General features: G+C 42.0%; 1 protein-coding gene and 1 pseudogene across 2 annotated transcripts; one reads left to right on the top strand and one right to left on the bottom strand.

The window, feature by feature from the left end:
• Positions 1 to 3,426: 3,426 nt before the first annotated feature.
• Positions 3,427 to 4,805, bottom strand: LOC119804424 (annotated as a pseudogene).
• Positions 4,806 to 22,108: 17,303 nt separating this feature from the next.
• Positions 22,109 to 39,082, top strand: Atp1b4 (ATPase Na+/K+ transporting family member beta 4). Of its 2 annotated transcripts, none has more exons than XM_038317387.1 (8): positions 22,109 to 22,171; positions 26,202 to 26,448; positions 30,088 to 30,216; positions 30,494 to 30,598; positions 34,500 to 34,696; positions 35,844 to 35,900; positions 38,121 to 38,216; positions 38,921 to 39,082. In XM_038317387.1, the coding sequence occupies exons 1-8, from the start codon at positions 22,109 to 22,111 to the stop codon at positions 39,080 to 39,082; spliced, it is 1,056 nt and encodes a 351-aa protein (XP_038173315.1). The 2 variants fall into 2 exon arrangements, with proteins under 2 accessions (XP_038173315.1, XP_038173314.1); XM_038317386.1 differs by having other exon boundaries at positions 26,202 to 26,460.
• Positions 39,083 to 56,333: the final 17,251 nt, after the last annotated feature.

The following is a 56,333-nucleotide window of genomic DNA, read 5'->3' as shown; positions in this document are numbered from 1 at the left end:
GCACCCAGTGTGATTAAGAACTGCCCATAACTCCATTTCCATGTGGGGAATCCAACACCCACTTCTCTCAATCATGGGTACCACTCGTGCACGTGGTACACAGACATGCATGAAGGCAAAACACCCTCACACGTAGGATGAAAATAAACAGACCTCCAAAGATTTACAGACACTTGTGAGCCACCATGTGGCTTCTGGGAATGGAATCTGAGTCCTCTGGAAGAGTAGCCAGTACTCTTTTAAAGAAAAGAGAGGTTATTTTTCATAGTTTTGTGATTTGATCTCAACTGGAATTCTGTACTAACAGTCATGCATAGAGGTCAAATTGCTTTGGGGGAAAAAAGAAAGAAAAGAAATATCCTCTCTCACTTCATTTCAAACGCATTTTATTTTAGTTTTTTTCATATAATGCATTTTGACCATATTCTTTCCCATTCTCCAATTCCTCTCACAACCCTCTGTATCTCCAGTCCCAGGGGATTTTCTGCCCATTTCTGTCCTCTGTGGGCACTGCATGCACGTGGTGCACAGACATGCACGAGTGCACAGACCTACATGCAGGCAAAACACCGATATGCATAGGTAAATAAAATAAGTAAATAAAAACCTTCCAAGAATTTTTTTTTTAAAAAAAACACTATTTAGCTCTTTCCTTTATAAATCTAGTTAGCAAGTGATTTTAGTAATTTGAGGCTTTTTTTATTTTTGAGGTTTTTAGTTTTTGCTTTTATTTTTTGGTCAACATAGTAGATGTTTACTGGGATTATTGATCCTCTCAAAGAACAAGGTTATGCTTTTGCTCATAGCCTCTACTTGTATTGCATAGTTTATTCACTTCATTCTTCTCATTTGAATTCTTTCCTTCTTGCTTGGTTAATGCTTAGTCTGCTCTTTTTTTCTAGATTCCTCACCACAAAGCTCAATTTATTCGTTTGCAGTCTTTATTCCTCCTGGACTCCTGTGCAAAAGAGTCTGAGCACTTTGCCCAGGCTAGTAGCAAACTCCTGGATGCAAGGAAATCGCGCCTGTGCCTTCCAAGCGCTGGTACTACAGGCTTGTGCCCACAACATATGTTCTTCCTCCTCCCCCTCATTTTCCTCCTCCTCCCTCTCCTCTTCCCCTGCTTTTCTTCTTATTTTGCATGCTGGGCCTTATGCTTGGTAGGCACAGGTCTTTTACTCACATATCATATAGGTGCTTGCAATTAGAAATTTCTCTACTTTTTTTAGCAGCTGTATCTTGTAAGTTTTGATATACAGGCCTCCATTTTCATTCATCTCAAGTTATGCTCTAGTTTCTCTTATAATTTACTCATAGATCTCTAAGTCAGTTTATTAATTTTCATTTATTTGTGAATTTCTGAAAATTTTCATCCACCTCTAACTCTATTACATTGTTTTTTCAGAATGACTTAATTTTTTCATATTATTTCTAACACCCTGAGGGTATTGCTACTTAATTTTTAGACTAGCATATGATTTACTTACCTCAAGAGAACATTCTATGTTTACTTGAGAAGAATATGTGTTTGGTTGCTGTAGGAGAAAATGTTCTACACGTAGCTGGTAAAGCAGTTCAGTTTCTGGTACTGGTCAAGTCCTCTATTTCCTTGTGGATCTTCTCTGTAGTTATTCTAATTGTTCCCAAGAATAGGATATTGGTTGATTTGTCTATTTTTCCATTTAATTGCCTGATTTTATTTTATGTGTTTAGTTATTTTTTGTTAAGTGAAAATATATTTGATAGTATGTTTTTGAGTGGATTAAACCTTTTTTACATTTTAAAGGATATTTAATTGAAAAAACTCATAAGACTTATTCAGAACAAAGATTCCTAAGTATGTCACAGGAAAATACAAATTTCTACTTGTCAGAAAAATTTCAGATCAGTATCAAAAGATATATTTGAAAGAAAGTATCACTTTCAGTATTTTTAAGTATGCTTTTCTTTGTTACTATTATTTATTTTATGAGTATGGTTGTTTTGCCTGCATTTATGTCTTTGCACTACATGGTGCCTTGGAAACCAGAAGAGGTTATTGATCCACAGAAACTTAAATTACAGACACTTGTGAGTTACCATGTGGGTGCTGGGAATTGAACCCATGTTCTCTGGGAAAGTAGTAACTTTCTCTATCACTGAGCCATCTCTCCAGCCCATTCCCCTGGCCTCCTAAAGCGAACAGTTAAGCATACATAGAGCAAAACAAAAAGCAAGGCTAACAACCAACAAAACTGGCTATAATAGAAACAGGAAATGTCATTGTCTTAGTTAGAATTTCTATTGCTGTGAAGAGACACCATGACTGTGACAACTCTTATCAAGAAAAAAAAATTAATTGGGTACTTAGAGCTTCAGAGATTTAGTCCATCACCATCATGGTGGGCCATGGTGGCATGCAGGCAGACATGGTGCTGGAGAAGGAGCTGAGGGTAGAAAAGGAGCTACATCTTGATCCTGCAGACAACAAGATGTGAACTGTCACTGGGCGTGGCTTGAACATATATGAGACCTCAAAATCCATCTCCACAGAGACACACTTCCCAATAATGCCATTCCCTCTGGGGGCCATTTTCTTTCAAAGCCCTGCAGTCATCATAATGCAAATTCTGATGTCTATTAGCTCCATGAGAAAAGTTTAATACTTACAATTAATAAAAGTAAAATATTTGCTATCAAAGAATATTTGCTATCAGGCTGGCTAGAACACCAGCTATCCAAACTTCCATCTACTGCTAACTGGAAATAAATAAACCAGAATGTAATATTCAAGAAAAAAACAATGTAGCATATTACCAGTTGCGTGTGTGCTTGCACGTATGTGTAAAGAATATATCCATTTGGTAGCAAATGTGTAGCTTATGTAGTTGCCTTTTGGAAGGGGGCCTGACTGGGAAAGGAAGAAGACTTTGCATCCTCTTTATAACTTTTGAAGCTTTCCTTTCTGCAGATGCCATGTGTTTATAAAAAGAAAAAAAAGGAGTAATGAAATAAGCTATATCTGGGGTTTATGTTCCACTAAGTAGTTCTAATATATCAGATACAACCAAAGAGTCCCATCAAATACAAGTCATGAAGCATCATGATTCATAAATAATAACCAACAGTTATTAAAATATTTCACATTATATATTATCCAGAGAAACTTCCACTATTAAGCTGTCAGAGATTTGTAACAATAAAGTCTTAGTAGCAATCATTTTTGGAAATATATAGTTCTGTAATCACTGGTTTTAAGATATAATGAATATTATACTACCTCGACCTGCAGTCCCCCTTCTCTACCAACTGAGCTCGTGGATGAAATTTATACTATATATATTTAAAGTAAGTAAAATTAGCAATTACAAATGCTGCTTCTGTTTAAGATGCACCAGCATATTTATACATACCTCGAGAACCCTGTTTTATTATCGCTCACTGCTACTAGGGAAGAGTGGGTTTTAAGCCACTGTTAGATTGTGTTTTCACGCTTGGTTCTTTTGGCCACTCTTGATGCCACCTAAGGTGCCATAACATTTGAATAATTTAGTCCTACACCTTGTTTCCACATCATAAGTGCTCTCTATTGTGTCGGTGGACAGAAGAAGACACTTCTGGGTAGTTTAAAATAGACTGAAGCTTCTGGTCCTTAGAATAAGTGATTCCTGGAAATTCTGTAGCAGGTATTGTTAGTTCATCCAGATCTGAGGAAAGATCAAGAAGCTGAGGCCGCACCGGAGCACCGTCAGAGTAGGCTATGTACTTCCACCGCCAACTCACAACAATGTTTGTACCTAGAAACATTTGCACAGAATCCATGGAATTCGTACAGAATCCAAGGCAGACAGAAGTTTTGGTATGTATGTTCACTTGTAGATGGTTCTGATGACAGTGGCAACAGAAAGTATTCACTCCTGGCCTGAGGCAGAGGACTTCCAGTAATAATAGCAAATATCAAACTGAGTAGGATAAATAGTCCCAAAAGAAACCAAATTTGGTACTTGTAGGTTGCTCTTAATTCCTGGACCCATCATTAAAAGTGGAACGTGGGCACAATCTTCGCATGTACTCACGTTTTAGAGCTGCCGCTGCTCCTCAGCCATCTCTGTGTATATAACAACAGTTTTCCCGAAGAAGAAAACTCGAAGAGCCAAAATAATCTCAGCTAACCATGGCATCTTTCTCAGCATGCCTAGCTTAACAAAAAAAACCCCTCTAATGTTCTTAATTCCTTTTTCGGTAAACATCCCGGTGAAGCTTTTTGGGATAGAAGAATCATAATCCACAGAGAGCATCTCTGACAAAGGCAACCACTTTGAGACTTTAATGACACCACAAGCTACTTTTTCAAGCCAATAAAGAGGTTGTGTGAAATGTTGAAGAGCCAAAGTTTTCTCCTGGAGATGGCGAAGGGTAAGGGTGTGGTCAATTCAACCCCACACAAAGGACAAATGGTTTAGTGTAGTTAATTGCATCCTGTCCTAGCCAATCGACCGTTTTGTAAGTATCCTACCAGTCCCCTCCCGTCACTCCTTTCTATTTATATTGGAGATAATATTAATCATAGGCCTGCCCCCTGGTCTGAGTCAGACTGCAACATCTCTTGTCCAAGTTTCCACACAATCACTGATGGAGTGATGACCTGGAATATAGTCTACTTTCCCAAATGTGTGTGTCTGACAGCCTTGCTTCTCCATGACATCCATCCATGTTGTATAATTTGGATCGAGACTCCAAAGAGCCCACTGGACGCTGCTACGCGTGGTCGACACTAGAATGGAGTTTGTGGAGGCATTCCGAAAGGAGGTGCTGTGTACTTTCATGAAGCTGTACTTTTATGAAGTAGAAGTTTTACCGAGTGGCTCCCTGGGTATAGTGTTAACATTTCCATCAAAGAAGTCACTGGCAACCAACACCACATCTGGTGTCTTGGCCACTCCCATCCTCAGCTCCTATGCGCTGGAGTCATTGCCTCAAGTGCAACACTCACAGCAGCAGCATGGAAGACAGAGACGTCCAGAGGCAGCTGTTGAGCGGTGAGGAGGGCTAGGACTCTGGATTTTTCATTTGCTTTCTATATACTACAATGAGATTGAACTTTTCTCATTACAAAGTGTGTCTTTTATGTTCCAGTATTTTTATCTTAAATTTACCTTATTCTGCTTTATTTAAAAAATATTTTATTTTATTTATTCCTTAATGATATTATACATGTATATAATGTATTCTGTTCATAAACATCCCTTTTCCTCTCTTGTGGCCCAACTCACCATTCCCTGTTCTCTTTCTTCTTCCCAGGAGCATGTCCCTATCCTGTTTCTATTTTGCCCAGATTTCTTGTGGTTGCTATTTTGGCTTATCTTTCCCCTTTCTTTTACTTTCATTATATTTTATATTTTTGAATCTAAAATGTGTTTTTAAAGTAGCATGTATTGGATATGTCTTTTACTCCATTCTCAAAACCTCTGCCTGTTAGATCGCTTATTTGATAGCGCCTATGTCATTATTTTGGAGATAAGCCTGAAGTCTAAGCTGTTCTGTGTTAGCCTCCCAAGTGCTGGGATTCCAGGCAATGTGCTGCCTCGCCCAGCTTCGATATCATTACTGGTATAGTTTGATTTCTGTCCACCTGTTTCTTGTTGTCCTATATGTAATTAACGTTCTGTTTCTTTTGCTTCTGTATTATTCCTTTACTGATATTTTTATATTAAGTAAATGCAACATTTTAATTTTGAAAATGTTTTATACTTTTATTTTCTTAGTGCTCTTATAAGCCTAGCATATTTATATTATGAACTTTCAGGTCTCTATTTATTGGTTACAGTGAAATAGAGGTGATAGTCTATGTTGAAACAATATTGCTTTATGACAATGGATTGAAAAATGTCTGTACTAACAAATATATATCTTTGGACAATATGAAATGGTTACATACTGTATGGTTCTAATTATATAACATTGTAGAAAAGGTAAAACTAGATACTATAAAAATGTCAATGGCGCCAAGGTTAGTAAAAAAAAAAAAAAGAATGAAATGAGCCATAGAATAGAGGATTTGAGAACTACGAAACTATTGTGAACGACATTGTGATGATGGGCCACATAGTCATTATACACTGTGCCACACAGGAGTAAATCCAAATGTGAACTATGGGCATTGGGTGATAGCTATGTGGGCTCATCAGTTCTCCTAAGTGCACTGCTCTGATGGATGGAGAATATTGGTAGTGGGCGAAGAACTGGAAGTAAGCAGGGAGTGTTAGCTTCACTTTATGCTCCATTTTGCTGTGGCCCCAGAAACTGTTCTAAAAGAAGCCAATTAAAATGTATTGTTATGAGGGCCATGAGGTGCAGCTCAGTAGCAGAACTTTGACATAGTGTAGTGGATGAGGCGAGCAGGTCTGCTTTTCGTACCGCCCCCGCTAGCTTACAAACACCCGAAATAACAACACACCAAATTGTTTCATTTAAACACTGCCTGGCCTATTTGTTCTAGCCTCTTATTGGCTAACCTTTCACATACTGATTAACCCCTTTATAATATCTGTGTAGCACCACGAGGTGGTGGCTTACCGGAAAAGATCCTAACCTACATCCATCTCGGGACGGAGAATCATGGCATCTGCCTGACTCTGCTTTCTTTCTCCCAGAATTCTGTTCTGTCTACTCCACCCAACCCTAAGGGCTGGCCTATCAAAATGCCAAGGCAGTTTCTTTATTTGACCAATGAAAGTACCTATAGACAGAAGACCCTCCTACACCAACATAGTATGTGTTGACCCCAAGGTTCCATCCCAAGCACTGTAAAGAAAATTGCTATGTGCAGTTGTTCCATATGTTTAAATAGATGAAAGCCTGAAAACTTATTGTAACCATAGCACTTTAAGGTTCTTTCACTTTTATTTTTTTGAGACATGGTCCTCTCTTTGTAGCCCTGGCTGCCTGAAGCTTGCTATTTAGAGACCAGGTTGGGCCTTGAAATCTTAGAGATCTACCTGTCTTCACCTCCAAGTGCTGAGAGATTAAAGAAAAGACCTCTGTCATCATGCCTGGCCAGGTTCTTGTTATTTTGGGTAGATGATGGTAGTTAAATATTTGGACCTTGGCTATGTATACTGATATGTCTTCATCCAAATTTAGTGTATTTTCCAAGCCTGTTTTTTTCCATGATACTGTCCTTGTCTATAATCAAGTTAGAAAGCATTGACTTCCAAAATGCTTAGTTCTATTCCCAAGAAATGAAACAGTAAGACTCAGTAAGCAGGCTAATTTTCAAAGTTGCCATAGCTTTCTTCTTCCTTTTCGCTACCTGTAAAGGTCCCTGTGCCACCATATTTGAAGGCTCCTTCTGTCCCTAATCACCTTAAGAAGCCAGTTTTTTTTCCTTGGACCCCCAAAATGACAATAGCTGGAAGGTAACCGCCCCTTCCTCTCGGACCTTGCTAGAAGTCAAACAGCACCTGCTTCCTACTCATCTCCCAGGAATGAAGTGTGGAAGAAGTTTTGACATCACACTTGGAAAATTTCCTGACTCGGGATCAAAGGGAATTAGAGCAAGAAAGAAGACAAGCTAATGATTAAAGCGAGAGTTGGGGGATACTTGTTTCTTCTTTGCGGCTATTCCTAGCAGTCTGTTACTGTACTAGCATGTGATTGGCCCAATTTAACAATGACTTTTCTATCTGTGAAAACAGGGAAACTAATCTGTCTGGGCTCACAAATGAACTCAGGGGAAAGGTGTGTCTGTTGCTACCATAAGGAGGTCTGACCAAAGAAGTCGGGGAATTTTTATAAATAAATAATGAAAAAAAAGATTCTGCTTGTAACACCGTGCCTTCCATGGCATCATTTCTTTTCTTAGCCAGGTTTTTTTTTTTTTTAAGGGAACATATTTTTTTTTATCATTGAATAAATACGAACTTGGGCTGGAATGAAGGACCACAGGTTATAAGGGATTTAGAAGTGCACATCTGCCTTCAAAGTTCTTATACTCTTCTTGAGAAGGAAAACTTTCACTGGAGAGGAAGGTGGTAATAGACTAGTGGATATTCTAGCAGTTCATAGTACATGGTCCTTGAGTGAGGCTGAGTTTTTATGAGAGGAAGTATTGTGTGGCTAATAAACTGTGAAAATGAGGACTCTGGCCAGACATGGTAGCATATGCCTGTAAAGCACATGAGAGGCTGAAGAATAACAATTGTGAGTTCAAGGCTAGCCTGGGCTACATAAAATCTATCTTGAAAAACATGGGGGTAGCTGTATATGTTTCTTAAGAATGAAAGACTAGTTGGGCGGGTGGTGGTGCAACACCTTTAATCCTAACACTCAGGAGCAGAGACAGGTGGATCTCTGAGTTGAGGCCAGCCTGGTCTACAGAGTGAGTTCCAAGACAGGGCTCCAAGCTACAGAGAACCCTGTCTGAAAAATACAACAAAAAAGAGAACAAATTATTTGAAAATTTGCTTTATCTTAAAGAATGACTCTGCTAAGCCAGGTATGGGAGCACAAGTCTGAAATCTCAGCACTTGGAAGATTAAGGCAAGACAGGAGAATTACATATTTGAGGCCAACCCAAGCTACATAGTGAGATCCTATGAAAGGAAGTAATGAAGGAAAGGAGAAAGAGAAGGAAAGAAAGAACAGGGAAAAATAAAGCTCTCCTAAAGCCTGCCTGGATCTGTTCTTCTTTTTTGTTTGCATGTAAGACTTTTTTATTTTACTCTTTATTTTTGATTAATACTAGAGCATAGAAACATTGTGCTCCCAGAAGGACACCCACAAAGTATTTAGCAAGCTAAGGAATGCTACTAGAGTTTGGAAATTTTAAGGTTCTATTCACTAAAGAATGCACATTGACATTTTGTTTTTATTGTATGATCATTTTTTAATCAGTATGTTTCAGAAGTTTTTAGTTGGTCGTTGGCACACAAATCTTTTGTATAAAACTCTTTATTCTTTACTTTGTTGATATTTCTGGATCTGTTCTTTAAAGATGTTAGCAGATTCCAGAAGCCTTATTTCCTTGACCTTCGTTCCCATCACCAGTGTTGCTGCCTGTCTTAAGAAGAAATAGGACTCCACTCCTTGAATAGTGCTACATCTCAGCTGCCCTACAAGTTTAGACTGACCTTCATCTAGTTAAGGCCCAGGAGAGACGGTTGACTCCATCAAGGAAAAGTGGTGAGAGACGTGACCCTATATGGGCAGTACTTTATGCTTGGTGAGGCAGTGCATACCAAATTAGTAAAGTAGGGGCACTCTTCTCAATGTTCTGCTTTCCTATGGACAGTAATTTTATGTGATTTGTTTATTTGTCCCCCCAAACTAAAGAACAAAGAGCGCTGGAGAGTGGTGATCGCTTTCTGTTTTGCTCTCTGCATACAGTACCACTATCTGAGGCAATGTGTTGTATAATCATTTAGTTTAACGGATGGATAGATTCTTACTTAACAATTCATTAAAGTAGACTTCCAGCCTGACAAGGTGTAGAGGAAAAGGAGCAATAAGTGAGGACAGACAGTGAAAAATAAACTGAGTTCTTGTTGGGAGAACAAGGAATGACTACAAGAACAGAATGGGCAATATGAGCTAATAACCTTGTATAATTGTAGTAAGAAAGTAAGAGTGGAGATAAAAACCAACGATCATTGAGCATCCTCTGACTGTCTAGTACTTTAATGTGTATGAATTCATTTCATCTCCACAATCCCAGAGATGAGTACTATTATGATACATGCTTGAGAGATGAAGAAGAATTGGGACCTGAGAGATTAACTAACTTGCTCATGATGTCCTCTTGAGACTCATCTTCCACTGGCTTGTGTGTTTCTGAGCTTCCTCTGAGAGGGCATTCTGGTTGACATTGTTCCAGTTCACTTTGCGAGGTCTGTGTGAATAGCTTTAGAAGATAAGCTTCCCCGTGGTAACAAGCAAAAAGTCAGGGCGTAGTTACTAGCCCCTCATGAAAGATTTCAATACCCAGTAATCAGGAGGCAGAGGTAGGTGTGTGGCTCTGAGTTTGAGGCCAGCCTGGTCTATAGAGTGAGTTCCAGGACAGCCAGGGCTGATACAGAGAAACCCTGTCTTCGAAAAAACAAAACAAATAAGTACAAAAAAATCCAGTGTGTTCAAGTATTTCCTCTTTGAGTAACTGGGACAGAGACTTGGGGAGATAAGGGATATTAACCTAAGAAAATGTTTTATATTCTGGCCAGTGCTATCGCTGTGAGAAAGATTCCCTTATCTCTCAGGAAATTAAGTCAGGAGTTTTCATGATCTTCTGCCAGCAATCTAGGAAGATGTGACAAATTACCTTGTTACCATGCGAGTCACATTGAAATCCTCAGTATCTTCCCAGCTCATCTCTGTCCCAGATGAAGTGTAGAAGAACCAGCACCCGGAAATTTCTAGCTCTGCAGTTCAACACACATCTCCTAGGGTGGTGTTGCTTGCCCAAGGTGATGGGATTGCATTTGATGGCAATTCTACCGTGAGCTGTCACTGCATTAGACCTTGCTCGCACTAGACCTGAGCTGCACTTTCCCAAGTATGTGTGACAACGAGAGCAGGTTTGGCATATCCGATTGGGTTCTCCCTCTATATTCTAGGAGAGTGCAAATACTTTTCTTATTTTCTTAGTCATGCTCTTTTCCAGGACTGTGGTTCTTGTGGGGATTCGGGTTTTTACCATGTAAAGATATAAGAATGGACAGAATCCCCAGGGAATACAACTGGAAGATGCCCTAGACAGTTCATAAGCAACAGCTAAGTCTTAGTGGTTTCAGGAAAACTGGCTAAACCCTACATTGAAAACAGCAGCCTTGTTCATCTGTCCTGGGCCATCTAAGTGGTGGGATCCAGAGATTCCCATTTCCCCACTAATTCTAACCCTTGGCTTAGTCAGGAAAGAGTGTTTCAGTAGCTATTTTCTTGTCTCAGGTGTCCCAAGCATCCCTATTGTTCACTAGGTCTGTTCCGCGCATTGTTTACCAACTCTTTTATGTATCATTGACGTCGAGGTGGCAGACAATCCATTTTCTTTGTTCACGAGAGCCAGAGAAACAGCTGCCATCCTGGGCCTGGAGAGAGAGGAAACAGGAGGCCGTGGAGAAATTAGGCCATTTTCGTCTATCATGTTCCCAGAGGACTGTTCCACCAGAAGACCTGATGACTTGTCTAGGATTTCCATCAAAATGATTGCATGCCACCCTCACAACAGCCCTCTGAGGACACCAAGGCCTGAAGAGATGAAGAGACCAGGCCACTCTTACATGCCGTTACAGCAGCCCTATGCTAGGGTTTCTTTCCCCACCCTGGGTGTTGGCAAGTCCAGAGGAGGGTTCCACTCATAAGTGGATTCTAGCCATAAACAAAAGACATTGAGCCTATAGTTCATGATCCTAGAGAAGGTATATAAGAAGGTGAACCCAAAGAAATACATATAGTTATTCTCCTGGATATTGGAAGTAGACAAGATTGCCAGGCAAAAGTTGGGAGTATGGGGTAGGGGTGGGTTGTAGGGAAGGAGAGATGGGGAGAGAGAAGGGAGAAGGGCAGGATTGGGGAGAGCTGGGGGAATGGGATAATTGAGATGGAGGAAGTGTGGGTATGGGAGCAGTGACGTAGATATCTTAATTAAGGGAGCCATTTTAGGGTTGGCTAGAGTGTTGGCTCTAGAGGGGTTCCCAGGTGTCCAAGGGGATTTCCCCAACCAGGTCTGTGGGCAGCAGAGGAGAGGGTGCCTGAACTGGCCTTCTCCCATAGACACACTGATGAATATCTTGAATATCACCATAGAACCTTCATCTGGCGAGGGATGGAGATAGAGACAGAGACCCACATTGGAGCACTGGACTGAGCTCCCAAAGCCCAGATGAAGAGCAAAAGGATGGAGAACATGGGCAAGGAAGTCAGGACCACGAGGGGTGCATCCACCCACGGAGATGTGGGACTGATTTAATGGGAGCTCACCAAGGCCAGCTGGACTGGGACTGAACGAGCTTGTGATCAAACAGGACTCTCTGAATGTGGCTGACAATGAGGGCGGACTGAGAAGCCAATGATAATGACACTGGATTTTAATTCTACTGCATGTAGTGGCTTTTTGGGAGCCTAGTCTGTTTGGATGCACACCTTCCTAGGATGGTGGGGGGGGGCTTGGATTTCCCACAAGGCAGGGCACCCTGATTTCTCTTAGGACTGGAGAGCTAGGCGGAGGGGGAGTGGGGAGAATGGGAGGGAAATGGGAGGAGGGAAGGAAGTGGAAATTTTAAATAAATAAATAAATAAATAAATAAATAAATAAATAAATAAGAAAAACCGTTTCCTTCGTGGTCTGAGACTTAGGAATTCTGTAAGGGCAGGGCAATATAGCCCCATAGTAGAAGACTTACCTAGCAAGCACAAGTCCTGCATTTGGTTCCCAACACACACACACACACACACACACACACACACACACACACACAGCGGGGAGGATGGGGAGTGGAGAACACACACAGAGCACAAAAGTACAAAAACAAAAGGGAACTAGGAATTCTTTAAGAACTGGTATCTTCACCAAGGAAGCAATAATTTAATACATTCACCATGGAAAACAGAAGTTCTCGTAGGACACTGCAAAACAAAAGGCTATGCAGAGCCTATGCACATCCTAGAAAGCCACCAGAGATCTCAAGTATCTCGGGGCAGCATTATGCCGTTTTCTACATATGTGGGTACCAGGCAAGCGCTGTACTAACTGAGATACATTCCCAGCCCCTCTTTTTTCTCACGTGTAATGTGTTCCTGCTTCCCTCTCAGTTTTCTCTTCTCACCATTGACTGGAAGAACTCACAGCAGATAGAAATAATTCCACAGGGTGTTACTCTGGTTCTCTCAGCTTGCTACTATCCAACTTGGAAGGGTCTCCTGTGTATCTTTATCTGTTAGCAAATTGTGTGCCTCATTCCTGACATAGTCAAATTCTATAGCCAAATATACATGTATATATGTCCTATGTATGTTTAGAACAGAAAGCATATATGCAAATGTTGCCAAATGTTAACAGTTTATAGATAAAGGGCATGCTGGTGTTTATCACCATTTACTTTTGGTTTTCTTTGATGGTGTTGTTTTGTTATTATTTTGTTGTTGTTTTTTCCCAAGACAGGGTTTCTCTGTATAACAGCCCTGGCTGTCCTGGAACTCACCTCTGATTTGAAGCTATTGCCTATTTCTAGAAAGTTTTCCCCCATTTTGGTGCTCAGTGGGAAAAAGCTCGTTCCATTCCTAAGGGCTAAGGTCAGATATAACCTGCCTTCCCAAAGCATTTCTTGAGTTCATGTCCCTTTAACTAACTCCAATAGTCTTTGGTTAAGAGAGGTGAAAGAATACTAGGGGCATAGAAAGTGAGATATAGGTAGCGATTTAGGATATGAGAAGGTCATACTAAATGAAGGGAGAGTTAATAGTTTGTCTCAAATTTTCACTATTAGAAAAATATTACAAATTGAAATAACCTTGATAAAATATCAACATACTCTTCGTGTGTAAATTGATGACATCTTATATTTACATGTATGTATTCTTTTATAAACATATATAGGTAGTACTCACAGGCACGTATTTGCCTGCAGCATTAGAAATGAAATTTCAATCATACCACTTCACAATTAAATACTCCTTATTCAATCTAAGAATAAGAGGACCCTCTCGTTCTCTTGCATAGTCCATATAGCATTGTCCATATTCAAATATTATAACTATTTTAATAGAATAGAATAACATCAAAATCAATGTTCTAAAATTGCCTCCAAAATAATTCTAGTGGTTTGTGTTGACAGGATTCAATCAGAACTACGGGTTTCATTTGTTGTCCTTTTTAACTCTTTTAAATATAGATTCTGAAAGACTACTTCTGTTTTTCCCCTTTTATTAATACTAATATTTTTGGAGAGTCCAGAAAAAGTGTCTCATAAACCATCTGAATTAATGTTATTTGTTTTCCTGCTTCTGCTGGTTAGTTTTATGTCAACTTGACACAGGCTAGAGTCACCTGAAAGGAGGGAGCCTCAATTAAATAAATGTTTCCATAAGATTGGCTATAGGGCATCTTTCTGTGATTGATGGGAGAGGGCCCAGCCAGTTGAGGGTGGTGCCATGCTTGGGCTGGTGGTCCTGAGGCCTATGAGAAAGCAGACTGAGCAAGTCATGGGGAGCAAAGCAGTAACCAGCACCCTTCCCTCCATGGCCTCTGCATCAGCTCCTGCGTCCAGGTTCCTGTCCTGTTTAATTTCCTGTCCTGACTTCCTTTGATGATGAACTGTGATGTGGAAGTGGAAGCCAAGTACATCCTTTCCTCCCCAACTTGCTTTCGGTCATGGTGCCCATGACAGCAATAGTCCCCCTAGCTGGGACACAACAGCATCAGCTAGAGGCTCATATAGCACTAACAATTACCCTGTTGTTAACTGTAATAAATTTGATGACATCACTAAGATGTCAATTTTCTGAAATTCTTCATTGCAAATGTACATTTTTCTTTGAAAATAATTAGTCATCTTTGGAATAATACTTAGAAACTGAAATGACCTGAAAAGATGTTACTAGTAGTTTTAGAATCTATAGATTCAATTGCTGTATTGATAAAAATAGAAAAGGACCTTAAGAAGTCACATGTTCTTTGAGATCCTTACCAATAGCAGTCACACCAGATATGATACTATGGCATCTGCTTTTAGTTCCAGCACTTGAGAGGCAGAGGCAGGCAGATCTCTATGAGTTGTTAGTCAGCCTGTCTATCGAGTTCCAGGCCAGCCAGAACAACATAAGATGTGTCTCAAACAAAAGCTATAACAATGAACCAAGATAACCACTTTATTTAAGTTAAATCATTTATCTTTAGCTCGGAGGAATGGGATGCTTGGGATATAGGAAGGGTGGATATGGGAGCAGGGAAGCATATATCTTAATTTAAGGAGCTACCTGAGGGTTGTCAAGAGACTTGACCCTAGAGGGGTTCCAGGTTTCCAGGAGACGCCCCCAGTTAGTTCCTTGGGGCAGCTGAGGAGAGGGAGCCTGAAAAGGCAGTTCCTATAGCCATACTGATGAATTTCTTGCATATCACCATAGAACCTCCACCTGACGATAGATGAAGAAAATGACAGAGCCCCACATTGGAGCACCGGAACTGAGCTCCCAAGGTCCTGATGAGGAGCAGAAAGGAGGGAGGAACATGAGAAAGAAAGTCAGGACCGTGAGGGAACCTCCACCTGGCGACAGATGGGGAAGGTGACTGAGCCCCACATTGGAGCACTGGACTGAGCTCCCAAGGTCCTGATGAGGAGCAGAAGGAGCGAGAACATGAGGGAGAAAGTCAGGAACGTGAGGGTGCGTTCACTCATGGAGACGGTGGGACAGAACTAAAGGGAGATCACCAACCTCCAGTTGGAATGGGACTGATGGATCATGCGACCAAACCCGTCTCTCTGAATGTGGCCAACAGCGGGGGCTGACTGAGAAGCAAAGGACATTGGCGCTGGGCTCTGATTCTTCTGCATGGACGGGCTCTGTGGGAGCCTTCTCAGCTTGGTCGATCACCTTCCTGGACCTGGGGGGAGTTGGGAGGACCTTGGACTTAGCATAGAGTGGGGAACCCTGATGGCTCCTTGGCCTTGAGAGGGAGGGAGGGGAGGTATGGGTGGAGGGAAGGGGAGGGAAGGGGGAGAAGGAGGGGCGGGAAGGGGGAGGAGGAGGGAAGGAGATGGAAATTTTTAAATATAAAAAAATAAACCATGAGAAAGAAAAAAATCATTTATCTTTATAGCAATATAATGGCTGCATACCTAAGAAAACCGAAGTTCAGAGAGGTGAAGTTCACAGAGTTATTGTGAGCAGAAATGGGACGGGGAGATGGCTCAGTGAGTAAGAAGGTCTGCTCTGCAAGCATGAGAACCTAAGTTCAAGTCCCCAGAACCCCCTTGAAAACCTGGGCATGACTGTACATGCCTGTAATCCCAGCACTGAGGAGCAAAACAGGTGGATCCCAAGAGCTCACTGGTCAGGCAGCCAAAACGGCAAACCTCCAATTCAGTGAGAAACTCTGCCTCAAGGCAATAGGTACACAGTAGTAGAGCAGGCCTCTTTATGAATGTGCACACTCACATTCTTAGGTAAATGTAATTTCTCTCTCTCTCTCTCTCTCTCTCTCTCTCTCTCTCTCTCTCTCTCTCTCTCTCACACACACACACACACACACACACACACAAAGAGAGAGAGGGAGAGAGGGAGAGAGAGGGAGAGAGAGAGGAGAAGAGCGAGTGCAGTGGGGGGAATGGAGTAAGGAGAGGGAGGGAGCTGTTCAGGTGTAGTGGCAGTTGCCAGTAATCTTAGTATTCAAGAGATAAAGGCAGAAGGATCGTGAGTTGCAGGATAACCTCAACTACCTAGCAAGCCCCTCTCCAAAAGGATTGAACATGTAGCTTATATTATGCCCTGGATTTGATGTTCAGCACCACAAAATTAAAAGTGGCTACTAGATTAAATTCTAAAATCCATGTTTACGCAGTATAATGTATTCCTTAATAAATAATTTCACCTGACTTTAAAAAAACTCTTCACAGTGTTTTTTCAAGAGTTCCAGATTCGTGACACTCCTGAGAATGAGGGAGCAGGGACAATGAACTTTCAAGGGGGGCTTGGCAGATGATGCCATTGAGAAATCAATTGGCATTCCTGTGGTCTTACAGCAAATGAATCACTGAACTCTGATGCTGATGGAGAGACCTTTAGATCTGGCTTACGAGTTTGACTTTGATTTAAGAGGCAGCTGAGAGCCTCTGTGATTTCTGACTACTGCTTACTGAATCCAGAGTGAGTTCATATTGGATGGATGTCATTCACTGCCCTCGGTGTGATGAAATGCAGCTGCCTGATCATAAACAGGTTTGCAGGATTTCATGGGAAAGCCTCGTGTTATCTAACCACCCCTTGTATGTTTGGCATGTGTGATTGGCTCTCCCTAGGCTCACTGCTCTCTCTCCTGCCTGGTGCAGGGAAAATTCTCCTCTTAAGATATAACTACTTCAAGGAGACCTCTCACACTCCCCCTCCACCCTACATCCTCTGCAGACAGGAAGGAAGTCTTGCAATGTATGATGAATGAGTGTAGTCCATGGCTTCCCTCCTAGTGTACAAATGTTTGCTTGAGAATGCAAAGAAAATGTGGCAGTGAAACACATACAACACATATATTTACATACACACATGCATACATGTGTACACACAAAGGCACTAACATGCATATACACCAACATACATAAACACAAATATATACCAGCTCACACACATATACACACAAGTAAGCACCAACACGTGTACATAAACACACAAATGCACAAAACCACACATATATACTAACACATGCACCCACACAAATGTATGCAAACACAAACACACAAATACACATTCACACATAAATATACAGCAACACACATACATACAGAAGCACACAGAAACACACACCTACACAAATGCACCAACACAGATACACACACACACACACACACACACACACACACCAACAATCCAAAAACTTTGTTCTGCTCAAAAGGGCCATTTGTGATGTGGTGTTTCATTGAACATTTAATTTGAGGCCACCCATTTCTTAGTGATAGAGGTGTCAGGAAAGCATGTCTGCACCTGTTGCAAAGTCTCACTTACTGCTGGGCACAGACACAGACACACACATATAGAATATCATCCCAATTTTAGCATATGTGCTCTTGAATAAAGTGCGTGTGCGTATAAAGTATCATCCAAGTTTAGCATATGTCCCAATAAAGCAGTCAGCATCAGATATAGACACAGCACATTTCAAGCATAGGCAAGTACTAAGAAGAGGTCATGCATGCATACAAAGCCCCCTTCCTACTCCTCAGCCCTACAGTGGACGCTTAGGGCACCTCTGTCCTATGACACCAAAGTTTAAGCAGCTCCAGAGACAAGTTGCTTCCCAACCTGCGGGGGACTGAACTGTCTGACTAGATTTGTTTAACAATAATCTTTCCAAAAGAAAATCTGTTACCCCTGTAGCTTTTTGCCTTTAGAGGCTTCTGCCCCTCCCCCCTCCTTTGAGTCACTTGGAACAAGGGATGCGCTTTCCCACATAGAAACTTAAACTTCTGCCACCGGTTCCCAGCAGGGACTCTGAGATGATTTCTTCCCTGTGTGTCTCTAAAGTTCATTTTCACAGTCAGTGCTGCCCCCACCTAGATTGCACCACTCCACCTTGCTCAGCAAGCAAGCAAGCAAGCAAGCAAGCAAGCAAGCAAGCAAGCAAGCAAGCAAGAGTTGCTGGGAGGCTGGGCCACTGTGGGTCCACTGCTGTGCCCTCTTTCTGCTGGCCAAAGGCCACTTAAGGGAGCAGGTAAGTACACAGTTCCAGAGGCACATTGGGTTTCTGAGAGGTACCAGCCTAGTTTAGGCAGAAATAGGCTCTAGTTTAATAATCTGCTCATCACACACAGTAAGAGACACCCTGACTTATTCAGAGACACCGTGGGTGGTGCAGAGGATGAATAAGCATGATTCACTGCCACTCTGGCACCCGGGGCACGAAGAATAATAAAACCCAAAGAATTGTAGCCGCCTGAGTAGTAAATTAAGAGATCCAGGGCTCAGCTAGACTCTAGACATCAATGTTACCATGGCAATAAAGGGCCCCAGCGTTCAGCAGCTATTACAGAGCAGGCATCTAATAGGCTAGTCTATGTCACAGCCAAAGCCCAAGGGGCTAGCAAAGAAGACCAATTAGCATATCCATTTATTATGGGCCTCTGCACACTTCTTCTCTTAATTCCAATTAGTTGTTTGTTTGAACCAACATCTCTTGCCTGTATTATACCCATTAGTGCCTTCTAGCCAGCAGAAATAGGATTGAATTTCCACAAGGTCTTCACAATTTCCCAAGCCTTCATTTTTCCCTGCAGGGGTCTAGTCTTATGTAGTCACAAACCCATGGCTTTCAGTCCCTCGAAGTGAAAGCCTCCCTCACTTTCCAACTGTACTCGACAGATGGAAACCGCTTTGGAATGTGATGGGCTAAGGGATTTTCCTGGAACCTAGTGAAATAGGGATCTGGGGCCGTAATCTGGACCATTTAGGTCAAGGAAACCCTCTGATCTTAGCCAGTGAGCCTGCTGGCTTGGCCTACTGGCCATTACTCAGAGGCTAGCTGTTCGGGAGGCGGGGGTGGGAAGGAACACTGGACACCAGGAACCAGGCTGACACCATCAAAGTCAAGCTGTAACTATTCCAGTCCGAAGTACTGCCCTTCAAGGTCTGGCCTGAGGCCTGCCTATTCTGGAAATGCTCCCTTGGTCATCATAGCCCCAAGTGAATTCTCCGTCTTCCTTCACTTCAAGAAGGAGACCCTTTGTTAAGAAGTGTTTAAGGGTAGCCTCGGGCCCTAATTTGGCCTATCACTTCCTTCCTCAAATGACTTGTCCACTGAGTGCACAGGTGACTAAGGCCACGAGGGACAGGATTCTAGAGCATACTCAACAGTGCCTGAATGACTCCAATATCAAGAAACTCTTAAGCCCCATTGCCCCGCCTACACCCTACTCCTCACTCCTAGTCTGAGGAGCCAGCTACTCCCTGCAGAGAGAAGCTGATCTCCTGTGACAGTGACACACACTACCCACTCACATACAGACACATACCTCCATGGAAATGGTCCACAGGAACAGATGTGAGGAATTAGCCTATGTCACATGATACCACCAAAAATCCTCTAAACTGCTCTATCATCTCTTCCTTCTACTCGGGACAGAAAAGTAGAAGAGTCCAGAAGACTGTTTCTGTTCTTAATTGCCAGTCAATGGCCATAGAATTTTACCCGAGCAGAAAACCAGGAAATCCTATGGGGGGGAGGGGAGCAGCTGTTAATGCTTTGTCCAAGGGAAGAGCATGAGGCTTTGAAGACTTGAATAATGTGTCTTTGAATCTGTAGTCATATTCAAGACTTTTTCAATTCCCCCTTCCATGGCTTTGCAGCCACTGATCTCCTGACCGGTTCTGGCTCCATTCTGCTGCACTGCTAAGCATATTGTCTTTTTTTTAATTGACAGAAAATGGCTTCTTATTTATTTCTTTTTAGGGTATTTTGCCTACATGTATATCTGTATACCACATGCAAGCTGTGCTTGTGGAAACCAGAGAGGGTGCTTCATCCCCTGGGACTAGAATTACAGATGCTTTTGAGCTATCATGTGGGTGCTGGGAATTGAACCCAGGTCCTCAGGAAGAGCAGCCGGTGCTCTTAACTGCCGAGCCTTGTGTCCAACTCAGACAACTCTTTCAACTAGAGTTGAATGTGAACACATTCAGACATTTTGGGCTTTGACATTCTACGGAACCTGGGTTCCCTACTGAAGGCAGTCTGGGCTGTAGTCGAAGCACACTGAAAATATCCTGAGTATTGATTAAACTAATTGGGATAAGAGATTCTGGAGAATGCAATATTTTATTACTTGAGGTCTTCTCACTCCAAATTTATTTTGTCTCCATACTCTTGATTTTTGAACTGTCATTAAAAGATCATATTCTCTTTTGGTAAGAATTGTTTTATTCTCTGTGTGTGTGTTGGTGCGCAAGTTGAGTGTGGGTATCCGTGGAGATCAGAAGAGGGCATCAGTTTATCTAGAACTGGAGTAATAGGTAGCTGTGAGCCACCTGACATGGATGCTGGGAACTGAACTCGGGTCCTCTGCAAGAGCAGAAAGTGCTTTTACCGCTGGGCTGTCACACCAACCTCTAGGAAGATAAGGCCAGTTAATGGATCCTGTATTTAGTTTTGAGGCTTCCATAGGCCTCGGATTTATCCTTTTCAACCCCTGGGATAACACAAAGTGCTAGAGTGGAGAACGTATAAGAAATAAAGCTAGACATGTGTTCATCATTGATCATGCCCTGAAATAAATCTTTATTTTATTGAAATTCAAAGAGGGGAGTGACTTATTTTACTGTTTGCCTTGGTTATGCCCAGAAAGTTAGTTTCTGCACGATTCTGTAACCTGGGTGAAATTGAGGCGGGGGGGGGGGGGGGTTTTGAAAGGAAGGATCACAAACTCCACCCAGACCTCACAGTGGTGGACCAAAGCGAGCCAAAGTGCTCTCCAATGTTCTTAGCAGTTTCTAGTCATTTTCTTTTGCTGGATCCCATCTTGGCTTCAGGAGTTATATATGTCTGGGAAACTGACACTGCAAAGTCCTGCCTTGTTCCCTGCCCTGAAGCTAAGGGATAAATATAGATCTCAACCACTACAGAAATTTGGCCAGGATTCCAAGGGTGTGTATGAGGAGTAGTGACTGATGGGGCCACTGTGACATGTGGCCTGGAAAAAATGCTTCTTTCTATCCAAGACCCTCTTCGGGATAGGGAAGGTTAAAGAAGGAGCCTTTGCATCTAAGATTCAATGGCATAATACACATTTTGAGGAGTTCATGAAGCGATCGGGCAAGGAATATTTTATAGGTGGCCTGGAGAGTGTGGCGAGAAGAGGGTAGGGAGAGCGAAGGGAATCTTCCCTGACACCCTAGATCCTTTTGCATGAGATCAGCCTTACGAAAAAAGCAAGTTATTCTTGGACATCTCCCCTCACCCTAACTCCCACCCCTGCCCCACCCCCTTGCACGCACGCACAACACAACACACACACACACACACACACACGCACGCACGCACGCACACACACATACTGATCTTCAACTCTCAATTGAGAACAATATGACTTAAGATTTCCATTGAGTCCATCATATTTCGGGTGCTGGCAAAGGGCAAGAGGTGGAAAGGCACATGAAGGGGGTGGTGAGTTGCTCATCCTCGTGACCCAGAATATCTCCCCCTCCCTGTAATGATGAGCTTGCTTTTCCAAAAGGGCTTTCCTTTGATTCCAGGAAGGGGCCAACCAATGAGAGAGGAGCATGTTAGATTATTTTGGGGAAGGGCTCATGCCAGCAAGGTTCACTTTTAGTAGGCGCCAAGTGTCCCCAGCAACCAGTGTCTCCTGTACCAGCAGAAGCTCCAGGACTCCGACCTACTTGCCTGCCTCTGCTCTGCAGCATCTTGGCCCGCTGAACAGCCATGAGAAGGCAGCTCCGCTCCAGAAGGGCTCCGGCCTTCCCTTACGGTTATCGCTACAGACTTGTGAGTCTCGGGGAGCCGAATATTTTGCTGCCCTTTTTTAATTGGTTGGGTTGAGTGCTGTGTAGACCTTGGATTATGGCTGTCTTGCCTTGGGATAAACAGGAATAAATAAAGTTTAGGAAAGCCCAGACTTCGCAGGAAAGTGACTCCCAGCATCCCGGGGCACCCTAAACTGCTGAGTGGAAGGAGGGCTCACCTCTTTGTGGGAGAACAGAGATAAAGGAGTGGGAAGATACCAGGGAATAAGCTTTCTTAGGAATCTAGAATATGAACAGACCTTTGCAGATGGGAGCAGAGGTTTCACTGCAAGAAATTTAGCCAGGAGAAAAGGGAAAAAGAGGAAATGCAAGGCGCCTCCTGGCCAGCTGTCCCAGCCCCTTTGGGTGGTGGCATTTAGGAACCAGCTGCTCTTTTTCTAAGACAGAAATTCAAACTATAGCTAAAAACACAGGATCCTTGATATGAACCAGAAGGAAGCCTATCCATCCTTTCCCCGGCACCGCTTGCTATGCTGAAGGAGGCTGCTGGTGATAGGCACCTTCGGGAAGTAGCAGGGTGCCAGATTGATTTGCAAGTTGTTGGGGACCCCAACATGAGAATGTGTATATTGTTTGTAACTTGTGTTCTTTCCACTGTGTTTCTTGTATACAATCTCTGGAAGCTCCGGCCCACCATCACCCATTTCATCACCCTGTCTGCCACCTCGCCTCATCACACACATCCGTACACACTGGTGCGTGCACATGTGCCTGCACATACCTCCCACATCACTGCTTATTCTCAGGGTCTTTACAAATGCATTTGGTCCAAACGTGCCTTTACATTTACTGTGCTCTAAGCCATAAGTACGTGTGTGGATGTACAACACTCTCAGGAGGGGTATTCTGACATGCAAGGAGATTATTAAATGAACCCCAAAGAAAGCAAGGCATAAACCATTTTTCTTTGCGCATGGCCGCTTATGTACCTAAGAAATTAAGGGATAATTGTCAAGAGCGAGAAAAAAAATACACCAACAACACAATTCTTCTAACCTCATGTCAAGCACTAAGGGAATTTCTTATCACTCTGATGTAGAATGTTTATTTTAGTACCTGAAGTGTTTCTTCCCTCTTAAGACCAGTCAGTCTATGGAGTATATATAGCTGTACATTATTTGGTTTCTTTTCTATGCTGAATCGCTAAAATTGTTGTACTTAATTTGAACTATTCGCCCAGAAGTTTGAATTTTAAGTGCCACAGGGGATCTTGCTCATTATAATATCTGATCAAGTTAAAATAAATAATTTGATGCAGTTGTATGTGTATTTTTTTTTTTTTACTTTTAAATCGATCATCCATTCAGACGTTTGCATGATGTTACTCAGTGCAAGGTCCAAATTTATCCTTTGGGTCATATTGCTTGTTTGTATATTTGTTCAGATGTTTATATATTTAGATTGCTCAAAATGGAGCTACCTCCTGTCCTTCAGGTTTCCCTTTTAGGGAAACATGAGAGCCCCAGCACACGCCCACTACCATATCTGAGCATGCTCACACTCCCTATCACATGAGGGTGGTGCCACTTTAGGAAACTGACAGAAACAGAACCTTGGAGATAAACGTCCTCATCGCCAAAACATTTCCTACTGGAGCGTGTTAAATAATTGCATGAAAGTGTATTTTACGAAGGCTTTCGTTAACAAGGAGCCTTTGGGAAAAGCCTGTCTTGCACGCTGTGACATTTCCCTAACCCTGGAAGCAGACAAGAGGAAAAAATATTTTGGTTCCTGAAACAAAACTCAGGTGGTAGGAATCCATGAGGGGAAAATAAGCTCCAAGAAGATTAATTCTTCCTTGGAGAATAAGACTTTAATGACAACCATTTTAATAAGATTATGCGAAGCACATATCTACAAATAAAATAAGGCTGTGCTTATGGCCAGCTGCTTCCTTTGCAGAGCAGAGGTGGTAGGGCAGGCATAGGCAACAAAAGGAAGTTGTTCCAGAAATATGAAAAGATTTGAAACCCTTCCTGATGAAATGTCACATTTTAAATTCTGTGAGAATTTGGTGCATGGGCTTTCTAGGGACCGTGAGGACTAGCTAGTCTAGTAAGTATAACTTCTGAGGTTAAGGATGACAAACTGTGAGAACCTTCCTCCAGAGTCCAGGCGGGAGCACTGAGAGTATCCACTGAGTACCTTGCTGTGGGTGTCACACTGTGAATAGACCACAAAACGGTAGAAAATATGGACCTTCCGCCTGTGTGTCCAAAGCCTGATTTGGGAGATAAGCGTGAACATAAGTTCACACACGAGTGAACCATTTAAGAACGTGCATCAGTTCATTTAGCAGTGAATGGTAGGCAAGGTTGATTTTCCTAAGCCTTATTCTATGAATCCATGTCAAAAAAAATCCTTGATTATAAGCACCTACATGTCGGGAACACAGACTCTAAGACATTATCATGTTCATAAATCTGCTAAGCCACTTCTAGCCACTTGTGTTCAGTGTGATGGAGGAGAAACTGTGCAGAGTATCAAGAGACACAAGTTCCGAGACTGTCAACTCTGTCATGGATTTGCTGTGTGGCTTTGGCCAGATCCTCTCCCCTCTCTGGAGCTCATTTGGACAATCCTAATTTGGAAGCCCCCGTAAGTTCTGATATGGTATGTGATATGGAGCTGTGCGTTTGAACAAATTCGAGGGTGCTCGTACTCAAGAGCTGGAGAGCTCTGGGCAGGCTAAACGCAGAGGGCAGAGATCGGTCCTTCTGTAACACTGTCACTGTTTCGGAACAAGCCAATTTGCTCAACTCTCTGCTCAAGGTAGCATGGGTAGCTTGAGTGCCCTCTAAGTGGCCTTTGAGGAATCGGGCAGAAAGGGTGCAGCACAGAGCCCAGGGCTTCTAGCATTTGACACATCCAACCCCGACAGGTGCACCAGCCCTGACACTCTTCAGACTTGGACGGCACAGAGAAGGGAGGGTGGCCTGATTTTCTGCTCTTGCAGTTAGCCTTGGCAAACTCCCAAAGAGCCTTTACGTCGGAGGCATGGGAAATACCACTGGCGATGTCTGGGGTTTTTTCTTTCTTGCTTGCTTTATCTCTTTCTGGTTTATTTCACATCTCAAGTACTGGCTGGAATCAATTGACAAATAGATGCTGAGTACTTACTTTCTGCCCAACTTTTGATTTTATATTTTTATTTAATTTTTAAAATTAAAACATAACTACATCTTTTCCCAACTCCCTTTCCTCCCTCCAACCTCTCCTATTTACCTGCTCCCTTTTAGGCCCTTTCAAATTTATGGGCTCTCTCTTACTTTAATTAACATTGTTCAGTCTGTTTAGTGTTAACGTATATGTGTATGGATATGCCCAAGTTTTTAACTAAGCTACAGGGGAAAACAAAGGAAGTATCTGTTGGGATCTCATCTCTCAGGGGGTCTGTCTGTCTAGCTTAAGACAGGAAGCAGGAAATGAGTCCTTGTTTGTGTCGGGAAGGCTGTGGAAGTTTTGAGGAGGGGTACGGCAGTTGGCTTCTCCTCTTGATATCTGTCTGAGCCTATTTTTAGACGCAACTTAGGATGGTGAGGTCAAGCAGCTGAAAGTGTACAGAGCATTAGGACAGAGCTGGCTTGGGCTGGAAAGTTGCCATCATAGGCATAAATGTCCAAGACTGCTCGGGCCTTCAGTGTGAGCTCAGCTCAGTCCTGATAGGTTAAAGTTCAGTGGAAGGTCAAGGCCTGGGACAGAGCAGTGACATGAAATATCATAGAGAAAGAACTTAAATACCTGACACTAAAAGGTAAATTTAGCATCACTGTGGAAATAACAGTGCTTCAATATGGACTATATAAAGGATGCTTCCTCCAAAAGAGTGGAGAAGGAAAATTCACCTCTTGCAACAATGGGTATTTTTCTGGGGATGTGGAAATTTGAAACATCTCCAAATAGTGAGTGTTTTCCATTTACTTTTGGCTCGTGGGCTTTGCCACCAGGGCTGTGTTTCTCACAGAGAGCTTTGCCTTTTGTCGCTGCTCCAGGATGATCAGGATGAAGTAAATCAGAACTACTTAGCAGATGAGGAGGAGGAAGCAGAAGAAGAGGCTCAGGTGATGATGGCTCCTGGTTTGGAGGAAGAGGAAGAAGAGGAGGAAGGAAAAAAGGAGGAGGAAGAAAGGGAGGAAGAAGGTCAGGGTCAGTCGACAGGCAATGCCTGGAGGCGGAAATTACAGACCATGACTGAATACCTGTGGGACCCGGAGAAAAGGATGTCTCTGGCCCGAACAGGTCAGAATCGGAGTAAGTCCAATTCATCCCAATGCCCCAGTCTGGTGTCCTTGGCTTTTGATGTGGTATCCAGAGCTCCTCTGCTGTCCAGTCGACGGGTTTGTTACAGACTTCTCTTAACATTTCACAGAAAGACCAGTGGCTGGTGACATCCTTGAACTGAGGACAGATCAGCTCCATCAGAAAAGCCACAAAATAGATGAACAAGAGTGAATGTGTGACTGAAATCTACTAGTCTCGATATGCAATATAAAATAACACTGAGGATGAGTTGACAAAGCACGGGATTTGTGTGTGTGTGTGTGTGTGTGCCCCAGGCCTGTCACTTTCTATGCATGTGACTGACTACAGGCTTAACCAAATGGGAAGGTGGGGGATTCTGTGTTGCCTCTCTATCAGAATCAGCCCAAGACTACAATATAGGATGAAAACCATAAGACTGAAAGGAATATGTAGAAGACTGTGTCTAGGATATCAGACCAAGCTCCTGCTAACCCGACCATGGCTTTATAAAGTCTTATCCGTTCACTTACCAGTGTATGAGAAGTAGAGCCCCGAAGCCTGTCCAGACCCCAGCTTCTGAGTCCTTTATGCCTCCATGGTACATATAGAAGAGCTGGTTTTAAAGAGATCATTGCTAGGGAATAAGGTTGAGCTTCCTTGTTGCTGGATCATTGATAGAATTTCATATCTTAGCTCTTTCACTTCATATCACACGTTGCCACGATTTTTACTTCACACATTATCCAGAACTCGATTCCCAGGAGTACTTACACTTACTTTGTAAACTATTGCTGCAGCGCTTTCTCCTCAAAAGATTTTGTGGGTAAGAAAACTCATACTTTTCACATTCTGCACATCCCAGAAGAAAAGAAAGCAGCTGCTGATTAATCCATAGGAGGAAATAGAAAAACACAGTGGATGGCATGGATGAAGTACTAGTCCCCTGCTGCCAAGTCTCTAGGTTGTTGAAGTCAGTGGCCCTTCCTCCCAAAGGCCCTTTTGGCCAAGATTCATGTGTTTTGTAGCCAATGCTGCTAATTCAGCTCCGTTTGCATGAAGTAGCCAACTCTATTTCCTGAAATTAGGAAGAGCAGGTGTGAGGCTCTAAACAATGCCCATCTCCCTTTGCTCCTCCTCAGTTCCCAGCCCCACCCCTGCCCAACCCTGGAACTGTAACCAATGTACCATTTAAGGGACATTCCTATGTCCTGGAGGCTACAGACAAATGCTAGTCACTCCTTGGAGCTCTAGAGGGGGTCCAACTCTTTCTTCCTCGCCTGAAGAGGACTGGAAAAACTGGCTTGGGAAATGCAAGTCCAATTCTGGGAGAGGGGACCCACACTTTAACTCTTAAACAACCATTGGCACTTCACTAGACATCATCCATATAAATTGCTCTGGCAGATGACAAGGCATGGGACAGCAAAGAGGAATGATGTAGAAAGGTTCAAGTGCTTGGGAAAGACATAACGATGGGGATGCTTAATTGGTGGCTGCAGCCAGACCCATGGCGCACAGGTCTTAGGCTAGCGCAGCAATTCAGACACCTGTCTGCAAGACAGCAGAATATTGACAAGAATCATATGAGGTAATAAATAATATTATTATTCTATTTTACAAGTGCAAAAACAGGCTTAGAAAGGCTTAAAATCACACAGTAACTAAGGGACAGTTCTGGGATTCAAATACCAGAATTCATTCTCTTGCCAGAATGCCTCGTTATCTTCATGAATTTGACCAATGAGCAAGGTTCTCCCTGATTTGTAAGACCTCCAGAGATTAAATGCTTTGTTGGGTAAAGAGCTGGGAGCCTGTCCAAGCTTGGGTGGGGACTACTCAGGACAGAAACCTAGAGGAGGATCCCAGGTACAGCTATCTATCTGGAGGAGGAGAGATTAGAGAGATTGATGACTGTAAATGGGGCAGTACTTGCTTTTGCCTGAGGGCTGTGAGAGACCAAACTAGCACAGTCTCAAGGTCACCTCTCCCCGAGTCAGGCTAAGGGGACTCACTAGTAGTGCCACTATCTTATCTATAGCTTTCTGGCCCACACATTTTAAGGAGGAGAGAAGATATTGCCAAGGGAATAAACCTGTGATCCATCGATTACCCTACATGCATGAAACTGAATCTCTTGGTCCCCTAAGATGGCTCCAGGCTGTCGGTCCATTCCCAGGATGGGAATGGGAGTGGAGAAATGGAGGCAGAAACACAGGACACATCCCGTTAGGATGTTGCCAGTGACCAACGGGCAAGAACCACAAACACACAGACATGGTTGCTTCTTTTCTGGGAACTCCAGCTAAATCAATGCGTCCTTGTTTCAATTTTGCTTTAGTTCATCTTACACAAACATACAGGGTCAATTCCATTTCCAGCTGGATTACTACAGTCACACACACTCCCTCTCCCCCCTCCTCCCCCAATTTTATTTGGTTCATGGTTCAGTTTTCTAAATTAACATTTGAACTTATTTTGGGGTACACTGGAGTTGTATGGCTTATCCCAGTTTCTGGTTCATGATTCAGTTCAAACCGTTAGTTCCAGTATCATTGGCACATCTATGAGTGAAGGCAAATACATTTGCCTGAGGGGTCCCCAAGGAAGGCTAAAAGAGCTCTGGGCATCTATCTCATGCCCATTTTCCTCACCCTGCTATATAGTCCTGGAACATAATCCTAATATAACACAGAGAAGGGCAATTCATATAATCATGAATCTGAGCTTATAGCAATAATAATATTAATAATAGCAATAATGACGGATGCCATTTATAGAGCACTTAGGATCTGCCAGGCAATGTGCCATGGTGTTGATATGCATTATTTAATGTTTATTTAATATATCAAGTACTATGCTTCTGTCCTTGTTACCAGATGAGGACACTAAGGCCCAGAGAGGCAAACCTCAGATCCAAGATGAAACAGACAGAAGCGGTAGAATCAGGATAAGATTATGAAAAGACTGAATTTGGGATACTGTCAGGGATACAGATAAATATATGTTGTAGATTCTACAACTTTCCCAAGTTCACATACAACAAATATCAGTGATTAAGTACTATTTTCTCCTACTGTCTTCCCCACCCTTCATTAGTGTTCTTTTCGGAAAGAAGAGCAACTTAATCTTTGCTAAGGATGAGTAAGATTTTAAATAAGTAGTCAAGGGTAAGCCTTGATTAGAAGCAAGTCCAGTGGAAATGAGTCAACGCTTTGAATTCTAGATCGTGTGAAAAGAAAGGCTGCTTTTCAATCCCTTGCAAATATCTATAATCACGTTGCTAGGTCTCTTTTGGATACCTGCCATAATGAAGAGCAAAGAACCATCTGTATTCAGGACATCAGCCATGGCCTAGAAGACTCCCAAGCAATGTCCCCCCTGCTCTCCGTTGAAGTCCACTCCCTATAATCTTGCTTATAGTCATCATGTGCCCTGCAAGATGCTTCTCTGAAGATACTGTAAAGGGAAAGTACTTTCAAACCCCTGACACAGTCAATCTTCACCAGGTCCAGATTGACAAAGTCCAATAAGGAAGATATCCTGAATCTGCCTGAGTTGATTTTGGTTCATGAGTCCAGCAGGGAGGTGGGGCTTGTTGGCAAGCACTGACTACTGTCATCTTCAATTGCTCTGCAGGTCTGATTTTAGTCATTTACTTCTTCTTCTATGCTTCCCTGGCTGCCGTGATCACCCTATTCCTGTACATGCTGTTCCTAGCCATCAGTCCCTACATGCCAACCTTCACTGAGCAGGTGAAACCTCCCGGTGAGTGTGCCCAAATGCCCTGCATTGTCAGAGCTCTCTGGACAGAAATCTGCTTGCACAGCATGTTCAGCCTCAATTAACTTGGATTCTTCCCGGTAATGACTTAGAGATTCAATTATTAAGAGGAAAAGTGAAATGGTACTTGGCAAATTATGGTCCTTTTCATTTTGATTGCTGTGGGGGGGGGGTGGCAGGGAGGGAAGTGTCATGGGAATCTGTATAGAAAAAAAAAATCCAAGAATGGGTTAATCAATCCAAGACCTGTTTTCATTGCCAGGAGTCATGATCAGACCCTTCGCTCATAGCCTTAACTTCAACTTCAACGTTTCCCAACCTGAAACTTGGCAGCATTATGTGGTCAGCCTGAACGGCTTTCTCCAGGGTAAGTTGCCCTGAGGAGTGAAAAGCTCTTCAGAAAAGTAGTGGGTGGCTTGAAAAGCTGATTTAATCACTCCTACCCACCATGGTCCTCTGCTGTTTCACATGCCTGCTTGCATCGTTTATTAATTTTTTTAATTTTTTATGAAAAATTTTCACCTCCTCCCCTCCTCCCACTTCCCTTCCCTCACTCCCCCTCCCCCTCCCTCTCCAGGCCAAAGAACACTCAGGGTTCCCTACCATATGGGAAGTCCAAGGTCCTCCCCGCTCCCCCCCAGGTCCACGAAGGTGAGCATCCAAATAGTCAAGGCTCCCACAAAGCCCATCCATGCAGTAGAATCAAAACCCAGTGCCATTGTCCTTGGCTTTTCAGTCAGCCTTCACTGTTGGCCACATTCAGAGAGACCGGTTTGATCACATGCTCCATCAGTCCCAGTCCAGCTGGCCTTGGTGAGCTCCCATTAGATATGTCCCACCGTCTCAGTGGGTGGATGCACCCCTCGTGGTCCTAACTTCCTTGCTCATCTTCTCCCTCCTTCTGCTCTTCATTTGGACCTTGGGAGCTCAGTGCAGTGCTCCAATGAGGGTCTCTGTCTCTATCTCCATCCATCACTGGATGAAGGTTCTATGGTAATATGCAAGATATTCATCAGTGTGGCTATAGGACAAGGCCAGTTCAGGCACCCTCTCCTCTGCTGCCCAAGGAACATCTCCTTGGACACTTGGGAACCCCTCTAGAGTCAAGTCTCCTGCCAGCCCTAAAATGGCTCCCTTAATTAAGATATCTAAAATGCTCCGATTGTGTGTTGCCTGATGTGAGCTCTCTAAGGCACAGAACTTTTTTCTTCATGAGCACACTGCACCACCTACTTAAATCCTGGGCACACCCAAGTGACTGGCTTTCTAAGTGATCTCTTCTAAATGATCATTCTGGAGAGAGCTAAAGGTGAGAAAAGGAGACTGTCCTCCGAGAGCTGCCAGATCCCCGCCTCCTGTACGTCCCTGGGGTATGAGAAGTCTGGGATGAGCTATCTTGAAAAGGGAAAGTGTCTTTTTGTAACAGCAATTTATAAGAGTCGGAGAACTGAAGCTCTGCCTAGCACGTTGACCTCAAGTGTTTTGAGAATTCCTGTGTCTGTAATGTTCTCGAATGAATGGCTTTGTCTTTCATTTTGTGAACGCTCAGGTGGTAGAAGCTTCAGAAGTCTGTGGAACCTTGAGGAGAGAGAGCAGCTCTCTGTTAGCCTGGGGTCTGCAACATCAACATCACACAGGTGTTGGTAGAATCTCAGACCATACCCCATAGCTATTAAACCGGTCTTCATTTAAAATTTTTCTGGTGGCCGGGCGGTGGTGGCACATGCCTTTCATCCCAGCACTTGAGAGTCAGAGGCAGGCAGATCTCTGTGAGTTCAAGGCCAACCTGGTCTACAAGAGCTAGTTTCAGGACAGGCACCAAAGCTACAGAGAAACCTTGTCTCGAAAAAAAAATTCTGGTGATTTGTATGAACTTTTCAGTGTGAGAAACGTCGTGATTCCTGACTATGCTGGTGCCATTTAAGCAGGAGTTACAAGTTCAGCTTTGTATTAGTAATGCTCACTGCTGTTTGGAGTGAAACAGCTTCAGAGTCCACACCTGTAGAACAACAGAGCTGAGTTCTTTCTGATCCATGGAGCTCTATTTTGGGTCACAAAAGTATTTTGGGCATCTTAGTCAGCATAGTGTCTTTCTTTAAAAATGCTTGTGAGCTATTTCAAGGATGCACATTGCCAGCATTTCTGCTGAGGAAATCCCTGCAATAAGATAGTAGATGGGGAAATACCAATTTTGACCCGATGATGACGGCAGGGAACAACAAGAAGGCATTGGGTTACTGCTAAAGAGTCAATGGCATGTGACTGGGGAGATGGCTCAGCAGTTAAGCCCTTGCCACTTGCCAAGCGAGCAAGAAGACAAGAGTTCAGATCTCCAGAATCCCCATATGCTGTATGGCTATGGGGAAGAACCTGTAACTCCAGCCTCGGAAGGCAGAGCCGTGGAAAGCTGACTAGTGAGACGAGCCATATTGTTGAACTCTGTGCTTGATTGGAACACCCTTGCCTCCATAAATAAGGTGTAAGAGCAATCCAGGAAGCGTCCCAGCATCAATCTTGGGTCTCCACATGCACGTGCACATGGATGTACCCACACACATGCAACACACACCACATATGCAATACATGCACATGAAAATAAGAAAATAACTAATAAATATGATGCCTTTCCCAAAAGGACCAGTATCTGAAATTCATATCCCAGAGCATTGGTTTCATCCCTATGAGTATGGGAATGGTGCAGTCAGTGCCACACCCATGTCTCAAGAAAAATGCTGAGTCATGTGAGTGCAGTTTCTATTTTAAAAGTTAGTATTTGAGCATAGTTCTTATTCCTGTCAAAAGATTAAAACAAACCTTTGAATTAAATGCAGTTTTGTCAAAATAAGTTCTCTGGACTGGGAACATAGCTTAGTGGTAGAGCATTTTCCTATTATGTTCAAGGCCCAGGACTGCAAGTAAGAGTTGCAATGGATGAGATAGATAAAAAGACAAACTGGAATCTATGTGGGAAAATATTATAATGAAACCTATTTCTGTTACTAACTTAATTGCAATTCAATACTTAAAGTCAAGGAATTTTGAGAAATAAAATAAAATGACCAATTTAACATTTCAATAACGTTATATCCAAGTTACAACCTGTCTAGATGTGGAGCTTACAGTCCTTTCTAAGTTTCACCTCTGGTGGGTCATAGGTGGAAAATCTTTTCTAAATGAGTGAACAGCTTCAGACATGACAGCATGTCTGGGTGCAAGAGGATTCACTGAACTCCGCCATCTAGGATGGCGCAGTACATTTTCAAAGCCCAGTTTTATGGACTCCGAAGGCTCCAATAGTGAATGCGCAAATAACTCCACTTCTCCCCCATTCTGTCTAATATAAAAGGACCAAAGTACCTCAGAGTTAGAGAAGCCCTCACTCCCTTACTCTCTTGCTGCGGACCCTGTAGCTGTCTTCAGTTTCTAGACTTCAATGTAAACCACTCTTTTGCAGTGGTGACTTGCCTCTTTAGAAGTTGAGGAGTTCTTGGTTTTTTCCTCCTCTTCTCCCTCCTCTTCTCGCCTCTCCTTCTTTTATATCCCTCCAGTTCCTCTACCATAGTCACCTGTGCTTGATCTCAAAGGGAGACATTTCTTAAGTTGAATTTAAGGAATTTTAGGCTAGAAACAGCCTCATGACATATACTGTGTCTTGATATGATATAGCCCCTCTTACAAAATCTACTGATACAGGCCTATTTCTCTCTCAGAATAGAAAGGACAGCCACTCCCATTTTGCTGTTTGCCATATCCAAACAGAAATAATTGGAAATGGAGAAAAGGTATAAAATGATCAACTTCTAACCCTGAGATGGACACTTGAAAGTTCTGAGGAAGTGAGAGGCAGTGGATTATACTAGCAGCTGGACTGAGAGGCAAGCGGGCTTCCTTGAGCAGCGCTCTCAACCTGTGGATCACAACTCCCTTGAGTGTACCATAGCAGATATCGTGTGTATCCGATATTCACATCATGACTCACAACAGTAGCAGAACTACAGTCAGGAAGTAGAAATGAAAATAATTTGATGGTGGAGGGTCAGCACAACATGAGGAGCTGGATTAAAGGGTCACAGCATTGGGAAGGTTGAGAACCGCTGTGCTAGAGGGATGGCGCTGGGAATATTCCTTGGGACCTAATGCCAGTCCCCAGTGGTAGAACAAGAGGACTTCAGAAGGAGTACAGGGACTTAGAGGGAAAGCCCTGAAAGTGTGGGCTTCCCCTCTGGTGCCTCTCTAACACGATCCTTTGCCACCCACATGTGCTCTAGGCTATAACGACAGTCTTCAAGAGGAAATGAATGTAGATTGTCCTCCGGGACAGTTCTTCATCCAAGATGGGGATGAGGATGAGGACAAGAAGGCCTGCCAATTTAAGCGCTCCTTCCTGAAGAATTGCTCTGGGCTAGAGGACCCTACTTTTGGATACTCTACTGGACAGCCTTGCATCCTCCTCAAGATGAACCGGGTATCTTAGCCCCTGGGGTCTGCTGGTGTTAAGTGGATGCATGGGTAGGAGAGCATGGAAACCACATTTCTGCTGGACTCTGGTATGCACATACTGCAGCTCTGCCCATCTTTATCCACATCATCAAAACTGCAAACAACCGGACACATTGACCAATTAATTTTTTCCTGAACATTTCCTACACACCAACCTGCCTCTTGAGGGCCACTAGTTGAATGCAGCTGAGTGTGTCTCTAATCTCAGCACTCAGAAGGCAGAGGCAGGAGGGTCTCAAAATTCAGGTCAGCCTCTGTCTCAAAAATGGAATGGAAGTCCAGAGATGGTTGGAACACAAGCAGGGTTGACATTGGGCAATAATGGAGAGTGATTCTTGTTTTCCTAGCACTTAAAAATACACTGTTCTGGGCTGGAGAGATGGCTCAGTGGTTAAGATTACTGGTTGCTCTTCTGAAAGAACTGCATTTGATTCTCAGCTTCCACATAGCACCTGTCTCTAACTCCAGTCTCAGGGGATCTAACACTCTCTTCTGGCCTCTGCAGCCATCAGACATGTATATGGTGCACGCACATACATGCAGACCAGTCACCCATACACATACAAATAAATTAATGATTAACTTTTTAAATGCACCTTAAAAAAAACATGTCTTCCTTAGGGAGTGCCAGAACCTTTTGTCAAATACAGTCTTATTGAAACTAGAAAGTTCTTTACATCTTTTTGGTTATTTTTGCAGCAGTCTTTTATTCTGTGGATGGGCCTAATACACAAATATTTCAGGAAGTAAGCTGGGCTACACAACTTTGAAGTTGTTTGTAACATTTCTAAAAAGGGGCATAGATGAAATTTATGTGTGAGGAGCAATAAGTAAAGGCAGGGAGAAAAATCCCATTTTTACTGTGAAGTCTGTTTCTTAAAAAGTAAATAAGTAGGCCGGGGTGGTGATGGTAGATGCTTTTAATCCCAGCATTTAAGAGGCAGAGACAGGCAGATGTCTGTGAGTTTGTGAGTTCGAGGCCAGCCTGGTCTACAGAGTGAGTTCTGAGACAGCCAGAGCTGTTACATAGACAAACCCTGTCTTTTAAAAAAGAAAATAAATAAATACGTATAAATATATAATTAAAGCGAGCACTGGTTTTCTTTCACTAGATTGTAGGCTTTCGTCCTGAGCTTGGAGACCCTGTGAAGGTAGCCTGCAAAGTTCAGGTAAATTCTCCTTCAGAGTAAGTATGGTTAGTGCTTTTGCTTCAGTCAGAGATAGTTCTTCTGTTCCAAGGACTTCTACATGGGTGGTGAATAGGAAAAGCATTAGTGTTTTTCATAATTTTTCTTCCTTTTAATGTATTAAGGTCTTATTTCCAGAAAGCATTCAGTGTGTGTACGTGTGCGTGTGCGTGTGCGTGTGCGTGCGTGTGCGTGTGTGTGTGTGTGTGTGTGTGTGTGTGATTTCCACCTGTGAAAGCCAGAGGCTGAACCTCACCTAGGGGCCACAGCAGGGAACCAGACTGTGCTAAGACATTAATTGGGATTCTGTTTATACTCTTGCTTTTAGCTCTAATGGCTTGCTTCTTTGAACTAAACAAGCAGCTTTCATTAGAGTTATTAGTCCCTGATTTTAAAACTGAACTTCACATTTTACAGCAATGACCAGTGGCACTGGGTGTTGCAATAACAAATGACTACAAGGGAGGTATACACAGAAGTCCATTAATATGCTAATTAACTGTCCTTCAAGGGACCATTAACTCCTATCTCATCTACACCAGTTAGCTCCTTTGTAGGCAAAAGCCCTCAATCTTGGCATTGCTTCTTAAACATTGCTCCCTTCTGTTCAGTGACATCATCTGCATCCTTTAGTCTTGGATAGTTGTCTTGCAAACATTGTGAAAATAGTCATTCTCAGAACTAGGAATATAGCAGACAACTCTAGGCTTCATAGGACTAGAACGGAAAACAACAAAAGACTCATTCAGCCACCCAGCCACATTCAGCAAATGTCTATACATCACTTATGATATGCTAGGTGTTTAGCTAGCTGTTGGGGATGCCTAAGTAAACACAACTGAAATCAGGGACAAGACATCTTAACAGGCAAAATGAAAGGTACCGTGGGGACACGGAAAAGAATGGCCAGTTCCATGTGGGAAATGGTAATAAGGAAGATGAGCCTCATGAGGTCAGGCAGTATTTGCCAGCTGAGCAAGGTGAGAAGAGATGAGCATTCCTTCTGTTCAGATGTATGTGTGTGTGTGTATAAAGTCACATGTGGGCTATGACTACAAACTAATGGAAGTGATCCCACAGGCCATCATTAAAGATAAATTCATTCGTTTTTGAATATATGAATAAGTCATAAAGACTAACGCAGTCTAAAGTAACAGCAAGTGCTGTGCCACTGAGCCATATCCTAGCTCTGAATCTAACACATTAATTGGGCCAACTTCTATTTGCATTTCCCTAATGTAAGCTGTTCATTTTCAAAATTACTATATACTGAACCTTACTTAAAAAAAATAGAAACATTAACAGTCAGTATACATTTTAAAAAAAATCAGTAGTGGTCAAATCCATACCCACTTGTAGCAATCAAGCAGGATGAGGTAATAACCAAAACTGAAGTATAGGGTGCTCGGTTGGTACCAAAACCTGTTACAGCATACTGTATATAGTATATAGTATATTGACATATAGTATATGGCCCCAATGAGCAATGGAGTAGTCGAGATGCACCCTTTGTCCGTATGAGCCCCCAAACTGCCCGCTTCTAACAGCACTCCATTACCTGGTGTTGTGTAATTCAGGGTAGTCCTGTTTAATCGCCCCCCTTATTTGGGTTCTCTTGCTTACTGTCGGAATTCTTTACGCAGTTATTAAGTGGTACAGAGAATGAGGACAGAAGCATGCGTTCAAATGAGCTAACTATAGATGGTGTGGCTATACTTCAGGCTCCTGTGTACCTGATGTGACTTCCAGTAGAACTGAACCTGCAATGGGAACTTAGGGAATGTTCCCTAATGCATACCTGCTTCAGTTGCAAAATCCAAGGCCGGGTGGCATACTGTGATTCTTTGGAGATAGGCTACAATCACAGGCTCTTCCTAGAAAAGTACAAAGTTTTCAATTGCCTTTGAAGCCTTTCTGCCTAGGACCCAAGAAACCAGAACAAAGTCATACCAAGTAACTTTGCTCTCAATCGCCCAGGCCTTCAATACGATTTTCTTTGAACTATAATGACAAGGAATGGTCACACCCTAGAAACGCTTCTCTGAGGACAAATCAGGGTTGAGCCCTACCCAATTCTGAGTTTAGGTTTGAAACAATAGCTTGAGAATCACATAGTGACTTTACCTGAGCCAGAATCCCTTTAGACTGGACTCTAACTCCTCTGTAACCCAACATTTCACATTTATCTGCTTTTGCTTACAGAAAGGTGACGAAAATGACATTCGATCCATCAATTACTACCCAGAGTCGGCGTCTTTTGACCTCCGCTACTACCCTTACTATGGCAAACTGACTCACGTAAGCTGTATCCTTCTTTCCCCCTCTTTCATAACGGGCTCAGAGACAAAGGGAGAGCTGCCAAGGATTCAAGGATTTGTGAAAATGAAGGAGCAGGTGGTAGGTAGTAACAGACAAGTGAGCTGTGGACTGCAATAGGAGTGGGGGAGGGGACTCCATCCACACATTCCTAACAACTGCACATCCTTCCAGACCTGAAAGGCTGTCATATACGGTCTTATCTAAGCACTTCAATTTTCAGATGAGAAAATTGGAGCTCAGAATGAAGAAGGGACTTCCCCAAAGTCACACAGCTAATGACCAACCAAGCCAGAAGGAGACATTATTAACAGTGTGTTTAACGTCCAAATAATCATACATTCCTGTGGGCCAGTGCAGGCTTCGTCTCCAGTATAGGATCTTGAGGTATACTAGCTCTCATTTGATTTATGGTCTGATAGCCATAAAATCAAATCATTCTGAGTCAGGATTGACTTCCCCCCAGAGGACAATCACACAACTTGACAGTGACTTATGAGAGAGCGGTGTAATTTCTCCAAAGCAGGGAAAGCATGTTGGTTGCTGTGATCATTTGTGACTTGGCATCATGATGTCTGCACAGTTCCCTTTGCCGAGGTTATCCTACCTTGAGTCTCTGATCACCACCTCCCCAATCCTTGCTGCCACCTTGGTCCGTTTAGAATGTATTGTTCTTTCACCTCCAGGTTAACTACACCTCGCCCCTGGTCGCAATGCATTTTACAGATGTGGTGAAGAACCAAGTGGTGCCTGTACAGTGCCAGCTGAAGGGCAAAGGCATCATAAATGATGTCATCAACGATCGTTTTGTGGGGAGGATAATCTTCACCCTGAACATAGAAACCTAGAAACTTCTGGGGACCACTCACACCGGTTCTGCTTTCATTTTGTGTTATCCCTGGTAGCACTTCGATTCCTTTTTTTTTTTTTCAGTTAAGACACAGCCAGATGGACGCCTAAGACCAGATCATCTTTCCTTGCCTTTGACGTGTGTATAAAGTGATATTGTGGGACCTGCTTGATTTTTTTAAAGGTCATCTCTCCCAGTGACAGACTATATTAATTCCCTCTCCTTCCCTTCAAATTCAGACCTCTTGATAGTAGTCTCACTATCTACAGTATCTGATAGCATTCATATTGTCAGGACAATGTCTATCATGTTTTCTTAAAATGTGTTGCTTTTAGAGGTGATATTATTCCCAGTCGGGTGGGTATTCTAACCTACCACCCACTCACCTTTAAAACTGCCTTCTAAGGTCTTTCCTCAAAAACTAACAACAGACAAACCCAGGCTATACAAAACTGAAAGCCACTCTCCCTACAGAACTTTATATAGGGGGAGGGGGCTTGAACATTTGGCTGTCTCCCATAGGTGACTTATACTGATGCATGATTCTGTTATTTTTCGCCAGGACAGCAAGCAATGCTGACAGGTTATTGATCTGGGATAGAGATGAAGACCTTCTGTGAGACTTTTTGTGGAGGAAAGTAGATCCTAGTGCAACCGGGGAGAAGTGTTAGCATAGGGATGCACTGGTTCTTGATTGTTCTGTAGTATAACCAGCCAAAGGCAAAAATTCTTGCAAACAAGTTTTTCTCAACTCCTAACAGAAGAGAAAACATGAAAAAAAAATCTTCTTTGGTCAAATCGTCTTAACCTGTTTGCTTGATAGTTGTGTGGTTGTCTTCGAGATCAGCAGGGATGGGTGCCTTGATCCCCCAGCTACAACCTTGGGGATTGAAATTAGGGTTCTCCAACTAATACGTGGCAGGACAAAAAGCTCCTGCCAGGCCTCCCTGAAGCCAATGCTCATTAGCCAGTTTTGCGTTTCCTTTAAAAATCACACGAGGCAGATGTTTATCCAGGTTGTGTATCAGCCAAGTTGCTTTGTTTTTTCTTTGGCCATGTGACCATTCCAATTGCTTCTTGATGCCTCCACCAGAGGGAGGGCTGGAACAAAAAGAGGAGGCGTGATTACAGAATAGCATAGTGTCTCAGGGTCCAAAGCAAATTAGAATTCCACTTACCAGCCTGCAGTTTGGATCTACACTACAATGCTTAGTTTCTCCAGGAAGGGGCAGCTGAAAGTCTGACGGGGAAGACAAGTGAAGACGTGACTGTGATATAGCGTAACGAGAGATACAGACATAGTATACGGGAATGCTATGGGGAACACAAGGGACAGTAACTCTCTCTGACTGAGAAAGTAGCAGAGGGAATTGCGCACTCAAAGCCATAAGCATGAAGCAATCTCGTGCTTTGGTAATTCTGAACCGTTCACATGAGAGCTCAGAGGAAAGGCTGGGAGAGTGGATTGCATGAGTATTCAGGGACGATGTGTGAGAGTCTTTAAAGTGTTTTAATCAGGGAATCTCTGTGCGCACATTGGCATTTTAGCCAGAGCACTTGGGCAGTAATAACATAAGGGATGAATCAAAGACAGAGACGACAAGAACAAGACAGGAATTGGGGGGAAGGAAGAGTATAAAATAACCCCAGAGTTTTAAGCTTGGCTAAAACCAATGAGATATGAGTGATATTGTTAATCATGACTGGGTATAAAAGAGAAAGAGATTGGAGAGGAAGTTGCCGGGATCACTTGGGGACAGATTTAGCTTGTGGTTTCCTCTGGTCAGACACTGCTGTGGAGATACAAACACACGTAGAGTAGAAGAGAAGGAAAGCTGAGAACAAAAGCAACACTTGGTGAAGTGAACTGATTTAGGAAGTATTTCATCTTGGGAACTTGAGCCGATTCAGCTTGGGAACTAGAACCACAGATCTAGCTCCTAACACGGTGCTTTTCTCTGGGTTTCGTGGCAGAATGGACTGCTGTTGCTCTTAGGACTGCCCCTTCCAGGCCCTTCTAAATCTTCTGCGTAGATTTAAGAGGGGCTGGCCACATTTAACAAACAACTGAAGCAGGTCAGTTGAGCAGCAGAGTGGGCCTACGTAACACGGAGACATAAAGAAACTCACTCCTCCGGCCCTACTTCCTCAACAAGTTCAAGTTTCCTAGCCCTTGAAAAGGAGAATAAGGAAATGAAAACGACAACAGCTTGAAACCGTTTCAAAATGACCTCTGTCAAAATCTCAAGGTTTAATAGCAAAAGAGCATACAGCATCAGATCTGGGAAGGCTCTTAAGGGAAAACAACCTGCATTGCCTCTGACTCCAGGTCCAGTGCTCTTTCCACTCAGAGCTGCTGCTTACCAGGAAGTGCCTACCATCTTTTGAAAAAGCATATCCCAAATCATATCCCAAACATTCTGAAATATATCAAACTTGAGTTAAGATAGTTACCGGTTCGCAGGAACCCAACTACTGGTGCTATATTTTATACATAATACATGGTCCTAATGAATATGTTTAACAATAGATAAGAAATTAGAAATGATCTTGTCATGTGTGTTTCTCATTCAGTGGCAGATATCACTTTCACAGTTTCCAAGAAGTATCGAAAAGGACTAAGACAGTTTGGACTGTCAGCTAGAACATGGAAAAATAGCTTTCTTATACAAAACTGGATATTATACAGAACTGGATTAATGAGTGTGTTCATTCATGTGAGAGTCTAACTGTTCAGTAAGCTTCTAGTTGATTCATTTAAACAGGCTCCCATACTGTGCTGTACCAGGATTTGATTTGTATGCCATCTGTTGCAATGCACTTGGTTTTACTTGATTGTCAATGAGAAATACTACTTCCACATGGCTTCATGGTTTTGTTCTTGCTATATTTTGTGTATGGTTTTTTACTTTCCACTCTTCTAAAATGATTATTCTAAAGTCATCTTTCTTAGGCATCCATTTACTTGGGGTCTTCATTGTAGAAAATATTTATATTGTCTTGGGGAATTGGTGGCAACAATAAATGAAATTTAAAAGCAATATATGAATTTCTTTTTCTGAATCTTACCATTGATTTTTCTCCCAGAGGGATATGGGCAGCAAGCCATATGGGGGAAAAGCTTGACAACTGATATTCTATTAGTTCAAGACTGGTTGGTTTTTGTTTTTGTTTTTCAATATTGCTTTTAACTTGTAGGGTTTCATCTATAGGGACATAGGTTAAAAGCTGTTTTATTTGAGGGCATCCCTCTTTCCAACATCCATTCTCCATTTCCTGAAGAGACCCCTTTGTCATAGCAACCTTACTTTGTCATGTTATCCCACCTCTTTTTTTTCTAAACAGGAATTTGCTTTGTACCCCTAGGCTGGTCTTGAAGTCACAATCTTCCTGCCTGTCCCCCATCATGGACAGCATCTTCCTTTATCAAAGTTGAATCCTGATATAAATTGTTCTGTTTGTTTATATAGGACATGGACACTGAGAGATACTTTGAGATAGGGGGATGGAAACAAGATCTCAATAGAAGCCTGGATTGTTGTGCAATAATCGGTTTGTATACTGTGAAGATGTGTCTTCACCAAGGTGCCTTCTGATTGGTTTAATAAAGAGCTAAATGCCCAATAATGAGGCAGGATCTATAGGAGGGACTTCCAGGCACTGAGAGGACTCTGGGAAGAAGAAAGGTAGAGTTGCCAGCCAGAAACTGGTAGGAGATGGGAGGTGCAAGATGGAAGAGAGGTAATGCTATGTAGCAGAATATAGATTAATATCAATAGGTTAATTTAAGTTATAAGATCTAGTTGAGACAAACCAAAGCTAAAGGCCAAGATTTAATGATTAATAATAAGTTTCTGTGTCATTAATTGTGAGCTGGTGGCCAAAGGAAAATCTGAATACACTGGATAAGGGACTTCCAGGTTTATCTGACCACATAAATGTCTCCCAAAGCAAATCTTTCATGGACGTAGCTGTTAAAGACAAATATCCCCAGCCCAGCTCTTTATTTAAGTTAGAGACTAGGTTGCAGCAGGAATACATTATTGACTTGGGAGCTTCCCTGGCCAAAGATCTACTAGGCTGATATGGTTTGATTTGGGGTGTATCAAGGAAAGGGAAAATATGTTTTTCTGTTCTTGGCTTTTCGTTAGAATCTGTTCTTTTACTGGGCTTAAATATCTGTATATATTAAAAAAGTAATTTAAATGATACAAAAATGTAATTATACTGTGCATTTCTCCAGGCAGAAAGGTTTGGGGAGGGAGGGGGAAGGAGAGGGAGGGAGAATGAGAATGTGTGTTGGGGGCGATGAGGGCAGACAAGATTGATGGATATGAAACAGAAAGAAGAAATTTAAAGGCTCCTTCACAAAGTTCTTCAGTAGAGCAGAAGGTAAACACATTTGATAGGGAGAGATAAAAGATTTGAGAAGGACGTGATCGGCTCCCCCTGACAGCTTACTCTCCACAATGTACATGCCATGATTCTTCTGGATCAGTATAGCACTGATCAGAGTCCCACTATGAAATAGATAGTAATGGGTAACTTGGTAGTAATTGGGAGAAAGTTTAGTTACAAAGGTATCGTGTACAGAAAGCATAAATGTAGGGAAATGCAAATAGCACAGTAACCCAGCCAGTAAGGGTTGAACACTTGCCACTTCCTAGACCCCATGGTTCAGGGGCAGGTGTGGGGTGTGTAGAGTTGTCTGTCTGGAGGAGAACAATGGCTTCATTGAAGGGTTAAGAGAGCCTAAGTGATAGGTCATCATAGAGAGAGAGGAAAAAGGAGACTACATACTCAATCTTCTTCCCTCTGTCTCCTGCTAGCAATTCTCCTCAGTCAGACCACAGAACAAAACTAGCAGCTAGTGATGTGATCCATGAAGGTCAGCCTCCCAGGGAGGAATACAGCATGCAGAATGGTAAACGTGTATCTGGGAGATTAAAGAGCAGGCACCTAGCACAGCTGTCAGGTGGAAGTTCTGTGCGGAGATTCTTTGACGCCTGCAGAATATAAGCAGTCCCAGAACGGACTCCAGTCACAGGGTCAATTGTACCTTTATACCTACTCTTTTCTGTGCCTGTTCCATCAAAAGCATTGACTTAACTGTGGTCGGAAGCTTTTCTCTCCTCTTCAGTATCCATTCTCTTTGTAAATGTTCCGGCTTTTCTAATCCAGCATCCTCTGCTACAGCATATTGAATTATTTTGCTTGCGCGTGACAAAAGAAACCAATGAACAACAACAGCAACAAAATCCAATTTTGCTTCAGGAGAAAAAGGGCTGCGAAGTCTGAATATAATTTAGCTTCTGGTATAAGTCATGTCCAGAAACTTGAATACGTCATTAGGGACTAGTCTTTCCTTTTCCAGATTTCCCTTCTGCTCTCCATCATGCTAACCTCATAATCAGGCTCACAATCAAGACAGGCTCAATTCGGGCACAAAACTACCAGAATTACTAGACTGTACCCTAAGAGCTAATGTTACCTTGTCTCTCCTGACAGTTCAAATTTGAGTTCCTTCAAACGTTCTACAAAACAGAAAGGGGATGAACACTAACATATTCATTCTGAGAGCCCTGATACTGGAAAAGAGAACTAACTATACTTATTTTCCACAGAGATGGTGAAATTCTCAATGAAATCCTTGAACATTGAATTAAAAAACATATTAAGAAGGTCGCATCAATGACCAAGTTGGTTTCATTCCAAAGATGCAAAATTGTGTTTACAGTACGTTAATCATTAAGTACAATTCAACACATAAGGAAACTTAAGAACAGAACCCTCACAATCATCTAAATCCATGCAGAAAGGGCCTTCCACAAAGGTCTAAATCTTTTTGTGATTAAAGATCTGAAAAACTAGAGATGGAAAGTACAGGCCTTGGGACTGGAGAGATGCCTCAGCAGTTAAGAGCACTGGATGCTCTTCCAGAGGAACCAGTCCAATTCCCAGCTCACAATTTGATGGCTCACAACAGTTTATAACTGTAGCCCCATGGAATCTGAAGCCCACTCCCAGTGTGCAGACAAAATACACCCCCACATATAGAATTAAAAATTTAATAGCAGGGTGTGGTGGCACACACTTTTAATTCCAACACTCAGTAGGCAGAAACAGGCAGTTCTCTGTGAGTTTGAGACCAGCCTGGTTTACAGATTGATTTCCAAGACTGCTAGAGCTACACAGCTGAGACCCTGACTCAAACAAAAAAGAAAGGAAGGAAGGAAGGAAGGGAGGGAGGGAGGGAGGGAGGGAGGGAGGGAGAGAGAGAGAGAGAGAGAGAGAGAGAGAGAGAGAGAGAGAAAGAAAGAAAGAAAGAAAGAAAGAAAGAAAGAAAGAAAGAAAGAAAGAAAGGGAAGAAGGAAGAAAGGAAATGAAGGAAGGAAGGAATATGCCTCCATGTAATGAAAGCTACACACAGCAAATCTATAATCAACATTATCCTAAATGGGCAAAACTTGAAGCATGATTAATAAAAACTCAGAGAGAGAAATTGGGATTCAACCTGAAGACCCCAAAAGAAAAGCAACCAGCCACAGCAACTGGCTCTTACCTCATCCTCAGTCCAAAATGGCGATCCTACCTCCAGGAATCTCAGAATGAGACTGAGCCTGAGAGTTGTCTTCTCCCATTTTATAATCCTTTCTAGTTCTAGGATTAAAGGTGTGCACCATTACTATCTGGTTTCTATGGAAAGTTAGTGTGGCTACTGGAATTAAAGGTGTGTTATTGTTGCCTGGTCTATAGGGCTGACCTCTGACTCTCAGGCAAGTTTTATTTATTAAAATACAAATGAAATGCCACTACACAAACTGATAGCATTTATTATAACATCGGGAACAAAGCAAAGTTTCCACTGAATCCACTCATTCAATTCAGTGCTCAGGTTCTTAAGACAGGAGAAAGAAGTAAAAACAATACAATTAGGAAGAAGACAAATTATCCCCATTTACAGATAACATGATCTTAATACTTAAAAAGATACATAAACGTCTCCACCAGAAATTTCTTAGAAGTGATAAACATTTTTTTTCCAAAGTAACAGGATACCAAATCAATACACAGCACACAACGACTAATGAGAGAGGGCAATGAATGAAAATAAAGTACAATGACATGTGTAAGAAAATGCTAAGAATAGCAAAGATCAAAAACACAGATGACAACTTATGATGGAGAGGATGTGGGGTAAAGGGAACACTCCTCCATTGTTGATGGAAGTGCAAACTAGTACAGCTGCTTTGGAAATCAATATGGCAATTTCTCAGAAAATTAGGAAGCAGTGTTACTCAAGACCCCGCAATACAACTTTTGGGTATATATCCAAAGAATGCTCAATTGTACCACAAGGACATGTGCTCAGCTATGTTCATAGCAGCTTTGTTTGTCATAGCCAGAACCTGGAAACAACCTAAAAAACATCATATTGTGTGAGGATCTAGAAAACATTATATTGAGTAAGGTAGCCTAGATCCAGAAAGACAAATATCATATGTACTTGCTCAAAAGTGGCTTTTAGAAATAAAGCAAAAAAAAATTCCAGCCTACAATTCACAATCCAAGAGAACCTTAGACAACAAAGAGGACCCTAAAAGAGACATACTTGGATCTGTTCTACATGGGAGGTAGAAAAAGACAAGATCTCCTGAGTAAATTGGGAGCATGGGGAACATGGGAGTGGGTAGAAGGGGAGGGAAAAGGATGGGAGGGGCATGAGGAAAAATATATACCTCCATAAAAACAATTTTAAAAAATCACACAAGAACAATGTTTAAGTTCATCAGTAGATAGAAATAATAAATGATGTGGGATCCCCCTCTGTATGCTGTGAATACCATTGGTTAATAAAGAAACTGCATTAGGCCTGCAAAGGGCAGAATGTAGGTAGGTGGGGAAAACTAAACTGAATGCTGGGAGAAGGAAAGCAGAGTTTAGAGAAGTCATGGAGCCCCATGGGAGACAGATGCTGGAACTTTAGCCAGTAAACCACAGCCTCATGGCAATACACAGATTAATAGAAATGGGTTAAAATAAGATGTAAAAGTCAGTAAATAAGAATCTAGAGCTAACGGGCCAAGCAGTGATTTAAATAATATAGTTTCTGTGTGATTATTTTGGGGCCGAGCAGCCAGGAACTAACTAGCGGCCTCATACTACAAATTGTTGTACCAATGTGGGACTGACAAAATCCACATAAAACCTGAGAAGGCCTGGAAGGGAATTCTAGACACTACAAAACAAAGTTTAGTCACATTTTTTTCCAGATGGGCTCTGCTTGCTGGTGGCATGCTGCCACTCCTTTAAGAGGGGTCTTACTGATACAGTGGTAGCAGAAAAAAAGCTGCACAGTTTTGAACGGGCAGCTCCCTGGGCCATGCTGTCAGCATGAACTCTGGCTTTCACGAGACTGAGCATTTAAACAGGTTCTGTGAGCAGAGCGATACAACCTGCTTAATGGCAACATAGACCCACTGTATGCCAAAAAATGAGGCAATGTACATGGCTCTCAGAGGCAGCTAACAGCTCCACCATGCTGGACTGGGTGGAGCAAGCGGGCAGAGTGGTGTTGACCCTAGCCATGCCCACATAGCATTAAAAAGGGGGGGGTACTTCTGGTTAGAAAATAAGTACAGATACACAATAAAGACAGATTAAGATTTTAGAAAAAGACCTCTAAATGAGACACAGTGTGTTTTAAAAATGTATGTAGGCTTGGGAGAGAGAAGAAAAAGAGTAGAGGCAGTAAATGAAATATAAAAGAGTAGAGACAGTCATAGATTAAAGGAGTAAAGATAATAAAATAAATATTAAACTTGTAGAAAAAGTAATAGAGTAAGAAAAATAAGCCACGTAAAGATGGAAAATACACAGAGAGTCTGGATTTTGTATATTATTGTGTTTTCTTTGAATTTTCTGACTGTGAAGGAGCTAAGTACAGAGAGACATTTCATTATATGTGCTGCTAAGCTAAACCATATATATATATATATATATATATATATATATATATCATAAAGGTATCTTGAGTTCAAAATTTGTGTCTAAGGATAAGTTGCTTTGGAAAAGAAGTTCTACTTTTGTTTCCACAGAGGATGAAAACCTGTGGAATCCTTCTAGACTAATGTGGTTTGATGCACCGAGACCCCTGACAGGTTCCCATGAACACCACTAAAAATACTTCACCCAACAAAAAGCAGGAAGCAGTTTGGAGAGAACTATGCCCATATTCCCAAATATTGTTTATAAATGTTTGTTTACATCTAAAGGGGGATATGCTATAGATATGAATAATTTGCATTGGTATGGCTTTTAGTTTATTGGTACAAATTTAAGGTCAATTTTGTTATATGTATATTTCTGCTCTTGATTAAGATATTGTGTTTGTGCAGCTCATTTAAAATGTAATGTATAATTAAGAAATACAGATTAATAGATAATCATCTATAATAGTCAAGCTTGTAGTCATGTTAGTTAGGTTTTCTAGATGTACAGAGATGTATTTCAGATGGATAGGCATTCTTCAAACCTTTCAAAGATTACAGAATATGGCATTTAAAATGTTTTGAGAACTTAGGACTTTCCATGACAATGAGACATGTCTGCTCCTGACAGCACCAAGCTACTTCAAGAGGATGATGAACACCGAAGAGACTCCTTATGGTGTTGGTTAGCCATTTGGGCAAGAAACTGCTTTTGCCTGGCCTGTTTGATGGTATGCTGTGTGAACTAGACATGCAGGACCAACAGAGAAATGACTGCTGAACTTGCCTGAAGGTGAGATGGTCATTCAGGGTTTCTGCTTCATGAAAGAGTCTGCTAGACATTCTGAAGCACACAGAAGAAAGTGACTAAAAAACTGCTAATATAGGTGGAGCTGTCTTTGAAATTTCCTGCTTCATGGAAAAGTCTGTCAGATACTATGGGCCTTTAGGCTGAAGATGGATGTCCCAACAGTACAGAAGAACTTTGGGTAGCTGTCCACACAGCAATATGTCTCTGTCAATTCTAGAGTGTTGGAAGTTACTTACAATGCACTTCTTGTTTACTTAGGTAATATTATATCCTTCTGGAGTCTTTGATGTAGTTGAAGAATATATAGTTATAGTTTTTCTTAGTTATGATAAAAGATAAAATAGATATAAATATTGAAACTGTAATTTTTGCTTGATAACTATTTTATGTAATTGTGCTATGTTAAAGTTAAAACCTTCCTAGTTATTTAAACAGAAAGGGGGATGTGATGTGGGATTCCCCTCTGTATGTTGTGAATACCTTCAGTTAATAAAGAAACTGCCTTAGGCCTGTGCAGGGAAGAATATAGGTAGGCAGGGGAAAAACTAAATTGAATGCTGGGAGAAAAAAGGCAGAATCAGAGAGAAGCTATATAGCCCCACCAGAGACAGACACTGGAACTTTACCTGGTAAGCCACTGCCTCATGGTGATACACAGATTAATAGACGTGGGTTAAATTAAAATGTAAATGTTAGCCAATAAGAATCTAGCGCTAATAGGTCAAGCAGTGATTTAAATAATATAGTTTCTATGTGATTATTTTGGGAGTCTGGGTGGCCGGGAAACAAACAAGTGGCCTCTTACTACAAATATACATGATGTTTTGTCTAATCCCTTTTTAAAGTTTAAGATATTTTAGGTGAATTTATTGAACATATTTGGTAAGATACATTGTTTTAAAAAAGAAAGAAAATACCAATGATGAAACCTATTAGGTTTTATTCTAGCCATAAAAACAGTTAAATTAAATTAAGTAATTAAAAAAATGTTTCTGAGTCCCCTATTCCCTTGAATTGGTTCAAGCCCTTGAACCTACCTCTGTGGACATCATGAGAATTCCTCTGACTGCCGTGCTTGAATCTCCTGCCTCATAGGTTGGTATCAATACCATTTGAATTGCTTGAATTAAAAGTCTGGAAAAATTGATCTCCTCTAAGAAAACTGAACTAATCTTACCAAACAGAGGAGAGTGGATTGTAATGGTATACAGGATGGATATCTACTACATTCCATCAGGGTCCTGTCAAACCCCACACCATCTTCTGTTTGTCTACACCCAAACTTTTATACTAAAGTTTTTTTCCTAATTTTTACACAAAGACCTCCAACAAACAATCCTTTCACCCTAATCTAGCATTTTTCAACCCTTTTTGATCAGGCAAAAAGAAAGTGGGGAAAGAAGAAAGAATGTGTAGGGAGACAATGAGGAAAGACCTTGATGTGTTCTGTTTTGTCTTTACCAAAGAAAATACATAAATATTCATTTGCATCTTTGTTCATAGAAAAGAGATATGCCTTCATAAGACAGTTCACTTAAATTAGAAAACTGCTTTGACTCTGATAAAAATAAACATGTGGTCAGGAAGTATAGCTAGGTGGTACAGCATTTGCTTAACCTAATCCCCAACACCATAAAGGAAGAAGAGGAGAATGAGGACAGAAAGCTGATTTTTTTTTGGTAAACTAATATTAATTGTTCAGTCTTAATGAAGTTGCCCATTTGCTCCATAATCTTTTAGTGTATCCCTTAGGATTTTCATAGTTAAAAGACTCTCAAAAAAAAAAAAAGACTCTCAAGTGTGGAATAAGATGAGGATGACACCTTTCTCCTCTTTCAATCTTCTGAAAAAGTCAGTTGTCTCTCTATACAATAGTAAGAAATAATTATTTTAATTAATAGCACAGAGGCTGGAGAGATGACTTAATGGTTAAAAGCACTTGCTGTTCTTGCAAAGGATGCAGGTTCAATTGCCAGCACCCACACAAGGGATCACAGCTGTGCATAACTCCAGTTCCATGGATCCGGCACGCTCTTCCGACCTCCATGAGTACAAGGCACACATGTGATACACACATACCTATGAACAAATCACTTAAAGATATAAAGTACAAAAAATAAAATCTAGAATATATAAAAGAAGTTTAAAATTAATAGATCAAGACCACTTAAATGTATTAAAATAATACTTGGGAATGGGAAAAGATTAGCAAATGATGTGTAGACTGAAAAGGGTACAGGACAAATCTATATTTATACTAAATGGGGCAAACTGAGAGCATTTACTCTAACATCTGGAAGAAAACAAGGGTTTCCACTACATTAAAATAAAGATTTAAATACTTGGGTTGGGGACATAGCTCAGTGATAGAGTGCTTTTCTAACATATCTGATATACTGGACTCCATCTTCAGTCCTGCCAATGAAAATATTCACCAAATTTATCCATAAAGTCAATTCTCTCAAAATCTCAACCATCGTTCCCTCCAGAATTTAGCAAGGAACTCCTAAAGAGGCTTGAATATCTAACCTTGAAAGCTGAGTACAAAGCTGGAAAGTTTGCCATTTCCAGCTTAAACACTTAACTCTGTAGCTGAAGGAATTAAAACTAGGGAGAAGTAATATAGTTGCTGTCATGGAAAAGACAGCTCTAATGGGATGTAACTGTGAGGTCAGAAGGAAACCTATACAACTGTGGCCAGCTGATCAGGACAAAGGGTGCTACGATTTCTCAGTCATCAAAGAACAGGTTCTTGCTGGCCTCTGCACTCGGGAGAGACAGACTCCATCCCTCAACACAGGCAAGGATAAACCTACCCTGGTGGCCCCAGTGGCTCAATCTGACCTGCCTGGCTAACACCCAGGCACACAATTGGGCCTTGGTTGATCTACCTTAGCATCTACCTGATCTGGGTCTTGCTAGAGCTCATGGAGGGACTGGTCCTGTGGAACAGTGCCCACAAGTTGTTCAACACACAGGATACCCAAGAAGAGCTCTGGTGAGGATCCAGTGAGGATGGTGTACAAAAAACAGAGGCCTTGAATCAGACCAGTGACTCACTGCCATGAACATTCACCAGTCAAGCTGATGGGACACGAGGTATACTATATGACACACCGAAGCCTCCAAAGCCATCAGGACAGATGAAGAGATGATGGAAAAGCGGGAGAGAAGGAGAAGCAGAGATTTTTCTGTTTCTGGTGTGGTTTTTTGTTCTGTTTTAGTTTATTGGGTTTTTTCTTGCTTTTGTATGCTTGTTTGCTTACTTTTTTTCTGCTTTCATGGAGGGTGAACAGGGGTGAGGGTGGAATATGGAAGGACCAGGAGGTGAACAGATTTGGAGTACATGATGTGAAAGCCACAAAGATTCAATAAAGAAGTTTTTTTGGGAATAAAGGGTTTATTTGGCTTACACTTCCACATTATAGTTCATCACTGAAGGAAGTCAGAACAGGAACTCAAGCAGATCAAGAACCTGGAGGCAGGAGCTGATGCAGAGGCCATGGAGGGAGCTGCTTTCTGGCTTACTCCTCATGGCTTGCTCATCCTGCTTTCTTATAGAACTCAGAATCATCAGTCCAGAGATAGCACCACCCACAATGATCTAGGCTTTCTACCATCAATCACTAATTAAGAAAATGCCCTGCAAGCTTGCCTACAGCCCGGTCTTATGAGGGCATTTTCTTAATTGAGGTTCCTTCCTCTCAGATGACACAGTTTTGTGTCAAGTTGACATAAAACTATGTGACACATTCCTATAATTCCAACACTTGTTAGGCCTCCTGGACCACATTGTGAGAGACATACAGACAAAGACAAACACAGAGGGAAATACAATCCAAATATAACCAAATGCAGACAAAACAAGTGGACACTGGTCAGCATTAACAACATCGGTACTCTGGCCTAATCGCCTTTCTTACCCTCACTTAATTATTAAGGCCCCAACATCAAGACACAATGTGCTCATTTGTATAATCCCAAGAGAACTCTCTATAGTACCCATAGTCACTGGTAGGTGACTGAGCTGGAGAGATGGCTCAGAGCTTAAAAAGTTTAAAAAAAAAGAAGGAAAAAAACAGGCTCTTGAACAAATGGCGCTGGAACAACTACCATTCAAAAGAAGAAATTTTATACTCCTTACACCATATACAGAAATGAATCAAAGGTCAGAGTAGAAGAGTTTGTGAAACAGCTGGGCAGTGGTAGCACACACCTTTAATCCCAGGACTTGAGAGGCAGAGGAGGGCAGATCTCTTTGAGTTCAAGACCAGCCTGATCTGCAGAAGTAATTCCAGGACAGCCAAGGCTATACAAAGAAACCCTGTCTCAAAAAATAACAAAAAAATGGGTTTTTAAAACTTTAAAATTCTTAGAAAAATTATAGAAATCTTCAAGACCTTGGACTTTTTTATTTTTAAAGCAAACTTATTTTACAAACCAATCCCAGTTCCCTCTCTCTCCCATTCTCCCACTTCTCCCACCTTCTCCCCATCCACTCTTCAGAGAGGGTTTTTACAAACTGATTTCTTAGGGTTGAGTGTGAGGACTTACTCATTTACTTCTAGCTCTTAAGAGACGGAAGCACAACACTCATACATTCAAGGCCATCCTGCCTCAAAAGAATCAAAAGATAAAGTTTTAAAATATGATAGCAAAAGTATAAGTAGCTGAATATATCCAAGAGATTCCCTATCATTATTACAAAAGCATTTGTACAACTATGTTTATAGCAGCGTTATTTGTAATAGCCAGAACCTGGAAACAACCTAGATGCCCTTCAGTGGAAGAATGGATGAAAAAAGTGTGGAATATATACACATTAGAGTACTACTCAGCAGTAAAAAAAAAATGACATCTTGAATTTTGCATGCAAATGGATGGAAATAGAAAACACTATCCTGAGTGAGGTAACCCAGACCCAAAAAGATGAGTATGGGATGTACTCACTCATAATTGGTTTCTAGCCATAAATAAAGGACATTGAGCCTATAATTCGTGATCCTAGAGAGGCTAATTAAGAAGGTGAACCCAAAGAAAAACATATAGTTATCCTCCTGTATACTGGAAGTAGACAAGATTGCCAGGCAAAAATTGGGAACTTAGTGGTGGGGTGGGATGGGGCTAAGGGGAGATGGGGAGAGAAAAGTGTGAAGGGGAGGAGGAGGAGAGCTCGGGGGAATGGGATGTTTGGTATAAAGGAAGGGTAGATATGGGAGCAGGGAAGTATATATCTTAATTAAGGGAGCCATTTTAAGGTTGGCAAGAGACTTGACTCGAGGGGTTCCCAGATGTCCAGGGAGATGTCCCCAGCTAGTTCCTTGGGCATCTGAGGAGAGGGAGCCTGAAATGGCCAGATCCTATAGCCATACTGATGAATATCTTGCATATCACCATAGAACCTTCATCTGGTGATGGATGGAGATAGAGATAGAGCCCCACATTGGAGCACCGGACTGAGCTCCCAAGGTCCAAATGAGGAGCAGAAGGAGGGAGAACATGAGCAAGGAAGTCAGGACTGCAAGAGGTGCACCCACCCACTGAGATGGTGGGGCTGATCTAATGGGAGCTCACCAAGGCGAGCTGGACTTGGACTGAAAAAGCATGGGATAAAACCGGACTTCCTGAACATAGTGGACAATGAGGGCTGCTGAGAAGCCAAGGACAATGGCACTGGGTTTTGATCCTACTGCATGTACTGGCTTTGGGGGGGCCAAGCCTGTTTGGATGCTCACCTTCCTAGACCTGGATGGAGGGGGGAGGACCTTGGACTTCCCACAGGGCAGGGAACCCTTACTGCTCTTCGGACTGGAGAGGAAGGGGGAAGGGAGGAGGAGGAGGAGGGAAATGGGAGGGGGGGAAGAGTTGGAAATTTTTAATAAAAAATAAATAAATTTAAAAAAACAAAAAGTATAAGTAGCTAAAGAAAAATCAAATAAATTACACTTCATCAAAATTAAAACCCTCTGTGTGGTCAAGAAAGTAAAAATATAACTCATAGACTGGAATGAAATACTTGCATATTATATGTCCAACAAAAGTGGAATATCTCTAGTATATGGAAAGGCCTTTTAACTATGAAAAGATAACGCATCTAAAGATGTGTGAGGATTCTAAAGAGGCGCTTCTCTAAAGAAGATATATAAATGAACAATAAGCACATAAAAATATTCATTACCCATTAGAAAACTGATAATCAAAACAATGACAAGATCTATGCTGATATTGGAATCCCTTTTGAACTAATTTTGTGTATAATATAAAAGAAGGGATGAATTTCATTATTTTTCTTCTATTTGGATATCCAGTTTCCCTAATACTATTTATTGAGAAGTCTGTTCTTTCACTGGTGTCTGTTCTTAGAAACAATGTCAATATTAGTTCTCTATACTTGTATGGGTTTGTTTTTAAACCCGTTAATTTTTTTCCACTGGTGTATATGTTTTCTCTTACCCCAATGTGATGCTGTTTTGAATATTATAACTTTGCCATACTGTTTAAAATAGGGAGTCTCTTTGGGGAATAAATATGGAACCAGACTAGACTTAGTTACTGATACTTCTGAATTTCCAAACTGCCAGCCAGTAAAGCCAACGTGCCTCTCTTCAATGACATTGCTACCTCAGGTGTTCAACTGACCATTTGATGACTGTCTACAATGTACCAGTTATATTCTGGATGTACCCGAAGTTTGTTTTTAGCAGCAAAAGCATTTATCCATGTATACTTTTGCATTTCTTAAGCACAGGTCAGTACACTACCATGTGAATACTTAACAGAGTGTATAATCGATTCAACTTAAAGTTGAATTCGACCAAAGGATTTCCCACATAGCAAAGAAAGGTACAAGAATTAGCCTATGATGACGAGCCGCACAGATTCCATACCATATACTACCACCATAAAAGTGGGTGTTGTATGTGTGCATGAGTATGTGGGGTGTGTGTGTGTGTGTGTGTGTGTGTGTGTGTGTGTGTCCTATGTTGTAGAAAGAACGGCGGGCTGCGTCCCACCACCTGGCCGCCGGCTAGCTTTACACCCGAAATAATTACACGGAAACTGTATTCTTTTAAAACACTGCCTGGCCCATAGTTTCAGCCTCTTATTGGTTAATTCTCACATCTTTCTTTAACCCATATTTAGTAATCTGTGTAGCACCACGAGGTGTGGCTTACCAGGAGAGATCTTAACCTGGGTCCATCTCGGAGAGGAGAATCATGGCGACTCACTATGGCGACTGATGCATCTCCTCACTCCTGCTACCCAGCATTCTGTTCTGTCTACTCCGCCTACCTAATTTTCTGTTCTCTTAAAGGGCCAAGGCAGTATCTTTATTAAAAATTAAAGTAACACATAGACACTCCTCCATCACTATGTACTATAGGATATTTAACAGCATCCTGGGCTTCTATCTACTAGGCTCCACTATACAACCCTCCCAATTGTGA

Source organism: Arvicola amphibius, chromosome X (genome assembly GCF_903992535.2).
Source record: "Arvicola amphibius chromosome X, mArvAmp1.2, whole genome shotgun sequence".
Lineage (NCBI taxonomy): Eukaryota > Metazoa > Chordata > Mammalia > Rodentia > Cricetidae > Arvicola > Arvicola amphibius.
This window is presented reverse-complemented; position numbering and strand designations above follow the sequence as displayed.

Excerpts from the sequence above, each read along its gene's own strand:
- Atp1b4 (XM_038317386.1), top strand. The coding sequence starts at position 22,109 with ATGAGAAGGCAGCTCCGCTCCAGAAGGGCTCCGGCCTTCCCTTACGGT. Across the intron at positions 22,172-26,201 it reads ACGGTTATCGCTACAGACTT|GATGATCAGGATGAAGTAAA; the intron begins GTGAGTCTCGGG and ends TCGCTGCTCCAG. Across the intron at positions 35,901-38,120 it reads AGGTAGCCTGCAAAGTTCAG|AAAGGTGACGAAAATGACAT; the intron begins GTAAATTCTCCT and ends TTTTGCTTACAG.